Below are 72,089 nucleotides of genomic sequence, written 5' to 3' on the forward strand. Positions count from 1 at the left end.
GTGCCAGTGGTTTTATCCCACTGTAATATCTTGGGGTGGGAGATGGGAGCCCTTTCCAGCTAAGGGGGAGAGGTATGGTAACTCATGTTTGTTGTTTCAGATTCTTTTTTGCCATTTCCTTCACCCTCCTGGGAGTAGTGTAGGATGTCCTGGCCTTCTGATCCCCAATGAAAGAATCTTATACAGTTTTGGCCTTTTCTCCGCTGTTATTGTGAGAGAATTGATTTCTGTTTGCCTATTCTGATGCCATCATCCCAGAACTCTGGGTCCTACTTTTCTATCCAATCTGACAATTTCTGCCTTTAACTGGGGAGTGCGATGGTTTGAAGCTGCACATACCCCAGAAAAACCTGTGCTTAAATTTAATCCATTCCTATGGGTATGAACCCCTTGTAAGTAGGACTTTTTGATGCGGTTATTCCAGTTAAGGTGTGACCCACCTCAATCAGGATGGGTCTTAATCCTCTGACTGAAGTCTCTCTTATAAGAGAATGAAATCCTGACACAAGAGAAAGTCGCCAAAGCAAAAAACTGAAATCAACGAAACCTGGAAGAGAAGGGAGAGACAAGCTGATGCTGCCTGGTGTCTTTCCATGCAATAAAGGAACCAAACATCTGGCAGCTGGACTTTGGTACAGAGGCATCCCTTTCACGATGCCTTGATTTGGACATTTTCCTGGCATTCAGGAAAATGCTAGGAAATATCCATTGTTTACCCCAATCCATTTCATGGTATTTGCTTTGACCAGCCTGGGAAACTAAAACAAAGGGCTAAAAAAAAAAAGTAAAAAAAAAAAAAAAATGGTGAAATCAGTAACATTAAAAAAATAAAGACAAAAAAGTTAAAAAAAGGTGAAATTAGTAACATTAAAGAATAAAGACAAAAAATATTTTAAAAAAGCCTTAGCTCTTTCCCATTTAATTTTAAAGATTTTATTTATTTATTTATTTATTTATTTATTTATTTATTTATTTATTTAATTTATCTCCCCTTTCCTCCCCCACTCCCTGCCTCAGTTGTCTGTTCTCTGTGTCCATTTGCTGCATGTTCTTCTTTTTGTCCGCTTCTATTGTTGTCAGCGGCACGGGAATCTGTTTCTTTTTTTTGTTGTTGCATCATCTTGCTGCATCAGCTCTCTGTGTGTGCGGTGCCATTCTTGGGCAGGCTGCACTTTCTTTTGTGCTGGGCTCCCCTACACGGGGGACACCCCTGCATGGAAGGGCACTCCTTGCACGCATCAGCACCGCCCATGGGCCCGGTCCACACGGGTCAAGGAGGCCCGGTGTTTGAACCACAGACCTCCCATGTGGTAGATGGATGCCCTATCCACTGGGCCAAGTCTGCTTCCACTTTCCCATTTAATTTGATTATTGACATCGTTGGATTTACATCTACATTTACTATTTTTTTTTTCTTTCTCTCTTCTTGACTTGTCCTTTATTTTCTTTCTTCTTTTGGATTAATTCAGGTATTTTTCATTCTTATTCCATTTTATTTGCTTTGCTGGTTTATTAGCAGCAATTGTGTGTGTGTGTGTGTGTATTTGTGATTGCTTTAGAATTTCTAATATGCACTTTTATCACAGTGTATCATAGGTAATCACCTTATAGAAGTATACCTTAAAGTAACCTTATATCTTTTCATTTATAGTATAAGAACTTTAAAATGAATATTTCCATTTCTACCATCCTGGACTTTGTGCTTGTATTTCTACACATTTTATTTTTCCATATATTATAAACTCCACAATATATTGTTCTTAATTTTTGTAAACAGTTAATTCTCTTTTAAAGACATGTAAAAACAATTTACATTACCTATATGGTTATCACTTTCAGTGTTCTTCATTCCTTGGTTGAGATACAGTTTTCGATCTGTGCAAAGAATTTCTGTCAACACTGTTGTAGTACAGATCTTCATTTGCATGTCTCAGGTAGCCTTTTATTGTCTTTGTTTTTGAAAGACATTTTCACTGAGCATAGAATTCTAGGTTGAAAATATTCTTTGCCCATAATATATGTTGCTCTATTGTATTTGACTATCTAGTTTTCAATGAGATAGATGTTGTTATCCTTATATTTTTCCTTGTATGCATAATGTGTCTTTGCTTCTCTAGCTATTTTAAGTTGTTCTCTATATCCCTGATATTGAAAAATTTGATGCGCCTTCTTTAATTTTCTTTGTGTTTCCTGAGCTTGGAGTTTGTTAAACTTCTTAAATCTTTGGTTTTATAATTTTCATCTAATTTGGAAAATTTTCACCATTATTTCTCCATTTTTCTGGGGTCTGCCCCCTTCAACTCTTTTCGGCTGTGCCTTAAACACACCCCAGGCAGTAAGATGAGGCAATCATAGGTCTTATATACTTTATTTCCTGTCTTTGAGAGTTCACTGCCCTGCACTACTAGATAAACTATCTGAACACCATCAATTTATATATTGTGGTCAGTTTCTTAGTTGTTTTGGCAGGAGGCTAAATCTGACTCCTTTTACTCCAATGTGTCCAGAGGTAGAAGTGCCTTCCCTCCTACCTTTGTGAAGATTTATTCTGAAAGTTTTCTTTCAGGATTTATAACATGCTTGGTGTTCCATCCATTATTATCATTCTTACCAAACAGGATTCATTTTAGCTGACCTTATATTACAAAACGTTACAAAAGCTTAATCTCCTGATAATGTAATGATATGAAAATATATACATTCACTTTAATTTTTTTTTTTCTTTGTTCGCTTCGCAACATCTAAATGGCAAAGTTTTCCAAAAATCAGTTGTTGACCCTCTTCTGGAAAAATTTCAGAGAACCTAATTTTGCAGCTTTAAAATGGCATTTGATAATATCATAAAGTTTATAGCTCCAGAACTTTCTTCCTTGTGAGCCCCTCAGACTCATATATACATCTGTCTTCTTAACTCCTTCAACTGAATGTAAAACACAGATCTCAATGTTTATTTATGAAAGAAGAAATAATTGTTTATCCCATACTCCATACTCCATATACTCAAATATGTTCTCCTTTTAGGTACTTCATCTTGATAAATAGCAAACCTGTTCATGCAGCTTCTTACTTTGGAACATTTGGAGATTGGGGTTATAATTTTCTTATTCCACCCTTTTCCTCTAATCTCAAAACATACCTAAACTACCTCTGAAATATATTATGTATCTGACCACTTTTCTTTCCCTATGCCACTGTTACAAACAAACTTCTGAAGGGCATAAGTTGGTGAGGTCCCAAGACCAAAGAACATATGTGGCATTTAGTCAGGAAAAAGTTTTATTGGGACTTATGGACAGGAAAGAATCTCTGACAGTGGCCATTAGAAGAATGAATGAAGTTAGTGCTCTGGAAAGAGATGAGAAAACTATGAGTGATATATAAGGGGTTTTAGAATAAGGACATTCCATAGGATATGAGAACAGAGTTCCTGCTAGGGTTATGTGAGGCATATGCATGGGGTGTGTGATGTTTTCACCATGCTCATGGGAAGGACATTTACCAGGGATGTTTACTGCTTTGGGAAGATCATAGTTTACAATAACATTGATATTTTCTCTTCCTTCTAGAGAGGGTTGTTAACCTTTGACTTATGCCTAAGTCATATAGGTGGCCATGTGCCGAAGATACAGAGCAGGTCCTGGGTCCCCAAAGCCACTATGATCTTTTCCTGGAATATATCAAGAATCTTTATGTTAATTTATATTCTTTTGCTTACTTCCACTTTTCCTTCTTGAAGTTTTATTTTTCCCCTCAGCATTCAAACATGTCACTCTTTCTCAGCAAGCACCTCACATTTGCTGATTCCTTCCCATGAATATCAACACGGCTTCTGAAAACTTGTACCAACCCCTCTTCAGTAGGCTTACTCCATTTCGGTACAACTGAATTTACCTCATTTCTTCAAATACTTTGATTCTTTCTGAACCAGAGTCTTTCTGCATCAGAGCTTTTATGCCCCTGCTCTCTTGTCTACCTGGAGGGCACTTTTTCTCCATCTACACACGGGTGTTTCGTTTTGGTGCTAGCTTTTACTTATTAGTATGGACTGAATTGATAAATTCATACTAATCTCACTTTGAATTTATAACATATTCCATTTTTGAGGAGAGAGAACATCATATAAAAATTTGAGATAAGAAGGCAAAAAGAATAAATTATTCTTAATTTTCCATTTATCTTCTTTCTTTATCATGTTAATATCTATAAATCCTTTAATCAGAAGAATGAAAGTAGTTTAGTAGATAATAAAATGTAATCATTTGCAGCAACTTCAGTCTGTCTAACAAGTAAAAATTCTTAATCACACATTTTAAAGAGAGAAAAATTTCGTGTTTTATCTATGAAAAGAAGCCACATAAATTAATCTATTTTAAATAGTAAAAAGTCAATCAGACTACTTAATAATATAGAAATCATTAATAACCTTTTCCATAAGTTTGTCTATAAATAAGTGATGTAAATGACTTTTATCTTTTAATATGAAAAACTTCACACTTCTACAAAATAAGTCTGAGTAATATGACCCCTTATGTACCCTTCCCATAGTAATTATCAACTCATGTCTAAACTTACATTAGCTACACCCTACCTATTATCATATCTTTTTCCTTTGTAATTCTCTGTATATCTGTGATATATTAAGTACTTGTGTCATTTTGTGTAGCTGTACACTGAAGATTTCTGAAAACCAACGCAGATGAATAGCTGAGTTACAATGTAAACTAAATCCCCAACCTTACAGGGTGTCTGTTGTTAAACTTAGTGCATTGATGGGTAAGGAATGGTATCCTGAAAGTTGGAATGCAGACATACTGAAACCCTAGATTCTGCTGAGTTTCTGCCAAATAAACAAGTAATGATCTGCCCTGAGGAACCAGTCACCTGACCTCCTGTCTGCCCTAAGTAATCTGCTGTCCAACACTCACTTGAAGAGATTAACCCTGCTGTACCTGATAACCTGTTACCACATCCCCTTAGTAAAATAACTCTCATTCCTCTGAGGATATTAAGCCTGTTTCACAAGATGAAATTATAATGGAATACTCTGAGATAGTTGGCTTGCAAGAAACATCTAATTCATCTTATGCTCCATCATACCACCTCTCTTTTCATCCAGATCAATAACTAAACTGAAGTCCAACAGACCCCAAAAAGTGAAATACCAGGTGTGACCCATGAGGTGATGTGCTACACTGCAAAACATCTGCATGAGTTTTCCAATTTATATATTGAAAAATCAGTGGAATATGTGTGGGAATGGATATTAATGGTGTAGAATAATGGTGGAAGGAATAGAAAGTTGGATCAGGATGAATTTATTGATATGCACCCACTAAGCAAAAATTCTAGTTTCAATGTTGTATCTCGAGGAGTTAGAAAAGACTCTAACAGTTTGTTCTGGTAGTTGGCTGAAACATAGGAATAACACACCTGAGGTCAAAATGCCAGAACTTCCATGGTATACTATTTTATTAAAGGACCTAAAGGCTGAGATATATTAGAATGTTAGAGTGGATTGATCAGACAAGACCTGCTTACCCACCCCAGGAATATCCAGAAGGCACACCTTTACTAGGACTGCCAGGAATAAATTTGTGGGACTAACTCCACATCTTCCTGAAGAGTCCTATGGTCACTCTTCTCTATGAGTTAGATATAACTGTGGAAACTGCTTTCACTGAACTTGTATCCTTAAACACAATGGGGATGATTGGAACCCAGGTTGGCAGAAGCCAACTGGCAGCACCTAATCACAAAGACATGGTGGGCAGACTCAAAGCAGCTATCAAAACAGTCTGATGCACAAAGACCTGTGACATTGTTTGGCAGATTATGGGGTATCTAGAAGTGAAATAGATGATCAGTCTACTGAAATCTTACTTGATCTATATAAGCAGATGAGTTCTATGTCAAGTGAACAAATGTTTAAACTGACTTGCAAAAAAACATAGAGTCACAGTCCATTACTCAAGTTCAGACTTGAGATAGTTAACAGACCCAGAGCTCCAGGAATGAGGGAAAGTCAGGTTCCCCTGGGGAAGGATTCTGTTACATTGCTAAAATTTTATACGTTAGTTGCCACAGTTCTTGGAAAAGATGAAGAAAAACTATTGGAGAAGAAGGGCTTCATGCCTAACATGCAGTTTGAAGGAGTTTTCTATATAAATGATACTCTGGAAAAATTAATGTTTGAGGAGTTAAGGAATGCCTGTCAAGGCGGTGGTGTTGGTGGCTTTCTGCCAAACATGAAACTGATCAGTAGCGTGGTCATACTGCCTGGGATTATTCATTGATCTATTGGGCTTCCTGATGTCCATTCAGGTTAAGGGTTTACTAGTGGGAATATGGTGACCTTTGATGTGAACTACCCTGGTGCAGTGGTATCCCAGGGCATGTCAGAGTTGGCATCAACTGTGGTGTCTGCTACCTAAGAACCAATTTAGATGAAAGTGATACCCAGCCTGTAAAGGAGCAACTTGCCCCAGCCATAGTTGATCACATTCTTGTTGGGGTAGGTTCAAAAGATGTTATCCCAATGAATGCCAAAGCCTTGGAGGAGGCCTTGGAGATGGGTGTGGACATGTTCTTAAGAGAAGGCTGTGCCTGGGCTGGAGACAAGCAGCACTGTGAGGAGTATGGAAGGGTGCTGCAAGATGACTCAAATAAGGATGCAAGGGTAGTGATTCCTACCATATCCCCATTCAACTCTCCTGCTTGTCCTCTTATTTGGTAGTTAACAGATGGATCTCGGAGGATGAGAGTAGATTATCATAAACCTATCCCAGTGTTGACTCCAATTGGAGCTGCTGTTCCAGATGTGGCATCATTGCTTGAGCAAATCAACACATTCCCTGGTAACTTGTATGCAGCTATAGAACTAGCAAATTCTTTTTTCTCAGTTGTTGTTAGTAAATACCACCAGAAAGAGGTTGCTTTCAGCTGATAAGGCCAACAATACACCTTCACTATTCTATGTCAAGGGGAAATAAACTCTCCAGCTCTATGTCATAAAGTATTCCACAGGGTTTTGATCATCTTTTGCTCCCAAAAGACATCACATTGGTTGTCTTAGTTTGTCAAAAGCACGCCAATGCAAACTACCAGAAATTGGCTTTTATAATGGGAATTTTATCAGAGGGACATCTTACAGTTCTGAAGCCATGAAATGTCCAAATCATGGCACCATCAGAGATACTTTCTCATCAAAGTCAACTATTAATAATCCTGGCATCCTGGCCCATGGTGAGGCAAGATTGTGGCTTATATATGCCAAGGTCCCTGCCTTCTTCTTAGGGCCCCCTGCCTCCCAGAGCCCAGCTGTTGGCCATAAGGGATATGATGCATCTCCTCAAACTTTAGTTGCTCCATGCACTCAGCCCTCAGAGGCCTCTTTCCCTGCCCCTGTGCTCTGCTGATTCCAGACCCTAGGACCTCTCTCAGCCTCTTGGTGGTTATCTTCTTGCAGCCCTCTCTTTCATGGGGCAGGATCAAAATCACAGTTTCCTTTCTCTGTATCTCTCTATGTGCTCTCAGTTTATATAAAAGCCTGTGAAGAGATGGAGACCCAACATGGCTCCCACCTGATTGACATAGTCCACTGAAAACCTTAAAGTGATCTTATCAAATTATCTCATCATGAATTGCAAAAATAAAGTTAATGCAATTCAAAGGGCCCCACACCCACAGAGAAGGATTAGTTTAAGAATGTAATCATTTTCTGGGATTCACAAAATTCAGACTGTCACATGAGTCCATTATATTGTGCTATCATAATGATTGAACTTAGTACAGAAGAAGAAGCAACCTCTCTAGACTTAATGGTAAAGCATTTGTGTCAAAGGGTGAGAGATACCTTGAACAAAAATAGAGGAGCCTCACACTTTAGCGAAATTTCTAAGTGTCTGGTGATGTGCGGTATGTAAAGATATCCCAAAAGATAAGCTGTTGCATCTAGCCCCTCCTAAAACCAAAAAAGAGGTACAATGTCTAGTTGGCCTCTTTGGATTTTGGAGAGAACATATTGCTCATTTGGGTATGCTTTTCTATCCCTTTTAGCAAGTGACTCAAAAAGTTACTAGTACTGAGTGGGAAACGTACAGAAGGAGGCTTTTTGACATGTCCAGGCTGCTATGCAAGCAGCTCTGCCACCTGAGCCATATGTTCCAACTGATCTGATGATGCTGGAAGTTTCAGTGGCAAGTAGGGTTGCCATATGGAGCCTTTCCAGGCCTCAGTAGGAAAATGACAACACTGAATCTTAGGATATTGGAGGAAAGCATTGCTATGCTCTGCAGATAACTACTTTTGAGAAACAGCTTTTGGGCTGCTACTGGGCCATAATAGAGATCAAATGCTTAACAACGGGCTTCAAGTTACCATAAGACTTGAGTTGCCTATCATGAGATGGATGTTATCTGACCAGCCAGACCATCAAGTTTTGCCTGCACAGCAGCACTTTACCATAGAATGGAAGAGGTAGATATGAGATAGGGCTCAAGTAGGTCCTGAGGGCACAAGTAAGTTACACAAGGAAGTAAACCAATTGCCCATGGGTCCTACTCCTAACACATTACCTTCTCTTTCTCAGTCCATAGCTATGGCCTCTTGGGAGTTCCTTAAAATCAGGTGACTGAGGATTAGAAAACTTGGTACTGATTTACAGATGGTTCTGTATGATATGCAGGTAGCACCCAAAAGTGGACAGCTGCAGCACTAAAGTTCCTATCTGGGACATCCCTTGTATTAGTCAGCTAAAGGGATATTGATGCAAAATACCAGAAATCTATTGGCTTTTATAAAGGGCATTTATTTTGGGTAAAATCTTACAGTTACAAGGCCCTGAAGAAACGGACTTGGCCCAGTGGATAGGGCATCTGTCTACCACATGGGAGATCTGTGGTTCAAACCCCGGGCCTCCTTGACCCATGTGGAGCTGGCCCACATGCAGTGCTGATGCACACAAGGAGTGCCGTGCTATGCAGGGGTGTCCCCGCATAGGGGAGCCCCACACACAAGGAGCATGCCCCGTAAGGAGAGCTGCCCAGTGTGAAAGAAAGTTCAGCCTGCCCAGGAATGGCACCGCACACACAGAGAGCTGACACACAAGATGACGCAACAAAAAGAAACACAAATTCCCGTACCACTGACAACAACAGAAGTGGACAAAGAAGAACATGCAGCAAAAGGACACAGAGAACAGACAATAGTGGGGTTGGGGCAGGAGGGGAGAGAAATAAATAAAAATAAATCTTTAAAAAAAAAAGAGTCCCACAAAGGTTACTTTCTTACCAAACTCTGTTGTCACATGTTGACGCAAGATGGCAGGTGACATCTGCCAGGGTTCAGCCTTCCTCCTCCTTCTCAAGGTTCTGTGGATTCAGCTTCTTCCCATCTCAGCTGTAGGCTGGCTTAGGGCTTGTCGCTCTTCCCAGGGCTCATTTCTTTCTCAACTCAGCTGCTCTGTTCTCTTCACAAGGTCCGCTGGAAACTATCAGGCAAATGGCCCATCTCTCTTTCTGGGGCCTCTGCTATGTCTATGGAGCTGTCTCTTCCTCTGTGTATCTTCTCTGTATATCTACTTCCATATAAGAGTCTGTTTTATCAGCCCACCTAGGGGGTGGGGACTCAGCCCTCCATGCCTGCTTTGCTAAGGAAAGGGCAGAGACTCAAGACATGAATCAAAACTAGCAATTTATTTGATAATTGATATGTAGATGATCCAATACTAACAAACACTTAAATGGTCACAGTTATTGATTGCTCACAATATAATGCAATAAACCAATTAGATAATACAGAGAGAGGGAAAGAGAGAGTATGTTTACAATCACTCACCAAACCAGGGGAAAACTCAACATCTGATCTTTCATGAGTTCATTTGACAGCTGGCCAGAGTCCCTGATTGGAATCATAGTCCAAGGCAGAGCATCCTTTCCTGGGTGGGACTTTGGCAATCTAGGGGCTTTCCATTTTAAGGAGCTCTGAAACTTCAGCTCTCCTGCCAATTTTGCAACCTGTGAGTCATTAAAGCATTCTGAGATGACAGTGCCTGTCCATGGGGAAGTGGCTAGCTCTCCTAAGGAGAGACATGCAATTTGTGAAACATCCTGATCTAAAGGGCATTGCTATTCATGGAACGTTAAGCAGGGACATATAGTTAGTGTGTAGCTAAGATCAGAAACAGGCAAAGACAGAGTTACATGCTTGAGGTAAATGTCCCCAAGCATGTCCTCCTTACACAGACTAAGATAAGTTTACATTCCTGAAGCAGGAGAGGTCTCTAAGTACTCAGCATCTAAATCTTTTATGTGCCTACTCCTACATGCTCAAGGCAGTCACATCACACTTTTAATTTCTTGTTTGCAATCTTTCCCTCAAGGTAATTGTAATATACATGTATCAGTGCCCTAGAGACATGATTGAATCAAAACCCCAATCTTGATTTAATCAAGTAAATGCAAAGCCTTTGAATTTAAATCAATCAATGGGTATCATGCCCAGAGAAATAGAGCAGAGCAATTTGTAAACATAATCAATATCTCTTTTTGGAATACATAAATAATATCAAACTGCCACATCCCTGAAGGACATCGGTGAAGGGAAATGCTCCCAGTGGACCGAACTTTGAGCAATGCACTTGCTTGTTCATTTTGCTTGGAAGAAGAAATGGCTGGAAGTATGATGTATACTGATTCATGGGCTGTCACCAATGGTTTGGCTGGATAGTCAGGGACTTGAAAGGAATGTGATTGGAAAATTGGTGACAAGGAGATCTTGGGAAAAGGTATCTGGATAGACCTTCCTGAAAGGGCAAACCCTATCATCCTGAAGCATCTGGATTGATAGAATGGTGAAATGGCCTTTTGAAGTTTCAATTACTACACTAACCAAGTGACAACCTTGCAGTTCTGGGCAATGTTCATCAGGAGACTGTGTATACTTTAAATCAGCATCCACTCTATGGTGCTGTTTCTCCCATAGCCAGAATTTACAGGTCTAGAAATCAAGAGGTGGAAATGAGAGTGGTACTATTCACCATTACCCCTAATGATTCACTAGAAAAAATTTGTTTGCTTGAATCAAAATCCAAATAAATCAAATCTATTGTAGTTGGTTGATACACAGGTTATACACATGCACTCATGCACTAGTGCACACACATACATTTTGTTTTATCTGAAGGTTTTAACTCCATCTCTGTTTTTTATTTGTAATTAATTTCTTGACAAAATATATCATTGTTCTTTTTCTCTGACATCTGAATTTTTGCAGATGAGTAGTTGGATCTAGAGATTTCTTTAGACTCAGGTTTCACATTTTGGGAAGAAATACTTCATAAGTGTAGGATATTTTTTCATTGACTGTTTCTTCTATTGTGAAGTTAGCAGTTGTGATGATTAATATCTGTATCGTCTTTTCTTTGGTAAGTTTATTAAAATGAACTTAATATTGCTTGAAAATAGTGGATGATGTTTCAATGATAATAATATTCTTGGATGATTTTTTCAATAGTATCAGCAGTTCAAAAATTATTTCAATTCAGCTCTGGTAAAATCATTATCAATTTTCAATCTTAAAATTTAATGGGATTTATCTTACGTTCTCTTTAAACCAATAATATACCAGGTATATCCTATTTTGACAGGTGCTTTCAATAAATACCCACATAGAGATCTCTCAGAGTACCCATGGACCTGGGAAGGAAGGAAGGAAGCACATGGCTCAATCCAGGTAACTCCTAAAGGAATGAAATGGCTATCATCTAACTTGAGAGAGACCTGTCCCTTACTGACACAGTAAGGACACTCAGCACAATGGGCAGAGAGCTTCAAGTGGTATGGATACACATCACCCTGGCAAATGAGCCATGCTGTATTTTCATTGACTCATAGGCTGTGTAATGCCTGGCCCACTGGCAAGTCTAAGACTTCCAGATAAAACTAGCATATAGAGAAAGATCTCACCATGCTGTGGGGATACAATTAGATTAAAATAAGCTCTTTTCCTGTAAGCTTTTTGTTATACATGGAGATACTCACCAGGAAGGCTTCTATGCTGACAAAGAGGGACTTAGCCACTTAGCAGACTATACTCATCAGTTAAACAAAGAGACAGAATGAGTTTGCACCCCAGAACAGGGAGATATGTAACTGATTTACTGGGAGATTCAGGAGAAGATGACTCATGGAAATTTAGACACTCTCCTCAACTGGAATACACACACCATCTGCCACTGCTGTCAGAAGTCACTGAAACAGGATGGAAGATCTCTTCTCCCTATCAGACCTTCACCATGACTAAAAATGCTTTACACGGATAGATCTTACAAGCCAATGAGCCAGATAGAACACAGTTGGTTTTGCATCCCATCCAGAGTCTTCTGCTGGACCCTAACTGCAGTCAACACTTTTTCTGGCTACCATAGAATCCACTGATTCATGGCACCCTATCCAGGTCCTACAAGACCACATTCGTTTCGGGTTTGAGTTTCCTGAACACATTGCCTCTGATAATGGCCTTAGATTTTATTTATAGAGAAGTTTTAGACTGCATAAAAGTTATGTCAAATGTATATGGGATTCCCTCTCCTTTTCACATTTTCCCCTGTTATTAACATCTTATATCACTGTGGTACATTTGGTACGTTTGATGAATACATATTGAAACATTACTACTAACCATGGTCTATAGTTTACATTACAGTTTATACTTTGCACTGTACAATGGTATAGGATTTGGCAAAATATGTAATGGCCTATATCTATCTTTGCAATATCATGCAGAACAAGTAAAATGCCCTATGTTCCATCTATTCTTCCCTCCTCCTCTCCTCAGAACCTTTTGTAACCACTATCTTTATATCAGTGTTACAAATTTTTCTGTTACTACAATAATAATGAGTCTACTTTGGTCCATGGTTGCATTCCACCCTTATGTTTATTCATTCCTCAATCTTGAGTGTTTTGGATGGTGAGGCCCATTCCCCTTCAGATTGAGAGGGGGCTTACATATTGTAGGGAAAATGGAAGGACTATTTTGCTTGCAGTTGTAGATATTATAGTATTTGCTTTTTGGGATAGGGGTTGTCCATCATCATCATTTTGTTTGTTGTCCTGGGTCGAACCAATGAACCGAGAGTAGGTGTTGGAAGCAGGGCTCAACTGCCATACAAAAAACCCCCAAAGTTTAAAGTCTCTGGGACATATATTTAATGGATGTAGTGCTAATTATAGGTTCAAGAGAAAAGGAACAATATCCCTTGTAGGTGTTATTTTTAGTTACGTTGTAGCTGAAGCAGGGAAGGCTTCATCTGCATTCCTGCTTTATCAAGAGGAGAAACCAGAAGCCAGAATCAGAGAAGGTCACAGGAAGGACTTCTATCCTAAAAACTGTGAGCCAATATATTCCTGTTATTTAAGCAGCCTGTTGTGTTGTATTTGTCCTAGTGGCCTCACAGACTAAGACAGTGTTTAACATGAAATCATAGAGTAATTTAGGTATAGTTTTTGCCTTGCTTTTTCCCTTAACATTAAAACTTGGAAATATTTCCAGGACAGTTCATGTAAGTATGCTCAATTCCTTTAACTATGGGATAGAATTTGTAATAGTAATATACCATAAGTGATTTCAATATTCATCTACTAATAGATATTTGGGTGTTTTTAATATGTATCATAATTTTGCCATAAATATATTGGCCAGGTACTTTGTATACTTATACAAATTTAATTAATATAAATGCCAAGAAAGAGAATTTCTGGATTAAAATGCTAGCATAATAAATTCTGGTTTAAGATATTGGCATAGTAAATAGTACAATATTTTTATGCCGACTAATCTGGAAATTAAAGAATAAACATACTTTCTACATTCTGTATTACTGAGATAATATTTTCATATGTTCATTCACTACTGGTATTATCTTTAATTGTGAAATGTGCCTTCATACATTTCCCTGAATTTTGGTTTGTATTTTTCATCACTATAGATTTTTCAAAGTTTTTAATTTTGAAATAAACTTTTTGTCATATTTGTGGCAAATATTTATACCTGTTTTAGTTTGCTAAAGTTGCTGGGAGCAAACTATTAGAAATGGGGTGGCTTTTCCAACAGGGATTTATTAGGGTAAAAGCTTACATTTCTGAGACTGTGAAAATGTCCAAATGAAGGCATCAGCAGAGATGCTTTCTCACCAAAGTCAGCTGCTGGTGATCCTGGAATCCTGCCATGTGGCAAGACCTCTCTGTCATGGTCCCTGCCTTCCCTTCCAGACTCACCTTCTCCCTGAGTTCAGCTGTGGGTAATCAGGCACTTGGCTCCCCTCTCCCTTCTCCTTGCTCCAGGCTGCTCTACCCAGGTCCAGCCACTGGCCTCTCTCTTGGCCTCTCAGGGTATTTTAGTCTGTCTGCAGTTGCAGGTGATGTTAGATTCCTCTCTCTCACATGGCAGGGTGAAAATGGCAGCTGTCTTTCTCTGTGTATCTCTCCATTTCTATAAGACTCTATTAAAATGATTAAGACCCATAGGTAAGTTCTGCAATCTAATCAAAGATCCTTAACTGAACTGATCAAATCAAAAGTGATCTTAACAAAAGGTCCCTTAACTGAATCTAACCAAAAGGCCTCACATATAATAGATTTCCATGCACAGGTATGGGTTAGCATAAGAACACAATTTTTTGGGGTCCACAAAAGACTCAAACCAGGAAAACACCCATGTAAGTGTTTCAAACTGTCTTCTGAAGGTTTTATTTATTTAGTTGGGTAAATAGAACAGTTTCCTGTTTTGCTAAAAAATCCCAAGACTTTAAAAATATGCTCTATAGTTTTGGTAATTTTATTACTATTGTTGATATTATTGTCATTATTTTTATCAGTACTACAGTAAATATTGTTTTATCTTTATTTCATGTACTATAATGTTTTTCTTTTCAATTAAAAAAATTCTTGTAGTTATTTTTTCTCCCATATAATTTTAAAATGAATGCAGTAACTTCTATAATATATTTTTAACTGCTTAATATTTGAAAATTTCTTGGGGATGAGTTTACGTTTTTTTTTTCTATCAAATATTTTCATTCAGGAAAATATTTTATATTTCCATTTTTAAGATATTTTATTTCTGGGCTTTTAGTTCAATTTTTATCTATAGGCAATGAATTTATGAACATTGAGTGTTTTTCTTTAAGTATATTTCTAGGTAGTATAGAGTTGCCATGCATTTGGGAAGCATCATTTAAAAATATTTCTAAGTCTTTATATCTTATGGTAGGAAAAAATATTTTTAAAAGCTTATATTTTTACAATCCCCTTGCTGAATTATCTGTTTTTTATTGGATACATTATTAAATATTAGATATACTATTTTTTTATTAGATGCACTATTTTTGTTAGATATTTCTTTTGGACACACAAGAGAGATTACTATGTCACTTAAATAATGACAATATTTTGTTCCTCCTCAAAATTAATATCAAATATTTATTTCTCATTTTACTGTTTTTTTTTCTCAGGCATGCAATGTTAAACAACGATGTTAATAGCAGAAATACTTGTTTGGGGATTCAGTGCTTGTTCTTTATGATTCTAATTAGTAGGGAGTTTTTTCATTTTTATATAATGATACCAATTTTTAATAAGGATTGCTATTAAATTCTATCGATTGCCTCATGCTTTTTCTTCCTTCACTTATTAACATAGTAATTAAGAGATTTTCTAAGTGTTGACTTACACGTGCATTCATGAGTGAAGTCATATTTCTTGATTCAAGTTGCTCATTTTACTTTGACCTTTTGTAGTTACATTCATATAGCTTGAGTTTGTGAGTATCTGTGTGTGATTGTCTTGCTATTTTTTCTCTCTTTTTGGTTTGTCTCAGTTTGCCAGGGATGCCATAAAAAATACCAGAGATCGGTTTGCTTAACTGACAGGATTTATTTTCTCACAACTTGGAATCTAGGTGTCAGCAGGATCACATATTCTCTGAAGTCTACAGCGTTCTGGTGGTGTATTGCTGGCAATCTATAACTCATCTCTAACTCCATCACATGGTCATCGGTCTCTTTCTGTTTCCTCCTCCTGTTTTCCAATTTCCTCTGCTTACAAGGGCTCCAGTCAGACTGGATTAAGGCCAACCCTGATTCAGTCTAGCCTCACATTAAGCGATAACGTCTTATAAGATCTATTTAAAAATGAGTTCATATCTACAAGATAAGGCTTAGGACTTGAGTATGTTTTTGAGGAGGGAATGATTCAATCCATAACAGGATTTATGCTTGACATGGAAAAACAGAAATAATTTTGCACCCTGGAAATATTTAATATAATGTGGATAACAGGAGTAACCTGTGGTTTGATGTAATTGTGCCTTAAATCTTTTCCAACTTCTTGTTTAGTCACGTTTTATTTCTTCTTGAGTCATTTTTGATCATTTGTATCTGATTAGAAAGCCACTGAATTCACCTATGGTTTAAAATTCAGTGCTATAAAAATGTAAATAATACTTATTTTATATGGCAGTATATGCTATGTGGTTATATCCAATCTCTCATTCATCAAGTGTATTTCATTCATCTTATTTTTCTTTGTCTGCACCTTTTTATTTATATTTGAGTGGTTTCTTTTACTTTATTTTGGTTAACTTTGTATTTCAGTTTTGTTTTGATTTAAATGTGCTTTGTCAATTCCAATAAATTTATTTGAGAATAAGAATTTCCCTTTGGTCACTCCATATATAGCATCTCAGATATTTTGCTATATAGTGTTACCAATGAATGACATTTAAAAATGGATTATATTTCTATTTGCTTATTTAACACAAATATTGGAAATTTTTAAAATTACAGTTTCAACTGATATGTATATTGCTTTTATTTTCTTATTAATTTTAATTCCTTTATTGTATCAAAGAACATGATGTATATTATTTCCGAATTTATAAATTTGTTGACATTTTGGTAGACAGAACACTTGGATTTGAAAAGCATATGTATTCTCTGTTTGGGCATGTGGATTTCAAATACATATGTTCAGTCATGCTTATTTCAAATTCTTCATTCAGATCCAACCTATTATGTTTTTGGCAAGCCAAGGAATAAAGACCCCAGATCAAATATAAAGAGTTCTCTCTCTCTCTTTCTCGCTCGCTCTCTCTATATTTATCTGCTTTGTGCTGCTTTTCTCCAGGGTTTCATTCTCAATTACTATCTATTTATGGGCAGAGAAGGCTTTAAAAGCTCAAGGATAGCATAATCCTAACTAGTGATCCCAGAACGAGGAGGGTTCTTTATTCTGTAAATTATGTGTCAAATATCAGGGAAAACTAATTAGCCTGATTTGGTTCAATAAACCATCCTTAATTCACTTGTCATACTAAAGGGTGAGAGGCTCTTTAAGCAGTCTAGAAAATATGTATTCTAAGCATGTATTGGGGGGAGGAAGACAGAAAGTTCCAGCAGGATGCTATACAGTGAAAGAAACATGTAGCTTGAGCTTGCAGACAGAAATTTGACTTTCATATTATTTCAGCATATACATAAAAGTATAAAGACCTGTGTTCAAATAAACCACCTGAGTAGAGATTTTCAGACTATTGCCTCAAAGTCCCTACATGTGGTGCTACTGGGAGAACACTGCATTAACCAGCACATAAAGCTCATGACTGAAAAGTCACATGACTTCCCTCTTTTGTATTCCATTGAATTGTTTCTTGTTTCAACCTCTCTACTGAAATCCCCATCGACATATGCACATTTTCCAACTTTTCCACTAGAGCCTTTTACGTGTTTTGCATAGGTTTGAACATTTTCTGCTTGATAGTTCCAACATCTGGACTGTACCTTTGTGTGTGTGACATTTTTTATTTTGAAATTTTGTGTTCTTTTTTCTTTTTTTAAGATTTATTTTATTTTATTTCTCTCCCCTTATCCCCCATTGTCTGCTCTCTTGTGTTCATTTGCTGTGTGTTCTTCTGTGTCCATTTGCATTCTAAGCAGCACTGGGAATCTCTGTCTCTTTTTGTTGCGTCATCTTGCTGCATCAGCTCTCCATGTGTGTGGTGCCACTCCTGGGCTGGCTGTGCATTTTTCGAGTGGGGCGGCTCTCCTTGAGGGGCACACTCCTTGTGCGTGAGGTCCCCTACGCAGGGGACACCCCTGCATGGCATGGTACTCATTGCGTGCATCAGCACTGCCTGTTGGCCAGCTCACCACACGGGCCAGAAGGCCCTGAGTCTGAACCCCGGACTTCCTATATGGTAGGTGGATGCTCTGTTAGTTGAGCCAAATCTGTTGATTACTTTGTCTTATGAGAGTGTGTTGATGTTCATGTTTCTTTGCATGCTTTATAATTTGTAGTTAAAATCTTGCATAGGGCATCAGAGGTTGATATAAATGACATTTATGCTTGAAAATGGACATACCTCATGTTCTGCTGAACCTTCACTATAGAGGTTGAGTTAACCTACTCAGATATGGACCTTCCTTTGGTTTTATTGTTGCTTTGTTAATCTCACTGCACCACAGGTTTCAGATTCCTCTCACATTATCTTGTTCTTAGGGGAGGGTTGGTTTACAGACTTTTACTTAGTATCTGCCCCACCCTCAGTTTCAGGTCTTCTCACTGTAACTATGCCACAGAAAGTGTTTCTCTCATGCTCTTAAACCTTTCCCAGAGTAGATTGATGTTATTTGTTCCTCAGTGCTTACTAGCCTATGGATAGGGCTGAGGATGAGTGTGGGATAAACTTCCTGTTGTCACCTTCAGCCTCAGGCTTTGGCAGTCTCTGTATCCCTGGGTCATGGGGATGGGGCATTCTCAGTGACCCTGCCCCTACTCCTGTTGGAGGAGATCTCTGATGGAACCGGAGATTTTCCTACGGACTCTCAGGAGCAGAGAGAGATGTTTCTCATCCTTTTCCTCAGCTTCTAAGGATCTTTACCTGTGCTCTGAGGGCAACAGGGTTTACTACCTTTCTCCCAATGGTCTAAGGTTTTGCTCCATGGGGGAGAAAGGGTGAAGCACTTTCGGGGCCTTACGTCTTTCTCACAGCCTGTGCTACACCCCTGCTCCAGGTTTACATAAAAGGTGATTCTCTTTCTGACTTCTCATCCTGCCTTAAATCTTCCTTGAGCACCTACATGGTTCCACGGAGAAGAACTTGGGAGCAGGGGCAGTTCTCGGGTATAAGGATCCTAGTATTTGCCATCATATCATTCCACATTTGCTTTAATAGTTCACAGAAAATATTACCTGAGATCTTTTTACGAGTTTGTGTCACATGGTGTATGCAGTTATGCAAGTACTTGGAACCTATAACTCCTTGGAATCATTTGTCTTTACTTTGATTTGAGGCTTGTTGGATGTTTTGATACTTCAGTTTGCTTAGCAGGTCAAGAAAAAAAGCATGTCATTTAGGTTGTCTGGCTTTTCTTAATACACTTTCCATTTTTCTCCATCTAAAAAATCCAGAACTTCTCTGCTTATACTTATTTTAATTCATAACATTCCATTTTCTCCTTCTTTATTTGTCCAAGATTATTTATTGAACAGACAGATTTAAAAAGCTTAAGCTAATTACAAACAATAGACAAAAACCAATGCAATTATTGCTGAGCTGTTAACCAATTACACCTACTCCTAATGTTTCTTTTCCTATGAGGATCTTCCTTTAGAAGTATACTTCTGGTCTCTCTCCCTCCTTTCCCCCTTACTTAACTGGAGGATAAGTGATGTTTTATAGTGACTTAGAGAGTAGTCCTGGGAATGTGTAGCTCAGTCCACTATTTTTTTCTAATTTTTCAACATCAGAATATCACATGTACACATTTTTTTTCTTCTCCTTCGTGGCACACATTTGATAGAGGGAGATTGCACATGGAGATACAAAACATGATCCAGGACTACCTACAACAAGGTGGGTAAATTGTCCCTTTCTGGGATTTGATATTAGGCCACCTATTGCTGCCACATAACTATGCCATATTCTGTCATAAAATCGATAACAATAGTAAAGAATATTTTGAAATTTGAATACCTTATTATTCCTTGTCTATTTCAGATAGAGCTCAATCTCAGATGGATAGAAAAAGATGTTACCTTAAGTCATTTCAAACCCCAAGCAAGAGAAGTAGCATAATTATCACCATTATTTCCTGATTGAATATGACGTGTCAATTTGCTGAGCATTTAATGTAATACCTAAATTAGTTCTTACAACAATTCTATGAGGTTGATATTAATATTTTTCCTATATTAGCTATATGGCCATTAATATGAGTGTCATCAAACCCATGATGCTAATCTTTTAAATATCTTACCTCATAGGACATTGACGTGACCATTTCTTTCCCTCCCACTGCACTTCAGCTATTCACAACTGTTTCAGTTGTCTATTGCTTTGTAACCAGTTATCCCAAAATTGAGGGGATTAAAACAACTTTTACTAACTCACAGTTTCTGTGGGTCAGGGATCTGGGTGAAGCTTTACCAGATGCTCATGGTCTCTCTCAAGGATGCAGTCTAGTTGTCAGCTGAGTCTGTAGTCATCTCAAGGTTAGACAGGGGGAAGATCTATTTCTTAGTTCACTCACATGGTCTTTGGCGGGCATCAGGTCTTCACTGACTCTTGGCCTGAGAAAACAGTGATTTTGCAAGGGTAAATACATAAATAAGTTGATGGTACAAGGAAAATATAGAGACTTTCCCGGGAGCAAAGTGGGAAAGGGATCCCTCCCCACCCCTGCCCTTTGCTGAAAGCATTCTTTAGAAAACTTGTAATTTTAAATCATTTGAGATATATATATATATATAATACTTATAAAATAATAAATACATATAATTTTAAAAGATAAATAAGTCTTTTCTCTGCCTTACAACCCAGAAATGTCTTTCTAGAGGACATGAACACCATCTCTTTGAAATGCAAACATCAAAGAACATGCCACCCTTATTTTCCCATTTCCCTCAAAGTTTAACATAGAAAACTGGCTTCCATTATCAACTGGCTTCAAGTCCTACATTTCTTCATACCATACAGAAATGAGAAGTTATACTGTTACTTTGGATAGAGGGAATTAACAAAAACAAAACCACCCCAATTATTTGATGAATTTAAGATAATCGTGAGTGACAAATGGTGCTGTCAGGTCCTCTTACCTGAGGACTAGTTTTCATTTATCTTGAGAACATGTATGTAACGGGTTACATATGTAAAAGGGTGAAATTTCTTTCTTTTCTTTCAATCTCTTTAACAGATTGCCTGTGGTGCATCTCATTCCTGTTTAATGCTTATTCAATACGAAAATCTATTCTTACTCTTCTACCTTTGTTATTTCTTCTGGGTTGGGAAATCTTTTTTTTTTTCATTATCTTTCCCAACACTTGCCATGTGAGCCTCTCCATAGGACACCTCACAAGACAGCTCACCTCCCTCAGAGAAACAGAGAACAAGAAAGGCAGCCTAAGAGAGAAGAGATCCTCTTCTTAAGTTAATCTTAGAAGTGACTTCCGAACTCTGTTGCCATTTTCTATTCATTAGAAGCAAGTCAAAGCAAAGCCCACGCTGAGAGGTAGAGATCGCATGGCATATGGCAGCCACTGGGCTGGACACCTGGGAAAGGGGAGGGCAGGAACAATTTGAGATTGCCTGCCACAACAACCAAGACCTTATCATAGTTTTAATTGCATCACCTCTTATGTTTGATTCCTTAACACACCATTCTCTTATCCTTGCCACCTCTGTGCAGACTGAATGCTACCAGGTGATTCAGCAGCAATACAATTTCCTAAACAGATTCCTAGTGACTTCACTATTTTCACTTCAACTCTCTATGTCCCTCTCCTCTCTGCTTTTGTATGCAAAACTCCAAAAGGCTTATGTAAGTGCATTCATTATACCTAGTGACCTTATGACCAAGAGCCTGAAACACTGTCTTACTTAATATCACTTTTCCTAATAGAGTTCCTGAGGTAATTATAGGCAAGGCAAAGTATATAAATAGGAGATAAAATACCATCTCGGTCATCAGCCAATTCATTAGTTTAGAGCTGTGGGGAAACTGGGTTGAAACTTGGCTCATGAGCCATAATAAGGCCCAGAGGACAAAACTTATTAAGCTCCAATGAAGAATGACTTCATCATGGATTTTTGCCTTAACCAAACTGCCCCACCAGTAGTTTTGGAGTAAGCAATGTGATTAACACTCTGAGTATCAAATTTTAAGTTGCAAGAACCCTTAGAAAAAGGCAAAGGAAATTACTAATGATATCCATTACAATTATCACCCCCAATCCCTCCATAAGCTTTTCTGAATATATTTCTTCATGCTTTCAACCTCTTCCTAATCCTTCTCAAAGCCAGATGATAACTTTGCTTCCTGTCACACAGAGATATTAAAAATTCTGGCCCATTGATTTATCATCTCATATATCATTGAATCTGAATGCATATGCATACTGACTTCTTTATTTTGTCTTAGCAAGAGGTACACTTTTTCCTATGCAAAGCTAGTTCATGCCTCTGTGCTGTAGAGCACAACCCTTCCTGTCAATTTTAGCAAAGTAGGTGCATCAATCTTTTAGCCTCTTCTGTGAATCTCTCCTTTTAAATTGGTTTCTTTTCCAGAGCACATAAATGTGTTTAAGGTTTTAACACGTTAAAAAAAGAATTCTGCCATGATTCCACAACTTTTTTTTCCTTTTTATAGTCCAGCTTTAAAAAGAGAAATTTTATTCCCAGTCTACATTTTTACCTCACATTCATTACTTAACTCATTTCAATCTGGCTCTTGTAACCAACTCTCCACTGAAATTTTCCTCAGTAAGTTTATCAGTGATTTTACACCAAATCCATAGAACACTCTTTCGCCCTGAACTTATTTAAGCTCTTTTGTGGCATTTGACACTCTTGAACTCTCTTTTTTCCTTGAAATTCTCTATGGGCTTTACTAAGATTTTATGTTGGCTCAGGCAGACATCAGTTTATACCTGCATTAAAAAATGCTCAAGGTAAAACCAATTCAGCCATGATATATGAAATAGAACTTTGCGAGCTCAATTCTCAAGTCAACTGTGCAGTAAAGTAAATTCAAAACCCATTATCCGAGGTTAATTTTGACTGTCCTGCCTGCGGGAACTCCCAGAGCCTATCTCTGAACAGTGGTGGGATGTTCTTCAATTCAGATGCTTTCATGAAAGGATATTAGTCCCTCCTCAGTGCAGTATGTGTACAATGAGTGAATTTTTTTTTTGTCAAGAAGTATACTATTGCATTTAACAAGTCTGAAGTTTTATCAGAATCTCAAGTTGGAGAAATGATACTAAGATAATTTTGATTAAAAGATATACAAACCATCCCCTATTTTAGATATGCTATTGTCTCATACACTGATCATTCCCAAATATGAGATCTGTGCATGTATATCACATTACCTTGATCCTGTATATATTTGCTCTATATGAAGGAGACAATATAATATAGTGATTGGAAACATTTACTTTGGAGTGAGATAGCTCTCAGTTTGAACCCAGGTAAACAAATTCCTATTTACAAAAAAATTTGTTTCATCTTAATAAACCTGAAAAGGATAATAACACTCACTTGTATAAGTCAAACTTCAATTTCAAGAAACAACCAATCTAGTAATCATTAAACTATCACATCCTGCTATGGTTAATCTAATAGCATTCCTAATATTACCACTAACATTTTATTTCTAGAAGTCAGAAGGATTACATGGGAGGATTTATCATGACACCAGAAGGCCTATTCTCTGTTTATCAGTCAGCAAACTATGTGTAATATTTTCTTCACTGTCCCAGGAATATGCACTCTTTCTCCTATGCAGCTACTATAGCATATAGTTTTTTAAAAATAATATTCACTCCATACTTCATAAAATGTGTGTGTGTGTGTATGAATCTCTCTTTCTCACTAGCTCCAGATGTAATGTTTTGCAAGAGAATGTATTTTGTTTTCTTTTATGTTTTGTTGTTTTTTTTTAGATTCTTAGAGCCATTAATTAGTACAATACTGGCAATAGGGAAGCTTTGTAAAAACAATTCTTGTATGTTTATATAAATAAGTGATAAATTGTAGATCTAATGCTTTATTTGGAGCTCTGTCTTATTAAATTTTACCAAATTTTATCAATAATTTGAATATATGTGCTTATTAGATTTGCAGATGACAGAGTAAAACAATATCTGATACAAATTTATGCAAAAATCTTCAGCTCCTTAAAACTATTGATTGGTTTTAAAAAGAGCAATTTCCAAAAGGACATATGTAGATTTCTAAAATATGTTTCAAAACCTTCCTGTACAAGTACTGAATAGATGAATTATAACTTACTAGCAACACAGGAAAATGATTTCAGGTATTTTATGCTTAAAAGTATTTTAAAGAATTTCAATTACAGGAAATAGCAATATTGTCCCTATTGTCCCAGGAAGGGACCACTGGACCCAAAGAAATGGATGATGGTGATTTCCCTGGGTTTTCTTTATGCCTCATATAAAACAGATGTAGAGCTGAAGAAGCTGGCAACAGGAAGTGCCAAATACAGACTTTCAAAAGCCCTAAGCAAAGCATTCTCTCCTGAGACAACCACCAAGAAAGGTTTACCCTAGCAAGGCATAAAACTTTTAGACAATACACAATCTACTCCAGATGAACACTACAGAAATTCTAGGACCCCACCCCGCATGCTAGCAAATGTCCAGTGGGGAAATTAGTATTCTATGCTGGTCAAACTAAAATGAAGTGGCTTATGATGGTTAGGCTAATGTGTCAACTCAGTCAGGTAACGGTATCCAGTTGTCTGTTCATGCAATCACAAGGTTAACTGAAATACAAGGGCATTTCATGGACTTTACTCATCAGTGAGTTGATTGCATAGATGGCTGGTTACAACTACAGTCAACTGATAATGCCATCAGCAATGAGTGAGGTTTCATTCAATCTGTTGAAAAGAGGAAGTGGTTTCAGCATTCAGAGAGAATTCCCATCTCTACTTCAGATGGCCAGCATCTCCTGGGAACTCATAAGGTCCTTCATTGGAGTCCCTGATTTGCAGCCTGCCTTGACGAATTAAGACTTACACATCCTCACTGTTGTGTGAGACCATTTTATAAAATCTCATACTATTTACAGATTGTAAATAGTTCTGTTTCTGTTGGTTCTGTTTCCCTAGAGAACCCTGATTAATATCTCCCTCAACCCCTCAGCAGTATTGTGGTAAAGGACTATGAATAGGGCATCAGAACTTATATTTCCAACAGTGACAGGAAGACATACACCTCACCACCCCAAGGTAAATTTAGCGACCTGTGTGAGGAGCATACACTTTTACCCCAACGACAGCAATGCAGTACACCCCATTTTCCCCTTAGACGTGACTGCAAGGAAATCTTAGTGGAAAGCCAGGACTTTCACCACAACTCAGCAGTAAAGACATCTCCACTTCTACCCTGTGCTGTCAGTTGAATGTCAAGTGGAGGGTAGTGCATTAGTCAGCCAAACGGGTACTGATGCAAAATATCAGAAATTGGTTGGTTTTTATAAAGGGTATTTATTTGGGTTAGGAGCTTACAGATACCAGGCCATAAAGCATAAGTTATTTCCCTCATCAAAGTCTATTTTTATGTGTTGCAGCAAGAAGGCTGCCGATGTCTGCCAGGGTTCAGGCTTCCTGGGTTCCTCCTTTCCTGGGGCTTGCTTCTCTTTCCCCTGTGTGCTTACTTCCTGGGGCTCCAGCTTAAGGCTTCGGCATCAAACTCCAATATAAAAAACCCTTGACTCTCTCCTTTGCCATACCTTTTATCTGAGAGTCCCACTTACCAAGGGGCAGGTACTCAAAACCTTACTGAGACAAGATCCAATATAATCTCATATGCCCAGAAGAAAAGATCAGTTTACAAATATAATTCAATATTTCTTTTTGGAATTCATCAATAATATCAAACTGCTATAGGTAGCAACAAGAAACCCTTATCTTTCTCATCCAGAGAGATATCAGTGGAAGGCTCATGGAGAGCAAGAATACCCATCTTTACTCATTGTGGCAGTTTGAAGCTTTTGTGTGTCCCAGGAAATTCCTGTTCTTAAAATTAGTCCGTTCCTATGCATATAAATATCTGATTAAATTACTTCAGTTAAGGGCCTTTGATTAATTTGTGTAACCCAGAGTGGGTCTTAATATTTTTACTGGAGTCCTTCATAACTGGAAGAATAAAAAACTTAAGATACCAAAAAGAAACTCCAGAGACAGAAAAAAACCTCCAGAAGTTGAAACCAAAGAGAGGAAGACACAAATTAGGAAGCCCAAAGCTGAAAGCCTGTGGCCCAGAGGACTTGGGAAGGATGAGCAGATGCCACTATGTGCTTGATTGCCCACAGCTGCAGCTCAGGATGATGGCACCTCCTGATGATGCCTTGTTTAAAGAATTTCATGGCCTCACAACGGTAAGCCTTTAAATTAATAAATCCACCTTGTAAAAGCAGGAGAACTGCATCCATCATCCTTGTGGAATCTAAGTCCCCTCTTGATATAGACGTGGAGTGGACATAACCATTCCAGGGTCCACAGGATGGAGGAATAGAGTATGGATTAGAGTGGACTTGCTGATATTCTATTCATGAACTATTGTGACTAGTAATCGAAGAAAATGTAGCATTGATATGGAGAAAGTGGCCATGGTAGCTGCTGAGGGTAGGAAGTGGGAAGAAGAGATGTGATGTAGGGGCATTTTCAGGACTTGGAGTTGTTCTGGGTGGTACTGCAGGGACAGTTACCAGACATTGTATGTTCTCCCATGGCCCACTGGGTGGGCTGGGGGAGAGTGTAAACTATAATGTGGACCACTGACCATGTGGTGCAGCAGTGCTCAGAGATGTATTCACCAAGTGCAAGGAATGTCCCGTGATGATGGAGGAGGTTGTTGCTATGGGAGGAGTTGGGTGAGGGGGCTGGGGGATATATGGAGATCTCATATTTTTTTAATATAACATTAAAAAAAATAAAGACAAAAAAATAGTCAACCCATTTCTAGTGTATTGCTCCCAGCAGTTTTAGCAAACTAAAATACTCATCTTTAATGAGGAGACACCCTTCAGTTGATAATGGATGCTGAGTGGGCTGCCTTGACTTCTACCACAATCTGGCAACAATGAGATAGTGTTCTTGCTTCTACTATAAGAATAGTGCCAGAAGAAGTCAGTTAGAGTAGAAAGCCTAAATAAGATAGAGTCCCATGAATTAAAAATGGTAATTTTCAATAAAAATTACCATACCAAGAACAAGATCTCAAACTAATGAAGAAGAGAAATTATGATGAAAATAAGATGACTTAGATTTTAAATTATTTGGTAAAAATTTGAGGTATTTGTGGTGTATGGAATTATATAGCCCAACAAAGACTTTTTCTTCATATTAAACTGCCTTCATGTAGGTGTGAACTCATTTATAAATAGGACATTTTGAAGATGTATTATCAGTTAAGAAGTGGATTCATTTATTTATGGAATCTTCAAAGTTCTCATTTAGGTGTAACCCAGCTAGATAGGGATAGGCCTTAATCCATATTACTGGAGGTCTTATAAAGAGAAGACAGAAACCTCAAACCAGCAGAAACTGCATTAGCAGACACAAGAGAAAGAGATCTCCCTGCAACCAAAGACAGAGCTACAAGCAAAGCAACCCCAAGGACCACAGTAAGCCAGAACCAAAGTGATGAAGACTGAGTAGAAATCATGATCTTGCCAATGCTTTCACTATGGACATTTTGCCTCCAAAATCATGCAACAATAAGAGCTTGTTTTTAAAGCCAAACCATTATGTGGTATTTGTAATAACAGCTTAACAAAGTAAGATAGTATCAATTACAAAATGTTACAATGAGCAATTATAAATGTACTTAAGACATTGAAAAAATTAGAAAGATTCAGCAAAGAAATAGAAAGAAATACATACATACTATTGGTTTTGTTTCTCTGCAGATCCCTGACTTATATGGATTTTAAGGGTGAAACTGGATTCCTAGAATGAATTAGGGAGTGTTCCTTGTTTTGCTATTTTTTGAAGTAGATGATTGGTGTATTTTTTCTTTAAAATGTGATAGAATTCACCACTACAACCACCCAGACCTAATTTTCCATTTTGGAAGTTTACTAATTATTCATTCAATTTATTTAATAGAGGTCAGTCTATTCAGATGACTATTTCTCCTTGTGTGACCTTTAGTATATTGTTTCTTGAAATGACTTTGTCCATGCCATCTAAGTATCAAATCAGTGGCAAAGAGTTGTTCCTAATATTACTTTTTTTAACCTTTGAATGTGGGGTGAACAGCAATGGACCTTCTTTCATTTCTGATATTAGTTATTTATGTCTACTCCATATTTTTCTTGGGTAGCTTGCTAAAATTGCGTCTGTTTTATTAATCTTTTCCAAAACTAGCTTATGCTTTCATTAGCTTTATTGTTTTCCTATTTTTAATTTTATTACTTCCTGTTGTATTTTTTGTTAATTCTTCTGTTTCCTAAGTTGGAAACTCAGATTATTGTATTGCATCTTTCTTCTTTTCCAATATATGCACCCAAAACTTCTAAGCACTATTTTTGTTGCATCCCACACATTTTGATAAGTTGTATTTTCATTTTCAATTTGTTCATAATATTTTTTTATGTTCCCCTAGAGTGTCTTATTTTTCATTTAATTTTCAAAGAAGCTTTAGGTTACAAAAAGTCACTTAGAAAATATAAGGGATTCCCATTTACCACAAACTTCCTCTCACATTTTCCCCTATTAATAACATCTTACATGTGTATGGTACATTTGTTAAAATTGACTACGATTACTGAACCATTGGTCAATGGCTTACATTATGGTTTGCATTTTGTACCATGCACTTTCATTAGTTTTGGCCTGTATCCATCAATGCAAAATCATGCAGAACAATTCCAAAGCCCTAAAAATGTCCTATTTTCCATTCCACAAATTTTTAGTGGCTGCTCTAGAATTTAAAATATATATTTATAACTAATCTAAATCTACTTTCAAATAACACTGTAAGACACTTAAGTAGAGCAGGAACCTTATAATTAAGCTCTCCCAATTTTTCCCTCCTGTCCCTTATAATATTGCTACCATTAACCTTGCTTATTCACATCTATAACCATATAACATAATGCTTCTTTTATTTTGAAAACAATTTGTTTCCATCAGTAAATAAGAAAAATAAAACACTTTATTTTATCTCCATTTATTCCTTCCTGAACCCTTCATAGTTAAGAATTTCACAGCCATGTCATTTTCCTTTTCTTTGAAGAACTTCCTTTAATGTTTCATGGAAAGCTGTTCTACTGGTGACAAATTCCCTCAACTTTTCTTGGTTTGAGAAAGTATTTCTTTCTTATAATTGAAAGTTAATGTCACTGGATATAGAATTCTAGGTTGGTGTTTTTTTGTTTTCTTTTGTTTTTTCCTTCCAAAACTTTAAAAACCTCATTCCAGTCTCTTTTTACTTGCTTGGTGTAGCAATGCAGCTTTGCATTTTCCTACAACCCTTCCAGATCTCTCCCCTTCTAGTCACAGCAGTATTTAATTTCTTAATAGTTACACAGCAACCCTTGAGAAATAACTGTTTCTGAGCTTTTGCTTGATAAGTATGCTTTATAAGTTTCTTCCAGGAAGTTCCAACAATAATCTGTGTACTGTTTGGCCACCCTTTTATTAATAGTTCCCTCATGTAATTACTGTAAAGACGTAACTTCAGCCCTACTGAAAAACATTGTAAATGCTCATTTTAAGTAGTTACTCTGAAAGTGTAACTTCTGCCCTTCTGAGAAACATGACAATGTCCAGTGCTTGATTACATGTTCTGAGGACTACCTTTTTAAATCATGCTCCCTCCTCTCGTTTCCTCCCCATCTTCAGGTAGACATGTAGTATGAAAGACCTCTCTTGCTTTGTGACAAGTGCAGCTTGTGCCTTGGAATTGCCACGCTCTCCATCTGCCACCCATAGATGAGATTTAGGTCACAACAAAGCTTGGGTGGCCAACATGGACTTGTTGGAGTCTTTCTTTGTTCTGATGTATTCCTCTCAGGTTGGTAGGAAGCTATCATTTTACACTGCTCCCTGGAGGAGGTTGTTGTTATGGGGGGAGGAGTGGGGTGAGGAGATGGGGGGTATATGGGGACCTCATATTTTTTTAATGTAACTTTAAAAAATAAATAAAGACAAAAACAAAAAAACAAAAAAAAACACATGAAACACATGGTTTCTGAAAAGAAGTTATAATTCCCATTCTTTTTTTTCCTACTGGTAAAGTATTTTCTACCTCTGTCCACTTTCAAGAATTTTGCTTGGTCTTTGGTTTTCTGCAGTCGAATATGATATGCTGAGGTTTTGATTTGTGCTATTGCCAAGTTTGGTGCTTGTAATAGTTTCAGTTATTGAATTTTAAGGATCTTCATACTGATAGCCATGTGTGGCAAGGATGACTGACACCAGAGATGTATATAAAAAAGTTCATTAATACTCACAGTCCCTAGAACAAAGAGAAGCATCAAGTCTTACAGAGTCACATGTTGAAACATGTAAAAAGCAGATGTTCAATCAGGCAGGTAGGGAGCAAAAGATTATAACAGAACTGGGAATTATGCCTTATGCCTCTCAACCTTATGTGAGTGGACTTGTAGTGGTTGGATTTGAGAGTTTTCATTTGACCTGACTGGGTTCATGAAACCAGGCAGCATGTGTGGAGGAAAGGGGAAAACTAGTTACCTTGTAGGAGCAGGTATCAGGGTGGCCACCGAGGCACAAAATGACCAGGTCTAAGATCCTGAGGCATGAGGACCATGGAAAAGTCCCCATGCTATTAATTACAGGAGTCTGAGATGCTGAGACATCGTGGCAGTGGAAAAGCTCCTATTTTATTTCATTCTCTACTTTTATGTACCCCAGAATAAAGCATGTTTTAGTCTTAATCTGTGTTTCTTGAATATATGCAATGGAAATAAAACTTCTTGAAGATATTATTTTTTAATTAAGGTCTGACTCAGTTGAATGAGGTGGGTCTTGAACTGGATTAGTACAGTCCTTATAAATTTATGGGAGCAAGGAAAGAGAGGACACCTTCATGGTGCTGGAGACAGGAGCACAAACCAAGGCCCTCTTAGGATTGCTGGCAGTCAACTCCAGATTATACAGTCTTTAAGAAAAAGAAAGTCTTGCTGACATCTTAATTTTGGACTTCCATCCTCAAAACCGTATGCCAATTACTTACCTTTGTTAAGGCAACCCATTGTTGGTTATTTTTGATAGCAGAATGGCAAACCGAGACAGTGTTCTCTGTGCTTCCTGTAGCTGTTTTTTGGTGTTTGTCAACAATTTTAGAAAATTGCCAATTGTTCTTACTTCAAATACCTTTTCTGTTTTTATTTTTATTCTTTGTGCTCTCTTCCCCTTCTACTATTTCCATTAAGTGTGTGAGGTTTTGTTTGTTTCTGGCTAAGTGTCAGGCTGTGTTTACTCTGTGTTGGAGAAATTGTAGGTCTCAGTTGCCACATGGTTCCAAGAGATACCTTTTAAAATAATGTCTGAGCCATCTCATTTTCCTTTTAAAATATGATTTTACAGGAGTACTATTGATGTGATCATGGGGATAGAAGGCATTCTATAATCTTATGATTAGGTCTCACTCTTTTAGTAGACCTGTGCCAATGGGCTATGGCCTTCAAAGTTCTTTCTCAGATTTCCCCATCACCCTTACTGGAGACAATAAGGCTAGAGGGGAACTGAGTTTGGGTATTTCCCTTTATCCACATCAGTTGGGTTTGGTAATTCCCAAGGTGTTAGGCTCTGGCAAAATATATTCTTGTGAGGGTAATTCTTTATTAAGGAGAACAGACTGCTCTATGAATGATTCAAAATGGTTAATTTTCCCTTCCCCCTGGAAGCATGAGAGGCATTTTCCTCAGTCTTCACAGTGAGAAACTAGCAGGGCTTCTGGATGTAAAACTCACGAAAGAGATGGTGCCTCTCTAAGGCTGGGGGATCCCAGAGTTCTTTACTCTCAAGCTTGTTCATATTGATCCTATAGCAATTTGTCAACTATGGTTGAAATAGTTCTACTGGTACTAACTCAAATGGAAAGTTTCCTTTCCTGAGTTTCTGCTTCAGGTAAGAAGCAATTCTCTGTACCCATCTTTCTCCTGAGGCTGTGGCTTGCCTTTCACCTCAATTTTCTAGAGAATCTAAGCAAAGTTTTTTTTTTTCCCCCAGTTTTCAACTTTTGTTCTTCTTGTTGGGATGGGAATAATGACAATCAGGCTCTCTGCATCCCAGACTGGAAATCAGATGTAGATAATTTTGCGTTTTATCTGTGATCAATTTTGAGTTGATATTCAGATAATGGTATATGAATTAAAATCCTTTTATTTTCATGTGAATATCCATTTTTTCCCAGAACCATTGGTTGAAAAGATTATCATTTCTCCACTGGATTGATGTTGCTGATTGCAAGTTCAGGTGTGCGTTTATGTGTGGGTCTTGACTTTTTATTCTGTTCTCCTTATCTGTTTCTCCATTTGCCCATTATGATAACAATATCAACTTCTTTTTGTTAGTTCCGATTTACAATACACATTGAAATCAGAATTTGAAAGTCCTCCCATTTTATTTTTTCTTCAAAGCTCTTTTTGCTATTCTGTGAATTTGGCATTTTCATATGAATTTTAAAATCTGTTAGTCAAATTTTACAAAAATAAGTTTGCTGTTATTTTTATTGGGATTGCACTGAATATACAAATTAATTTGGGAAAAACTGACATCTTAACAATATTGAATTTTCCAACCCATGAACATCATTTATCTCTATTTACTTATGTGTTCTTTAATTTCTTTCATTATTGTTTGCAGTTTTCAGTTTGTGACTCTTAAACAATTTAGTTAGTTTTATTTTAATTAGCTCATATTTTCTGATGTTATTGTAAATGACATTGATTATTTTTTATTTACCTTTCTGATTGTTCATTAATAGTGTAAAGAAATACAATTTTTATATTGGTTTTATATCTTTTTGTACTTATCTATTAGTGCTATTAGATATTTTTCTGTAGATCATCTAGTTTTCTATGCAAATAAAGACAATCTTATTTCTTCTTTTCCAATCCAGATGTGGGTTTTTTTCTTTGCCTTGTATTACTGGCTAAAACTTGAAATACAATATTGAATTGTAGTGGTGTAATTGGATATTTTTCCTTGATTCTGATAACTGGGATTTTCAACATTGAGTATCACTATAGAATTCGTTAACTTGGTATAATTTTATTTTAACAAAATATCTACCTCTCTTACTATGGGGAAGACTTTGAAGGAGATGAAATGGTATAGAAACAAACAAAAACGGAGAGGCAGGAAGAAAATTTTTTCCCTGCATATTTGTGTATTTTGTCCATAAATCTGTAGCCCCACATAAACTATGTATGAAATGATATTTGTGTTTAAAAGGTAGAAAAATTATGCTGAGGAGAGATAAGTTCTCTCTATGGGAAGGTCAGGGAAAGTTTCACAAAGAAATTACCATGTGCATAAGATTTTCATGCATAAACAGAATTTCACCAGATGCCAGTGCCTGGGGAAAACATTTTGGAGTGTGTGACCAGCTTGTCATATTAAATATCTTGGTTTGTTTGGAAATGAAAAGTGGTTTGGGAATAATTGAAGTTTAAAGTAAAAAATAGAGAATGGTTGAAATATTAAATTTGAGAAACAGAAATAATTAAGGCATGTATCGGTTACTTAAGTATTTGTAGAAGGAAGAACAATGGTTGGATTTGTGTTTTGATTTGGTCACTCAGTAGTATGGAGAAATGAATGTGTAAAGGTAAAATACATTGAGATGAGAGATTACTTGTCAAATATCTGTATGATTGTTTGAATTTTAGAGATTTAAGATAAGAACCAGCCTAAATGAAATTATTAACTGGGAGGATGAAAAGGTGTGAAAATATTTGTGGGATATTAAAAAGCTAAATTAATTGGACTCAGTAACTGGTTGTCTAGGGATATTGAAGAGGGAAAGTGGAGAGCTGGGACATTGCTATCTGTGTTTTCATGATTGGGTGGGAGTGGGTGTCATCATGAAAGTAAGATAAATGAAAGTTAGTAAAAATGTGAGCCATGGAGGAAGTTTGCGATCAAGAAATTGGAAATGATGAGTTCAGTTTTTGTCATATTGAATTTGTGTTCTAATTAAATACACAAGAAGAAATGTCCCACAAATGTTCTCTAAGGTTCAAAACTAGAGATCTGTATGGACTGGTTACTTAATTAACATCACTGTGGGTTTCTAAGGTTACTGAGGAAAAGACATCTTTGAAACCCTGAGTGACTGAAATAACACATTACAGATAGGAAGACAGGAAGTGCTCATCAACTCTTCCTCAATGAATGAAATAAATTAAAAGGAACTTAAGTTCCCTGACCTTTTGGGTCATCCCAATATGTTCCATGTTTTAGAATTTGGGAACGATTCAAGTTTTAATTATACAAAGAATGCTTAAATATTATTATGATATTTGAGGGAGATAGTCAATATTCTCCAGTTACACCCCTAAAATAAATCCAGGTAAAAATAAAAACACTTTCATTTTGAGTCCTTGACAGCAGACTGACATATGCTCCCTCACTTGGATAAAAGAATTTATCTCAGCTTTTCATAAAGTAAAACTGATACAGCTGTACATATGATTTGGATAAAACTAAAATTTCAATATTCTGATTCAAATTCAATGGGGGTAAACTCTCAAAATATCTAAATTATTGTAGCATACATATTTTCTGGGTGGGTTATAGTCTTAGAAAGGTAGTTTCTCTTTTCATTTATTTTGGTTAGTTAACAATATTACCAGAAATGGACTGTAATGGATAATGCCTTACTATTCCATAATCTTCAGTATTATTCTTAATGCAAATAGTTTATATTATCTTACAAATCACCTTTTTTGACATGAACTGAGTTACCTAATAAAGTGGTGACAAAAACACTAAAATGAAAGCCATCGTTATATTCAGTTAGAAAGAGATTTATTTAACTGGTTAGGATTCTGATTGGAATAATTGCACTCAATTTGTTAATAGGTCTGAGTTTTTATAGGCAACAATTTTTAACTGTTCCACTGACAGTTCAACAGTCGTAAGACTAGCTCTAGTTCTGCCATCATCTCACTGCATGAATTTCAAATTTACATTTGGCAAGCAACAGGAAATTACTTTACCTACAGTGCCTATTTTGAAATATAATTTAGGACATGGTGTTTATTCTTCTGTTTTAATAGCATCTACTGAGAAACCACTTTTATTGAGAAGCTGAACAACTGGAATTTATTTCATGCTGTATAATTTTATGAGAAACAAATAATAATAAACAGGCTGATACAATGACTTTATTCATAAGAATAACTTGGAAACTGTGGTCGGTACAAATGCTGTATCAATAATGATGCGTTCTATAATGAGATACTGGATGTACATAGAAAAAAAGGCAATTAGTACTGACTGAAGTATTGAAAGAAGAAGATAGCTCTGGAGCCTAACTGCTTGAATTTGAATCATTATTATTTAGTGTAGTTGTGATGTTAGATTCAGGGCATGTTATTCTTTCTGTGAAAATATTGGAACGTATTTATTGTGCATGCATTAATTCTCAGTTCATTATAAATATGTACGTATTCAAGTAAAATAAACTTATTAAGAGCTGACTTAATATCACCATTTTACAGATGAAAAAATTGACACACAGAATGGTTGCAAAACATGTACACCAGCTAATGAAGAAGCCATATCATCAGACTACTTGGTTCTCCACAAATACCTAGGACCTTTATTCTATTGTGAACACAGCTCATGTACTGTCATAGAAGAGAAAAGCGGATGATCTCACATTAGTCACTGAAAAGAAAGTACAATATATTACCTTTAAGAAATATATTTCAAATTAAAGTTACAACTATCATTCTTTACTCGAAAGATAGCACCAAAATAAGATTTGGACTTTGAGTTGGTTATAACTTAATGCAGAGGTAAATTAGACACCATGCACTAGAAAATATTATATGGTCCTACATGGTCATTATTATTCTTTGGGTAAAATTAACTACAACGTTTCTTATTTTTTAGATCTTCCTTTTTTGAAGTTAATGAGGGTCAATTTTAGATTCATTGCATCCATATAGTGTTCCCCCCTCACTGTGCCAAAACTGTCATTTATATTTACTACTTCTACCTATTATTTTCCATGCACCTAATCAAAATTTTAAGACTTTTTAAATATGCAAATAATGGCTATAGTAGGATTATACTGAATGACATTCCTAGTTGTACAAAGAGCCATGTTCAGTGACCAGCAGACCCATTAATTGTATTAATCCAGTAGATAATATCTTTATGGTCTCCCAGTAAGTCTTAATATATATATTTTATCTGTTTCATTGTTTCTTTGCTTTAATTCTTTATAGGTGTTTTCAATAATGAAATTGCTCATCTTTTATCTTCAAATAGGTCAGCTGAAATTCTGTAGCAAAAATATATTACTTCTCTATAGAAAGTTGAAAGTTGCATTCCAAAACAATTCATTTTGTGTACTTTTCTCAGAACTGGATTTTATTTATCTTCATTTCCTTTGACTTTGATATCTATTCATTACATATCTTTATATCTATTTACCTATCATCTATATCTAACTATCTAACTCATTCTGCTCTATTTATCATCATAATAAGCAAATTCTATAATTTGCATGGAATCAAGAGTAATATTTACATGAATTCATATAACCAATAAGAGGAAACAAAGCAAAGAATGGGATAATTTTCAGGACATTTAAGAACATAAAGTTTCAGAGTCAGAGTCCACAAAAGCTAAAAATAGATAAATAAAAACTGGCCTGTCTTAGGTCCACCAAGGGTGATACATTCAGTAATGTTCACAAAATACTTCTATGAGTCCTAATGCAGATATTTATCATTAAAAATTAATGAGATCTGTGTATTTGGAACACATACAATTTAGGTCAGTATTTGTAATGCTATTAAAGAATTGTTTGCATGATATCTATTCTTTTCTCAGGTGTGGCAAGAATGAAGGCTGTCGATCAACTATGAAAAACATAAAAAACTGACTCTTATAAGCTACAACATTTGAGGATGATGGCAGGTTACAGTAACTCATAAAAGTGTATTTGTTGGGATGTGGAAGCACAGGGCAACTTTCCTCCAGAGAAATGAAAATACCCAGCATCTTAAATGATATGGATTGTTGATTATTGACTCAGAGTCAAAGTTTTGTAATTACATTTGATTGCTGAATATTGACTTGGAACTTAGGTTTTGTTGTTATTATTCTTTGGTCTGTTTGTTTATTTTGCATGATGGAATACTTCCATATCCTACTTGCTGGCTTTGTAAATAGCAACCATTGGTAGTGTGACACGTTTTTTGTTTTTTTTTGTAAGCATTGCATTAAGATGTAATATATCATTTTAAAAAAGCACACAAATCATAAGTGTACTAGTGAATGAATTTTCACCAAGTGAACATGTGCATGGAACAAGCACTTAGCTAAAGAAACAAAACAAACAGAACTATGAAACTCTTCTTTGCCCTTTTCATTCACTAAACCCTCCAAGGATAACCATTTTTCTGTCTTCTAGTACTACAGATAAAGTTTTCCAGCTTTTGAACTTTATATAAATGGAGCATACACTTTTTTTTTGTTTACTTAATTCAACATTTAGAATTTGAAACTTATCCATATTATTTTATATGTATTTTATATTTTATATTCATTCTCAATATTTGCAATAGAACTTCCTGCAACATTGTACAAGTTTTATATTTGCACCACCATATCTACTCTGTAAAATTGAACATTTAGACATGATCAAGTGTAACAGTGAAACTAAATATTTAATTTAATTTAATTTAATTTAAACTAATTTAAATTTAAAAACCAAACCATAACATATGGCTAGTGATTAGCATACTGACAATATGACATGAACAAACTTCTGTGTGACTACGTTATAATTTAATAAAGCATTGTTCTGTGGAAAAACATTTGAGTAGTGACACATTTACACTGTTATGAATGGTATTGTTATGTGATATCTTTTAAATGTCTTTGTGAACATATGCATACATTTCTATTGTGTATTTACGTAAAAGTAGTATTACAAGTTTAAACTTTAATATTCACTGCAAAATAATTTTCCAAATTGGTTACACCAAGTTATCTTCTTAACAGCAATGTATAAGTGATAATTACTCTATATTCTCATCAATGATGTCTGTTTCTTTCATTTTTGCCATTTTGGTAGGTATATGATAGAGATTTGTGATTTTAATTTCCATTTTTCATGAAGTACCCATTAAGTATTTTTGGCGATTTTCTATTTAGTTATCTGCTATTTTTTATTGATGTGTGGAAAAATTCATTCTACATTCTGTATACAATTCCTTTGTTAAATTTATATATTGAAATTTCATTTTCCATTCTGCTGTTTGCCTTTTAAATATTTTAAGGTAATCCTTATTTTAAAAAGTTGTTATTAACATAAAATGGTTTATCAATATTTTCTTTTATCATTAGAAATTTGGATTTCCTCTAATAAACTATGACTGCCTCAAGCTCATAAAGGTACTCTCACGTATTTTTCCAAAACCTTTATTGTTTCACTATTTGCATTTAGAGTTAACATGCAGCTGGAATTTATTTTTGTTTGTGTTTTGAGTTATAATAATCAAGATTCATTATTTTTCCACATAGATAACTAATTGTCCCAGTGCTATTTTTTAGTACTTTAATATCTTAAAATCAGCATTGTTTTTTAAAAACTTCTTCTTATTGTCATTTGTTTGTTTTTGTTTACCTCACTCTCTTTACTCCCTCCTCTGAAGGAGTGGAGAAAAAAGAAAACCTCAATCACTTAAATGAGGAAAACCCCAAATTGATCACGGTGGAAATCCTCATTATTTAATGGTAGATTTATGAATTTCAAAATAAGAGGTCATGCCAAATCTTGTGGTAGGCTTAACTACTGGAGCATGAATAAATATTTAGGGCATTAAATTTTTATTTTTTTAAGGATTGATGGAAGACCCAATACATTTCTGTATTATTAGAGAGCATCTTAATTGTAATTGATTACAGTTTAGAAGGACAATTTAAAGTTCTTATAACTATGATTATCAACTTAAATCACCAAATGGGATCAACTGATACATCTAAGAACTCATGAGGTATTTCAACAATGTAATGGATATAAAATAAATACATAAAAATCAAGAACTTAGCTACATATCAATAAAAATCAATTATGGTATTTAATAATTAAAATATTTACTGGTGGGTTAAAGCAAATATAGCACTAATAACTATTTAAAATAAGAAAAGAAAAAAAATCCAAGGTTTATTAGAATATATCCATACATTTTATTGAGCATTCTAAAAGAAACATTTATCTGTTATGGAAATATTCAGTTTTATATTGTTCTCAGTTCTGTCCTAAATAATCAATATAGTCAATAAAATATAAATCTAAATCTAGGCAAGATATTTATAAGAGAAGAAATTAAATTGATATATTTGGCATGCATAAATAGGGACTAACTTGAAAATATAGATCTATTTCCCATTGTAGTGTCTCTGAAAACTTGAAATTATAAATAAATATAATACTAGTCTTTCTAAAGCTATTGTGAGCTGACTTTAAAGTGAAAACAGACATTACAAGATAGAAAAAAGTATAGACAGATCTCGCTGAAGAACCAAAATGCAAAAATCCCAGACAATGCATTAGTGGCATCAATATAGTACAGTCTGTCCTTTCCTCTCCTCTCTTTCCCTTCCACCTCCTCTCCCCTTTCCTTGCTGCTTCTGTCTTCTTTTGCCGCCTTCTCTCTCTGTCCTCTATCTACCTCTCTCACACATCTATACCCTATATCACAAGAAACAAGTCTGTTTAATTTTAGTACTTCAAAGCTTTTCAACATTCAAGAGTCAATTAATGAAAACTCCCAAGGAAATATTAACAATTAGAACAGAAGAATTTATAAAAAGAATTATATACCACAACCAAGTGGATATTATTTCAGCTACGCAAAACAGACTAAGCATTTAAAACTGTAAATGCAATCCACCATATCAGTAGACTAAAGGAATATGATCATATCAATGGAAAAATAATTTGGAAAACTCCATTTATGATAATGTTTTCAGTAAGCTAAGAGAAGATGGAAATTGACTACTTACTCAACTGATAAAGAATAAATATATGCAAAAATATAAGTCTAATGTCAGTAATGATGAAATAGAGAATGTTTTTCCCTAATATCAGGTAAAAGGCAAATATGTAAGCATGTCGATCATTACCACTTTTACAGAAGACATACTTGTCTATGTAGTTAATTCTAAAGAATCTACCAAACGCTCACAAAGCAAATACATGAGTTTAGTAATTTTGCAGGAACCAAGATCAACAAAAACCAAATCACAAAAATTGATTGTATTTCTGAATGTGGAGCATGTGGACACCAAAACTAAAATCACAATACTGCCTACAATTAATTGCTCTTATGATAATGAAATATTTAGGCATATTTCTAACAAAGTATGTACAGGATTTGTTTGCTAAAAATGTAAAATGCTGATGAAAGTAATTAAAGAAGACCTAAATAAATGGAAAGGCACACAGTTTCCATAGATTGGTAGACTCAGCCTAGTAACAATGTCAATTATCTCCAAGTTGACGTAAAAAGTTTGAAGCAATTCTCATCCAAATCCTAGAAGATATAAACAAGCATATTCTGTAATTTATAAGGAAAGGAAAAGGAACTAGAATAGCTAACAGTCTGGAAAAAGAATAATAATCTGGAAGGAATAGTACTATTTAATGTTAAGGTGCGCTATAACGCTACAGTAAACAGATTATTGTGTCGGTGAGGAGTAGACACATAAAGCAATTAAACAATATAAAAACCCCAAAAAGAGAACCATAAAAGTAGGGTCAATTAATTTTTAAATAAAGATTTATTTTTATTTATTTATTCCTCCCAACCTCATTGTTTGCATCTATTCACCATGTGCTTGTCTTCTCTTCAAAAGGAACCGGGAACCAAACCTGGGACCTCCCAGGTGGGAGAGAGGCCCTCAACTGCTTGAGCCACCTCAGCTCCCTACTTTGTTGGGTCTCTCATTTTCCTTCCTCTTTGTATCTCCTTGTTGCATCATCTTGTTGCACCAGCTCTCTGACTTGCTCTTCTTTTCCAGGAGGCACTGGGAACTGAACCTGGGACCTCCCATGTGGTAGGCAGGAGCTCAATCACTTGCGCTGTATCCACTTCCCTGATTTTTTAAATTATGAGATATCATTCACTTACAACAAAATTCACCTTTTCAAAGTGCACAGTTCAGGGGTCCCTAATATGCTCACAAAGGTGTAAAACCATCAGCATTACTGAAATGCCCAGCACCACCATCACCTTAAAGAAAAGCTTCATACCTCCTGTCACTAACTCTCACCCTCTTTAGTTCCCAGCAAATGTCAAGCTGCTTTGTGTCTCAATGAATCTGCCTAATATTGTCATTTCATTTAAATGTAATAATGTAATATGAGGCCTTTTGTTTCTGGGTACTTTCCCTTAGTATAGTGCTTTCAATTGTACCTTGAAAATATTATACTATGGATACCTGGATTCTTTCAACTCAGTGAGTATTAAAAACTGCTGCCATGAAAACTTGTGCACAATATGTCATGTAGACACATGCCTCCACCTCACTAGGCATATACCCAAGAGTGGAACTAATGTTAACATCATGTACAACTTTTTGAAGAACTGCCCAAATTCTCTTCAAAGCCTCTGCATCATTATAAATCACCAGCACAAAAGAATGAGAGCTGAAATCTTTACATATCCTTGACAACATCAACCAAAGTCTATCCTTTTTACTATGACTCCTAAGTTGTGTGAAGTGGCATCCCACTTCACAATGTGTAATTACATATAATGATGTTGAGCATCTTTCTACATGTGGGCTCCTACACCACTTGTACATCTTCTTAGAAGAAATGTCTGTTCTGTTTCTTGCCCTTCTTACAACTGATTTTTTTTCTTTATTTGTTTTCAGAGAAATTGTGGGTTTTCCTAACAATAATGCATAAATGCCAGGATTGCCATATACCACCTTATTATTTTAACAGCTTGCATTGGCGGAGTACATTTGTTTCAATTAGTGAAAGCATATTTTTATACTTGTACTATTAACTATAGTCCTTAGGGTTCACACTTTGTGTTCTGTAGTTCCATGATTTTAAAAAAAATTATTCTAGTAACAAATATGCAACCTGTATTTTCCCTTTTAACCAAATTCAAATATATAATTCAATGCTGTTGATTACTTTCACAATGTTGTGCTACCATCACTACCACCCATCCGTCCCCGTAACTCTCCCACTGTCCCAAATAGAAACTCTACATTTTAAGCTTTAACTGCCTATTCCCTACCCTTGTCCTATCCCCTGGTAACTATATTATAAAGTCTGAGTCTATGAGTTTGCTTATTCTAATTATTTCATATTAGTGAGTTCATACAATATTTGTTCTTCAGTATCTGGCAAGTTTCACTCTTCATCATGTCTTAGAGTTTCATCCATATTGTTGCAGATATCAGGACTTCATTCCTTTTATATAGCTGAATAATATTCTATTGTGTGCATATACCACATTTTGTTTATCTACTTAGCAGTTGGTGGACACTTGAGTTGCTTCCATTTTTGGGCAACTGTGAAAGCCAATATGAACATGGGTGTACAAATATCTGTTTCAGTCCCCTCTTTCAATTCTTTTGGGTATACATATAGAAGTGGAATTGCCAGGTCATATGGTAATTCTAAACTTTCAGGGGATCTAACAACCTCTCTTCCACAGCAGGTGCACTTTTTTACATTCCCAGCATCAATGAAGGACTGTTCCTCTTTTCCACATTCTCTCCAACACTTGTAATTTTCCTTTTTTTAAAAAAGTAAGCATTCTAATGGGTATGTAATAGTATCTCACTGTGATTTTTATTTGCATTTCTCCAATGGTTAATGATGTTAGCATCTTTTCATGTGCTCTTTGGCTATTTGTAAATCTTTTTTGGAGAAATCTCTCTTCAAGTGATTTGCCCATTTTTTAAAAAATGTGTTTTTTTGTTGTTGAGTTGTAGGATTTCTTTCATATATTATGACTATTAAACCATTATTGGACATGTGGTTTCCAAATATTTTCTACAATTGTGCAAGTTGTTTTATTTCTATGATAAATTCATTTGATGCATGAAAGTTTGCAATTTACATTATGTCCCACTTATCTTTTATTTTTTGCTTGTGCTTTGTATATGAAGCCCAAGAATTCATTGCTTAATACAAGGTCCTGATGAAACTTCCCTCTATTTTCTTCTAAGACTTTTAGAGTTTGGGCTTTTATATTTAGGTCTTTGATCCATTTTGAGTTTACTTTTGTGTATGGTATGAGGTCTGGAGTGTACCTTCATCTTTTTGCCTATAGATATCCAATTTTCCCAGTATCACTTATTGAGGATAACATTCTTTCCTATTTACGAGAACTTCACACTCTTGCCCCCAAAAATCTCTTACCTATTAAAAATACAATTAATATTGATGTAGTACCTTGGTTACAATTTATGAAAAATATAACAATATTTTTAACTATAGTCAATTATTTGCATTAGCTGTATTTTTCTCATATACCATCCCTTGATTAATACCTTGTAATACTGACATACATTTGTTATAATTCATGAAAGAACATTCTTTTACTTGAACTCAACCACAGTCATCATCCACAACAGTGTTCACTGTGCTATACAGTCCCAGGTTTATCCTCTAGTTTTCCTTTTATTGACATATACCCTAAGAGTCCCCTTTAAGTCACAATCATATCCATAAGACAGTGCAGTTAATTCATTCACAATAATGTGCTACAATCATCTCTATCATTTTCCAAACATTTACAATTAACATTATTAACAGTCCTACATACCTTCAGCATCACTTCCATGTTCTCTTTCCTCATTCTATCTCCTATATTCTAGCCTATATCCTAGATTTTAACTCCATAAGTTTACTCACTATAATTAGTTTTTATTTGTGAGACAATACAATATTTGTCCTTTTGTGTCTGAATTATACCATTCGACATAATGTCTTCAAGATTCATCCACTTTGTTGCATGCATCAAGACTTCTTTCTTTCTTACAGCTGAATAATATTTCTCCATATGTATATATCCCATTTGGTTTAACCATTCCTCTTTTGATGGATCCTTGAATTGTTTCCATCTTTTGGCAATTGTGAAAATTTGCAAGTATCTGTTTGTGTCCCTGCTTTCAGTTCTTCTGATTATATATGTGGTAGGGGCAGTGCCAGATCATATGGCCACTCTATACTTAGCTTCCTGAGTAACTGCCAAACAGTCTTCCACAGTGGATGTACTACTATTCTACATTTCCCTCAGCAGTGAATAAGTGATACTACTTCTCCACATCTTCTCCAACACTTGTATTTTCAGATTTTTAAATCGTGGTCATCTTGTAGTTATGAAATCATATTTCATTGTGGGTTTAATCTGTATTTCTCTATTAGCTAGCAATTTTGAGCATATTTTCAGGTGTTTATAGACATTTGTATTTCTTCTTTAGAAAAGATGCATTTAAGGATTTTGCTCGTTTCTTATTTAATTTTCTATTGCTGTGGGATTTCTGCATAGATTCTTGAAGTTAAGCCGTTGTTGGGTATGTGATTCCAAATGTTTCCCACCATCAAGTAGGCTGCCTTTGCACTTTCTTGGCAAAGGCCTTTGAAGCACAAACATATTTAATTTTGAGGAGGTCCCATTTATCCATTTTTTTTTCTTTCATTGCACATTCTCTGGGTGTGAAGTATAAGAAACCACTGCCTAACACAAATCTTGCAGATGCTTCCCTGCATTTTCTTAGGAACTTTATGCTCCTGTCTCTTTTATTTATGTCTTTGATCTACTTTGAGTTAATTTTGAATATGTTGTCAGACAGGGGTCTTCTTTCATTTTTTTGCATATGTATATCCAATTCCCCCAACACCATTTGTTGAAGAGATTGTGTTCTGTCCCAGATCAGTGCATTTGGTAGCCTTATCAAAAATCAACTGACCTTAGATACAAAGGTCTATTTCTAAACTCTCAATTCGATTCCATTGGTCAATAAATCTGTCTTTATGCCAGCATCTTGCTGAATTGACTAAAGCTTTGTAACATGCCTTAATGTCAAAAAGTGTGAGCTCTCCACCTTTTTGTTCTTTTTCATGATCCTTTTGACTATTTGGGGCCCCTTTCCCCTCCAAATAAATTTGGTAATTGGCTTTTTTACTTTTACAAAGTAGGTTTTTGGAATTTTGATCCAGGTTGCATTGAATCAATAAATACATTTGAGTAAGATTGACATATTTTAAATTTTAAAAATTTTAAATTTATAATCATAAATTTTATTTTTAGAGAAATTTTAGATTTACAGAAAAATTATTCCAAAAGTATAGGGAGTTCCCATGTAACACTGCCCCATGCCCACACATAGTTTCCACTATTATTAACGTCTTATATTAGCATGGTACATTTGTAAAAATTGATGAACCCATATTGAAGTACTGCTACTAACCAAAGTCTATAGTTTACATTATAGTGTACACTTTGTGCCCTACAGTTTTGTCAGCTTTGACATATGCAATATCATGTATCTGTCATTGCAGTATCATACAAAACAGTTTCACTGCCCTAAAATGCTCTGTACTCTAACTATTCATCCTTTCCCCTCACCTCTGAACCGCTGGTGACCACTATCTTTGCATCAATATCCAGCATAAATAGTAAATGCTATGACTCAGTAATAAAAATATGAACAACCCAATTAAAAACTGGGCAAGAGACTTGAGCAGACACTTTCCCAAAGAAGAAATACAAATGACTAAATAGCACATGAAAAGATGCTCAATATCACTAGCTATTAGGGAAATGCAAATCAAAGCTACAAGATATAATTGCACACCTACTCTACTGGCTGTCATTTAAAAAAATAGAAAACTACAAGTGTTGGAGAAGATGAGGAAGAATAGGAACATTCATTCACTGCTGAGGTGGAGTGTAGAATGGTGCAGTCATGAGGAGGACAGCTATTTTGGTTAAAAAAACTAAGTAAAGAATTGCCATATGATCACTAATTCCAGTACTAGTATGTACCCAGAAGACTGAAAGCTGGGATGTCAACAGATATCAGCACTCCAAAGCTCATAGCAGCATTTTCACAATTGTCAAAAGATGGAAGAAACCCAAGTGTCCATCAACAGATGAATGGGCAAACAAGATGTGGCATATACATGCAATGGAATATTATTCAGCTATAAGAAGGAATGAAGTACTGACACATGCAACAACATAGATGAGCCTTGAATATTTTATGTTGAGTGAAATAAGCCAAACACAAAAAAATAAATATTGCAAGGTCTCATTTGTATGAACTAAGGATAGTGAGCTAACTCACAGTAACAACTGGAAGACAGGTTGCCAGAAGATGGACGGGGAGAGATTGGTGAGCCAATGCTTAATCTGCAGAATTTATAATTAGAATGATTGCAATTATTTGGAAATGGATGGAATGTGAAGGTAATTAACAATATTGAAGTATGAGTATGAATTTGGTTGAAAGGGGAAATTTTGGGCCATCTGTGTTGCTAGACCGACCTATAATTTTCAATTTATCTGTTCAATGTATCTCTCAGAGACTTAAATTTTCATGGTTCACTTGCCAGCTAACCCTGACACTCAAGAGAGGTGTGGCCAACTCCTACTCTCCAGTTCTTTGGGCTTGCTTGGACAACTTTCAAAACAATGATAATGGACAAGTCCTATCCTCAAAATAAGGTGTATCTTCAACTACAAGCAAAATGATTCCTTTCATCTGCCCCATAATATCTAAGTGTCCTCCCAGCCTGCAGCAGTCAGAACAGACAGCCTCCCAAATCCCTCAAGATCGAGGAATGAACAAACACAAGGGGGGAGAATAACAACGGACCAAAGAATTGATGTTACTGTAGTTATTACCTGTGTTAACAGAATTGACATATTAATGATCTTTAGTCTTCCAATCCATGAAGAAGGAATGTCTTTCCATTTATTTGAGTATACTTTGATTTTTCAGCAATGATTTGTAGTTTACTGTGTTGTTCAGGTCTTTTACAGTCTTGGATAAATTTATTCCCAGATATTTATTTAATTCTTTTAGTTATTATTTTAAATGGAATGTTTTTCTTTATTTCCTCCTCAGATTGCTCATTATTAGTGTACAGGAATACTATTGGCTAGAAACACAGGGTTTCTATCAGAAATTTACCCACCAATACTGCCAACATCCAGTTGCTCCATAACATGGCCCAAACTTGAACGAAACATATAATTATAAAACAAAATGGGAAAATAATTCCACGCTGGTCATTTCTTAAAGTTTTGAATTCTCTCCCTAATGAGACTCGTTGATTTTTAAAAGTCCGCTGATACGGGAAGAGGCTGTGGCTCAAAGATTGGGCTCTTGTGTACCCTGTGGGAGGCCCTGGGTTCGCGTCCCAGGTCCTCCTTGTGAAGGTAGGCTGGTCCGCACCCGCAGAAAGCTGACGGCCCACGCCCACAGAGAGCTGATGCAGCAAGATGACGCAACAACTGGGAGACAAGAAGACACGGAAGAACGTGCAGCAAATGGACACAGAGAGCAGACAGCAAGCAAGCCATAAATGGGGGGGGGGTAAATAAAAATTTTAAAAATTAAAATTAAAAATAAAATGATCAAGCCCTTCTTTAAAAAAAAAGTCCGCTGATACTTTTTGCTTCCTCCCTCCCTCCATTCTTTCCTCCCTCCCCACCTTCCTCCTTTCCCTTTTCTTCCTTTTTCCTCCCTTTGTCCCTCCCTCCCTCCCTCCCTTCCTTCCTTCCTCCCTTCCTTCCTTCCTTCTTTATTTCCTTTCTATTTTTAACGTATCTAGAGTTTTTGTGGGAGAGATGCTGTACAGTGGCATACACAGACATGCTGAAACTGCATATTGCTTCACTATAAAGTGTTTGAACAATTTTGTTTTATTGAGTTTTATTTGAAAATATACCTAGAGTATCCCAATTCAATCTATATATTCAAGAACATCTCAGTCAAAAATTATATATAAATGATTGCTAATTTGTATATATTGGCAAATTGATTCTAAAACTGATATAGAAAGGCAGAAGATCTATACTGGTCAACAGGATATTGAAAAAGAAAATCAAGGTTAAGAACTTGCACAATCTGACTTCAAGACTTTCTATAATGCTACATTTAATATACTTTATATTTCCTTAATATGACGTTTTTAAATATTATTTGTAATTAGACAATTACAAATTGAACAACAGTGATAAACCATTAAATATCAATTTGAATGGCTAAAATTAAAAAACAAAACAAAACTGAAAATAGCAATTCCTGGTGAGGAATAAGAGCAACAGAAACCCTCATTCATTGCTCTCCAGAATGCACAATAGTACAGTCATTTTGGAAGTTTTTTTTAGAAAACTAGACTTAGTCTTACCATATAATTCAGCAATCACACTCCTATGTATTTTCCCAACATATGTGAAATCTAATGTCTTACACATAAAGCCTGTATGTGAATATTTATAGCAGCTCAATATGTAATCACCCCAAATGGGAAGCAACCACGATGTCCTTCAGTAGGTAAATTGATAAATATATTATAGTTTATACATACAATGGGACATTATTCAGGGATAAAAAGAACTGAACTATCGAGCCACAAAAACAGATAGATGAATTTTTAATGCATCCTGATAGCTGAAGTAAACCAATCTTGAAAGGGTATGTGCTGCATGTTTTCATTTACATAACATCCTGGATAAGGCAAACTATAGAGATCTTAAAAATCAGTGACTGGCAGGGGTTTAGAGAAATGTGGGAGTGGGTTGAGTAAGTGACGCACTGGGGATACTTCAGTGCAGTGAATTATTCTGTGTGATAATGTAATGGTGGATACATGAGAGTATGCATTTGTCAAAACTCGTAGAACTTTACAAGTTAAAAGCTTTAACCTTAAGGTATATAAATTTTAAAAATTCTTTTAGGGGCTAAGGAGATTCCAGGATGGAATAAAAATATAATGGTATTACAAATATATGAATCAATCTCACTGAAGGAAGTGGGAGAAAATGGTGCAAACCAGAGTAACTTTGGAACTGAGTGGAATTTGTACATTAAATACAAAAGCAAATGGACAGAAAGCCCAGTACTCTATCTGATAAAGTTTTCCCTTTTTCCCACAGGTTAACAATTCTGAAACCACTATGTGTGTTTACTAGAACTGAACAATTAGACAATTGGATAAAGGTGTGATGGATGTTGGGAACCACGTTTGTCACTACTGGATGGAGTAGTCCAGATAAGCAGGGAAGGAGCCTGGAATGATCCATAAGGTAAGGGATTAGAGATGGAGACAGTATGAACTCGTGTGTTTTTTTATATAGATACAGATAAATTCATATAGAAATATTGATTGATATGAACAAATACATATGTTAACATGCTCATGCATGTTTCCTTGCTCTGTCAGCTGAGAAGGCCTAGAAGCAGAAACAACTCAATAGTTAAAAGCATAAGTCCCAGATTTCGATTTACAATAACTTTCTCCAACAAAAGATACATGGCTCCTAGATAAATGACTTACTCTAGCTTGGAGAAATGGCGTATTCTAGGACGGTGGCAGGAGCTGTCCAAGATGGCCCTGGGACCTCTTACAGAGTCAGAAGAAAGGAGGTTCTCTAAAAACTTGTTGGGAGTATGTCAAAGGAACACGGGGGTCAAATGAAAGAGTTCCCAATGTCAAAGATGTAAAAATTTGAACAAGAAAATAAATAAGGTAGTACAGGATTATAACTCAAAATATCAATTAAATACATGTACGAGACCATACTGATATAAACCAATTAATTGATTAATTAATAGAGGGAAAAGAATCTGTATACCAAACAGAAGAATTTGCAATAATTTGTACAGATACATTACCATCAAGGACCACAGTGATTTCCTTTCCAAGAATAATGTATGGAAAGAAGAATAGGTAATAACTTTTACAGTGGAGAAACTTGACAGTCTGTACCTCAGATAGCTGATCAAGGTTAACATCAACAGAGATACGTCATGTTGATTTATGTACCCTTTATATGTGGTGATAATGCCACTTTACCTCTGAGGTCTTCCTCACCCAAATATATAACCCTGACATAATTGAGAAAAACATGAGATGAATCAGATGAAAGTAAAGGATAGTCTACAAAATACCTGACCAGTATTCCAAACCTGTCAAGGTCATGCAAAACAGGGAAAGTCTGAGAAACCTTTATAGCCAAAAGGAGCCTAATGAGATAAAACAACTAAATGTAATGTAATATTCTGGATGGGATCCTAAAACAGAAAAAGACTATTAGGCAAGAACTAAGCCATTCTGAATAAAGTATATACCTTAATAATAACATATTAATATTTTTTCATTAATTGCAATGACTATACCATACTAATGTGAGATGTTAATAATAGGAGAACATGGGTGTGGTATATATACAAAGAGTCTCTACTATTGTGATTTTTCTCTAAACTTAACACTGCTCTAAATTAAAAATTTTAATTTTAAAATGTTGCATAGTGTGCATTTTTTTATTTTCTTTTTTTGTTCTCTTGATTCTCCTCTGAAATCTTAATAAACAACAGTAAAAATCTGCTATATATACCTCTCAATCAAAGGTAATGTAGAAATTGAAGTTTGCCTGTCTACACATGCTTTTTCTCTCAAAATGCAATGTAAAAGACCATTAAATACTCAAGGCCTTTTGTAGATTGTGAAAAAGAAATTAAAAGGGACATAGACTGCTAAACTGCCTCACTGCACTGGTACTCCACAATTGACTTACTGTGACAAATAGCAAATGAGATTTTTAAAAAGACCTCAATGGCATAGTGACTAGTTTTTCTGCCCCAAGCATCCAGCAGGTAACACAAGGCAAAATATGTCTTTTCTGAGAAAAATATCACTTTTTTTTTAATCAACACAAGAGATTAATTTCAGCAGAGCTGACTTCCATGAATATGTTTCCCTGCAGACATCACCAAGGTCAACATAATCTTGACTCGTCTGGGGCATTTGTACTGATTGCAGTCTTCCTAGAGCAAATGTACCTCACCATCTATCAAGTTTGCTTTATAAAGTTCAGGTTGAATATTTCTATTTCCAGCTCAGCTTTTATATGTTCTGCTGGTTTTTTCCTCCTTCCCATAGCCTTTGGCTTCTTTTTATGTACCTAAAACCTCAGATTATCTTGATTAGGATTTCTTGGTGAGATAAGATAGAGAGAGAGGGAAGGAAGGAAGGAAAGGAGGAAGGGAGGGAGGGAGGAAGGGAAAGGAGGGAGGGAGGGAGGCAGGAAGGAAGGCAGGAAGGAAGAGCCTGAAGGAGGAAGGGAGGAAAGAAAGAAGGAAGAACAAATGTTAGGTTTTGGATTAAGTATGGTAACTATACATGTGCACTGAACTTTCAAGTATAAACTAGTAAATATGTTTATCTTAATTAGGATTCTCCTTAATTGGAAAGTTAATGCTAGGCTTCTAATTTTGGAAAAATGGGTAACTTGATGATTTTCATAGAACAATGATTTCAGGAGAATTATGTAATTTTTTTCTATAGGAACAAAATAGATGGCTTCATTCAGTGCAAAAGTAAAATAAAGACAATAAAAATATTGAACTGTTATAGTTAAAAACTGTTAGCTTTAAACAAAATTGTGAAGCTCGAGGTATTCATCTTTAAATATTTAATCTATTTGAAAACCCTTTTAAATAGTGATTTATAATTTCTTTTAATGAAGGGCTCCATTGAAACTTTTCCTCCAAAATTTCCAATTCTCATACATCTAGTTAAACTAAACAATCTTTTTTTAAAAGATTTATTTATTTTTATTTATTTCTCTCCCCTTCCCCACCTCCTCTCCCCCAGCTGCCTGCTCTCTGTGTCCATTCGCTGTGTGTTCTTCTGCGTCTGCTTGTATTCTTGTCAGCGGCACCCGGAATCTGTGTTTCTTTTGTTGCGTCATCTTGTTGTGTCAGCTCTCCACGTGTGCTGTGCCATTCCTGGGCAGGTTGCACTTTCTTTTGTGCTGGGCGACTCTCCTTATGGGGCGCGCTCCTTGTGTGTGGGGCTCTCCTATGCAGGGGACACCCCTGTGTGGCAGGGCACTCCTTGCATGCATCAGCACTGCACGTGGGCCAGCTCCACATGGGTCAGGGAGGCCCTGGGAGGCCCTGGGACACCTTATCTGTTCAGCCAAATCTGCTTCCCAAACTAAACAATCCTGTACTCTGATGCACAGGAGTGTTCCTGTACATATTTTAAGTGTAAAATGAAACAGAGTCCATCTGTGCTGGTGCATTAATGAAGGATTATTGTTGAGATAAAAGCCTTCCCTCTTATTCAATAAGTTATCCTTGTCAATATTTAAACCTGTTTACAAAGTTCCTTTGGAGATGATGATCTGTATTAACATAAATATGGTATTTTAAAATGGGAATTTTAGGTATATTAAAGGAGAATAGGATATAGAGGAAAGATAACTTGGTTGCCTGATGGTTTCTTTCAACACATTAATCGGCCCTCTCCTTTACTCTGCTAATAGTGTTGTGGAATTTAAGAGAAGTTCAATTATTTGAGTATAGAGAGGCCAGGACTCAGGAATGATTTTGAGAAGGAAAAATGGTTTATTGACGGCTGGCCAGACTCGGGAGCTTTCAGTTTGAATCCCGAGCCCCGAACAAGATTTTCAAACGACTTTTATACAGAGAGGAAAGGCCAAATGGTCCCTTTGTTTCAGTTCTCAATAGGCTTCAATTAGCATATATCTCTTCCACATCTTAGGTAAGCTTTTAGCAAGGACTCCAGACATTCTAGATAAGCCTTGGTTTTTGCATTTCCCCTAAATACTTAAAGTTTATAGCCCTTGCATTGTTAAACATTTCCTGGGACTGGAGCCTGCTGTCACTGTCCCTAAGGGCAGGACTGCAGCCTCTTACCGTTCCACACCCACAAGTCAAACAACTTAGTTATCTCTGAAGAGACACAGAGCCTTCCACCCATAGCCCACATCAATAGAACCCTTCATTTATTTAGAGAATTACTCCTCCTTTACCTGATGGCCCAAGATTGTGGCCTCCCATAGCAGAAGAACTGTGTCGCAATCCTGAGCCAGGTCAGCCAGTGTTCTATCCTCTTGGAACTGAATTTTGATTCAGGAAAGGGCATAAAATGGTCAGATGTATTTTAATACACTGAGAAAAAAAGATGGAGTTTTCCTTTAGTGATTATCAATAATTAAATACATTTAGCCTAGATAATCTGATTTTTTTTTTTCTGCCATCCTGTAGACACATCCCACAAGAAATGGAGTCTACATACAGGAAATCCATGACAAACACACTCACTCATATTCCTAAATACATTTTCAAATGCCTCTATCAGGCTTTGCCTCATCCTATTCATAGCTTGACCTTCCCTGCTAGATTTTGACTATGCTTACTTTGGTCTCCTGTCCTGTCACTTTCATTGGAAAACAGCTGATCCTTACATAAAAGTACGCATGCAACTACTTTCTTGACCTGTGATCCTTTCGTTTTGTTTTGTTTTCTGACTAACATTGTATTTAAGAGTCTGTGTAAATCAGCTTACATACATTTGGACAAAGGAGAGTACAATGCTTTTGATTAAAATAGCAATATGAAGCATCTCCCTAAATACAAAACCACCTTAATGTTTTCAGGAATTCACAAGTACCAGAGAGGTTACTTTCAAGATATGTTTTAGTGCGGGTATGCTGTATTGTAGAAATGAAAACTTTGGAAAACCTCAAGTGTTGTAGAATTTGAGAGAAGTTCAATTATTTGAGTATAGAGAGGCCAGGACTCAGGAATGATTTTGAGAAGGAAAAATGGTTTATTGACGGCTGGCCGGACTCGGGAGCTTTCTGTTTGAATCCCGAGTCCCGAACAAGATTTTCAAACATCTTTTATACAGAGAGGAAAGGCCAAATGGTCCCTTTGTTTCAGTTCTCAATAGGCTTCAATTAGCATATATATCTTCCACATCTTAGGTAAGCTTTTAGCATGGATTCCAGATATTCTAGATAAGCTTTTAGCATATTTACTTTTTGCATTTCCCCTAAATACTTAAAAAGTTTATAGCCCTTGCATTGTTAAACTGTTTCCTGGGACTGGAGCCTGTTGCCATAGTCCCTAAGGGCAGGACTGCAGCCTCTTACCATTCCACACCGACAAGTCAAACAGCTTAAGTTATCTCTGAAGAGACAAAAAGCCTTCCACCCATAGCCCACATCACAAGTGTTAACAAAGCTCTCCTCCAAAATTGTATAGCACCCTTTGGGTGCTTTTGTATTGGAAAAACACTAATTGGTCTTTGTGGGAATACAATTAAGGAATTAAAATGTGTACTTGCCAAATCAGTAAAATCTAAATAGGCAGAGTTGAAGAATTTTGCCCTTAATCTGCATTTAACCCCATTTGTCATCCAATAGAGTTACGACCCCATTATTTTAATAATAATTTTTAATGTTTTACTTTTGTGGCAGGAATTTTTATTTTTTTTTCACCTGGAACACTTCTAAATTTCATAATTGGAAAACAGCATTTACTAAGCTATAAGTAAGTTTAATTAATATGCATGACTATTTTTCTTCCTATTAAAGGAAAAAAATCATTGGAATTAGCTTTAGTAGATGATGTGCCAAACTAATACAAAAAAATACGACTTTCAGTTTTGAAATTGTGGCACATTTTCCTTTGTGGAATATTTCAGTGAATCAATTAATTTGGTATATAAGTTTAATGGCGTTGGAAACCACAGTGACCTGGCTTGTTTCAAATCAGAATTAGAGATGTGCCAACCTGTCACAACTTCTCTGCACAAAGTACACTATGGTTCTTCACACCCCTTTGAGTTCATATCAATCATTTGAAAATAACATTTTTTCCTCAGAATGAACTGTCACTATCAATTTGAATAGTGGCGGTTAAACTGGAATTCTTCCAGATTTTCAGCAAGCCATTTGGTTCATTATATCATAAATCAATGACTTGCAAAACCGTATCTTTTCTAAAGAATTTTAAAGCAAGTACAATACCATCTTTTTAAAGACTACAGTAAATCATTTATTTTGTATTCAAAACTTTATTTAAATCTTTGTTGATGTTTTAGTCATTTTTTATTCGATTTCTAATAATCATCCATAAGCTTTTTCCCCTAGTAGCACCAGTATTTTGATTTAGATTTATTGTAGCTCTGATTTTCTGTGGTCACTAAACTGCAAAAGATCTTTTTGACACCTAGTTTCTGTTCATATTATTAACTGTAACGTATTAGATACTGGTTTTGTTTCCTTGGTTGCTCAAGCAAATGCCGTGCAATGGGTCAGCTTAAACGAAGGGAATTTTATCAGCTCACAGTTTCGAGGCTAGGAAGAGTCCAAATCAAGTCATCACCAATGCAATGCTTTCTCCTGGATGACTGGGCATTCTGAGCCTGACTGCTGGGGAAATGTGGTCCTCAGCTTTTCTGCACATAGCACTGCACGAAGCAGCCTCTCCTCATTTCTCCCTTGTCTTTCAGGTTCTGATGATTTCAGCTTCTTACTGCTCCCATTGTGACTTTCTATTTGTCTGAATTTCATTTTGTTTATAAAGGATTCCAGTAATAGAATTAAGGTCCATCTTAACTTGTGCCACACTTAACTGAAGTAACCTCATCAAAACATTCTGTATGTAATGGGTTCACACCCACAGGAATGGATTAAGCTTAAGAACATGTTTGTTTATTTGCTTGTTTGTTTTTCTTGGGTATCTAGCTCCAAACCACCATAATGCTCTTCAATGAAGATAATATTCAGTTAAATACTATTTTTTAAATGTGTTTTCCTTATTTAGCACATTTGCTATGCCTGGTATTTCACTAAAGCTCCATTATTTAGGATTGTTATTTGTATTTTCAGATTTTGTGACACAATCTGATGCATGAGATTGGAAATACAAAATCAGCTGCATTTTTTTACCCTGAAGGAAAACGTCTATTGTTCCCTTCTTCACGGTCTTTGATTCCATTTTATCCCAAATTTAATATAGTATTTGGAGAGAAAAATAAAGTCTATTAATTTTATTAATTACAGGCATTTCAATATGTATAATATAACCTATTAATTTCAATTAATATTCATAGTCAATTCAAATGTGCTCTATAAACTCCTATGTAAGACATGTTCATAGAAGATTATTACATTGCAACCAAAGAAAATGCACAGAAAGCATATTTCACAAGTTTTGGCAAAATTGATACCTAATACCAGGAATTCAGTATTGATGTAGTTACAGACTGGAGTGATCAATTTTGAGGCCTAGTTCTGCCTAACTTACTGTGAAAGCTTGGACTCACTGTTACTAGAATCTGTAGATATCAGCTATTTCACCCAGAAAATGGGGATAAAACACTTAACTGCCAACATCTCAGGAAAGTGGTAAAGGTAAAATAGCGTAGCAAACATAAAACACATCAACATGTTTTCCCACACAGCATTGCTTTTGAACAAGGGAACCACTTCATTGCAAATGAAGTATAGAAATGTGCACATGTTCAAAGAATTCACTGTTCTTACCATTTTCCCCATCATCCTGAAGCAGCTGGATTGATAAAAAGGTGGAATGGCTTTTTGGAGACTCAGTTAAGGTGCTGACTGGGTGGAGATATCTTGCAGGACTAGGGTAATGTTCTCCAGGAAGTTGTGTGTGCTCTAACTCAACATTCACTCTATGGAGCTGTTTCTCTCAAAGTCAGGATTCAAGGCTCCAGGAATAAAAGTGTGAAATGGGAGTGTCATCACTCAGTATTTTCCTAGTGATCCCCTAGACAAAATTTGCTACCTGTCCTTGCAACCATAAGCTCTTCTGATCTACAGGTTTAGTTTCAAAAGGTGGAGTTCTTCCATCAGAAAACACAACGGTTCCACTTAATTGGAAGTTACTGCCACACAACCACTTTGGGATCCTCATGCCTCGGAATCAACAAGTAAAGAAGGGAATTACTGTACTGCCTAGGTAATGGATCCTGCTTATCAAGGGGAAATAGGACTGCTACTACACAATAGAAGTGAAAAAATATGTTTGCCTGGAATATAGTAGATCTCTCAGGGCATCTCGCAGTATTACTATACTCTGTGATTAAAGACAGTTGCACAGCAGTGCAATCCATGCAGATATACTAACGGCCCAGACCTTCTGGAATGAAGGTTTGGGTAACCCCACTAGGCAAAGAACCACAGCTAGTTATGGTGCTTGCTGAGAATAAAGGGAACATATAATGGGTAGTAAAAGAAGGTAGTCACAAATATGAGTTACAACCAAGTGACTGGTTATAGAAATGTGGACTATAATAGTTGTGCACATTTCTTCCTTTTTCTGTTATGAATATATTTTCTTTATTGCCTACCTTATCCCTTATCATATAATACAAATTGTATTAATTTTATTTCATAGTATTTAAGTTATAGGATATCAAGTTTATGAGTGAATATTACCCAAGAACTTGCACCCTCCTCTAAAAGAATGTGTTTTCAGATGAACACAGGAGAGTCAAATTATGTTAGGCAAAAATATGATGTTTTGCTTGTTCAATTTTATTTAGATATTAAGTACAGTTTGTATGGTGATATGTATGGTATGAGATAAGTACGGTTTCCAGTTTGACAAAGGGTGGACTGTAATGGTTAAGTTCATGTGTCAACTTGGCTAAGTTATGGTGTCCAATTGTTTGGTCAAGCAAACAATGCCCTGATTGTTACAGTAAGGATATTTCATGGCTTTAAATTATTAGTAAGTTGATTGCATCAGCAAATTGAACACCTGAAGCCTGGGAAAATCCCCTGAGATCGGTGCTGCTTCTGTCTGTCCCTGCCTCCCCCTCCCAGACCAAGGCAAATCTCCCCACTAATAAAATGTCCAGTGTCAGCAAATACATATATATAGAATAAAATTTGTATTATCTTTATTTAATAGTATTTAAGTTATAGGATATCAAGTTTATGAGTGAATATTACCCAAGGACTTATACCCTCTTCTGAAAGAGCGTGTTTCCAAATGTTTGCAGGAAAGTTGAGTTAGGTTAGGCAAAAATATAATTTTTTATTTGTTTTTATTTAGAGATAAACAATGATGATTACAACTGCAATCAACGTAAGTGAAGTCTCATTCATTTAGCTGAAATTCTTAAAGGAGAAGGGATGATGTCAGCAGTCAGAAGGGAGATATTCAGTCTCTACTTCAGCCAGCCAACTTCTGGGGATTTCATCAAAAAGCTTTGAAAAACATCAGAGTTCCCAGCTTGCAGCTTGCCTTGTGGAATTTGGACTTGCCCATCTCCACAGTCACATAACCCAGTTGCTGTAATACATAGTAGCTCTCCTGTCAGTTCTGTTTCCCTGGAGAACCCTGATTAACTCTGTCCCAGCCAGCAAACTGAGCTTGATGCAGCTTCCAGAAGACAAGCCTTCACAATGTACCAGCGTTCACCTATCCAGCCACCCTCAGCATTCAAACTGTCCTTGTTGAAAGCATTCAAAAGTAAGCAAAAGCAAGGTTTCTCTGCCAAGTCCTACTCCAATTTAAACTTCTTTATCAATTTAATGACTTGAGGTCTTATATTACTCAGTACAGTTGGTTTTATGCTTCTAAAGATAGCAAGAACATAATGATACACGTGCAGGCAGCTAGAGATCTAGTTGGCCACATGCAACAGACACTTGAAGATATGGGGAACAGATTTCTACAAGAAAAATAATGAAACCAGTAGATTATTTGATTATTATTTGATGCATTGGGCTCTTTGGAAAAATATTTTGTTGAACATTTGACATCCATGCATAAAATATGGAGAATAAAAATTTACAGTATATTTATAGATGCATATGCAGATGTAAAACATGAATCAGCTATTAATCTCATATAATATAAAATTTTAAAAAGGAATGTCAAAATATACATTTTAGCATATCATTGATTATTGTAATAATGATAATAAACACAAACTATTGATGTAACAAAGGTCATATATTAACAAAAAGTTATAAAAAAGTTATATTTCACTTATTGTAAGAGTTATATAGTGGAGAAGAAGAACTGATGGAATTGGAAAAATCTTTTTGTACTCTAAAGGAATTACTAAGATGATGTCTATAATTGATCAAAAATAATATATACATTGCTATTTAAAATTATGAATGAAAACACCTAACTTGCCATTTTTTACATTCTTCAGCCTTGTTTTTAATGTATGCCTTCATTACTTAAATAAAAATTAAAATACTTGAAAAAGTATAAACCAAATTGTAATTCAAGAAGTATGCCATTTAATTCAGTTAAGAATTCTTTTCAGTATCCAAAGATGTTTCAAAACCCTCATTGTGTTATGCCTCTTTACTTAAATAATGTGATTTCTTCCAGGTATGAATTGGAATTTCTACTTCTAGTGACCAGAATAGGTCCAGAAATACCTATATCCTAAAACAAAACTTTTTCCTAGTTTTGATGAATAAAACACATCTTTCATTTAAAAAGCCATTGTACTTCAGTTTTCTTCTTCTTTTTTCTTTTCTTTTGTTTCTTTTCTTTTTTATTTAATGATCTCATAGTATAAGTTCATTAATGTACAAACCATTCTTTGTGGGTGGCCTTTTCTGAGTTCTTTCACATGTTATCTTGCTGGCCAAAATGTTTGGCTTTCTTAACATTATTTTCAAACAAAGAACAAAGAAATAATGAAACACTACTAACAAAGAATAGAGGCCATAGAACTCCACTGAAAAAGAATTAATGATGTAGAGGAAGGGAGGGTTTGATGGCATATCCATGGTACCTCAAGGCATGGGAAAACATCCAGATGATCTGCAGAGAGGGTGGAATGAGTTCTAAAGTCCCTGTGCACTTTTTGAGAGTGTGCTATCTTTTTTTTATACACCATTGAATTTCTATCCACTCAGTAATTCATTACAAAGATTTACAATTTGGGCCATTGAAGACAATCACAAAACATCGCAGGGTATTTTCATGTAAAGCTTTATTAAAGGCAAAGGATAGAGTGCTGAAGGAGGAAAAAAACACAGGCAAGCATTGAGGCTCAAGAGACGTACAGGGACACTCTTCTGGGTGTTTTCTTAGTCAAACAGGATGCAATTCATCTCTGGATATGAATCACTATGACACATGTAAGAAATCTTGTTTTTAGGAAAGTTCCCACAATATTTTTCAGTGGGGTCTTTTACATCCCTCAGGACATGTAGTTAAGCCAGGCTGTCCAATGGATAATATCAGATAAAAGCCACTAAAAAATATGCTTGCCTTGGGTGCCACCAGGGAAGGATTAAGCTTTCAACCACACATTAAAATTATTAGTCAGCATACTCATCTATATGTTGTAAAGAGTCAGTACTAGACTTCTAGTCATCCCTGGAAGCAAGAAGATTTGTCAACTCAGCTACAAACAACTCTTTCTTACACAGCGGCACATGGTAGGGACTCAGTAAATATTTGTTAAATGACTGCAGCAGTATAGAACCCAAGCCAGTAGAAAACATAAACCCTAAAACATGAAGTACATGCTTTGATGCAAATCATTCTTAATTTAAATGCACATGAATTAAAACTAGAAAGATAAATCCCATTCAAATAATCCAGGAGTCTGTGGAAATAATTACCATAAATATGAGAGAGGTCAATTTACTGATTTACTAATCCATGGAAGAAATCAACAAATATTTGTTGAGAGGTTACTTTGTGCCGCACATGGACTTTCCTTGCTCTTTCATTAATTTTGTAAAATATTTATCTAGAGGGTTTAGCAGGATCTAAGTCTCTTTTGTAGAGTGGGCTTTCTGAAGGTCAAGTTTATTGAAACGGTTTTGTATTAATATATAAAAACAATTCATTACCTCAAGAATATTTTATTTGGATGCTGGTAAGACATATCCTAGGGGAAAAAAAATTTCGATAACTGGAAGGTAAACTGTAGGGAATCAAATAGTTCATGCAAATATAGCCAATGGCATGACCCTGTTATTTTAAGGCTGTAATTACCACTTGGGTGGTTCAACCTAAATTAGGCTGGCCAAGATTGCCTGGATTCACAGATCTCTAGTCAACTTTTAGAGAATGCAGAAGTTAAATTTACAATACTAGTAAACATTTTCTGGAGAAGTGCTTATAGGTCAATCAACAGAAGACATCTACCAGTCAGCTCTTGATGCACTGAATTATGAATGGGCTAGTAAAGAATATTGTCTATAAAAGTTTCATTTCTTTTTGCAGTTATGGAGTATGTTTTATTATGAAAATATGTAACATATTAAAATGGGTTTATTACCTTGGTTTAAAATATTTCTAAATTTAATATCTATTATGCATGCAAAATGTTTTGTGGAAAGTAATACTTTAGTACTATTTCTGTTTCAACTCCAGTATTCTGGAGTTAGCATTTCATTTTGTCAAGATATTCTAATTGTGGATGATTTTTGCGATGTTTCAGTTTCCTGCTTCTTTTATATGTAATATCAGAATATCCCACCCAAATATAACAAATGAAGCCCAAAGTAATAGCTCATTGAAAAACAAATAAAAGGAAATGTGGAGTTAGTTTATAAAGCAAGGAAACTAAAAAGCAATATTTTTCAGCCAGGCTATATTATCACAAAGAGCACAAAATTAAAGCTAGAGAAATGTAAAATATGAACAACTAAGCAAGTTCTACATGATCAAAACACTGTCATTTAATAACCCCTTCAATTTCTCCAACCTACCTCCCAACAGAAAATAAGAACTTTACTTGAAAAATGGGATAAAGTTATAAATTCACATTATATCCAAATATCTAATGGGATAATGTTATCATGGGGTTTACTGCATTTTAAGTTGTTTTCTACTGGCTTAATATCATAACAGAGAAACATTCTGCTTTAATATTTCTGTGTTTATTTCTTTACCTTCAAATTCATATAGTCTTGAATACTTTCTTATAGTAATGACTTAATTTATGGTAACAGATTTCAGTATTGCCTATTTCATTTTAATTGAAGATTTAAAATTTATCAGAACACATGGGGCCAAAATTAATTAATTATTAAATATTAAATATTAAACAAAATGAATATCGCTCTTTTCTATTTCAACTTGACAATTGATTAGTTGTTAGAACTCAGAAGTTAGCATAAAGCCATATATTCAATTGTTCTCACAGGTTTTGTTTTCTGAAGGAAAGAAAAATCAAAGCCTCAGAAGGTTCTGGAACAGTGCAATTCTACGAATTCTGTAGCAGTGTCATTGATGGAACTTGAAATAAATTTTTCAAAGTAATATAGATTTACACTATAGAGTGCAATTATGTACTCAATAAAAAAGAAATATCCCTGTGTATTTTGATCCTCTGTAAAGTATCATATTGTTTTCAGAATGAATATAGCGTTTTCTTGCTTAGAGTTTACTCCCAAATATTTATTACTTAATAGAGGAAGAAAATAAAACTAAGAATTTAAACTATCCTACATTTTTCAGAACACTATATTTTTATGACCATTTAGAGCTCTTTAACGACTAGTTTTTTGCTCTCTTTGCCAATTTTTTTTCCCCAAGCCACAGATGTCAATTCCTACTCATCTGCTGCTCTGTTTCTTACTGACACCCTGCAGATTGCATGGTTAGTATTCCAGCTCAAATTAGACCACTTGAGTAAGAAAGGAATTTTAAAATCTGTTGTCTTTTCCTTTGAGTTCTTTTTACCTCCATCCCACACATTTTTATGCTTTCGTAAATAGTTTTATTTCAATTTTTATTTTTTAATATTAAGCAATTCAGATATATGTAGGCATTGATTGGTTTTGGGTCCGAAAATTCTCAAATACAAAGAATTCTCTTTTGAATATTAATTTATAGTGGGGGATTGTGTATGGCAAAAATTTTTAAATGCTAGTCATTTATGTAGATATTTAAAAGAATGGACTCAATGACTCTGTAAAAACACCAAAAGGGGTCATTTATTAAAATATATCAGTGGCATTTGGCTTGTATAAATCAAATTCAAATTGAAATTTATTTTGAAATATTATTTTAGGATAGTATATGTGAAATACTACCTTTTGATAAATCACAATCTAAGAAAGAGATTTTCTAAATATTTGAATATTTTAAACAATTAATCACTTTGCAATATTTAAATCTTACAAATGCTAATGGCTTGAAATTGTCCTATTCACTTAAGGACTTCTCTAGGAGGCCTTGCCAAGTGCAGAAGACTTCATTAACATATTTCCACTTCTTCTGTATACATGTTTTCCATCATCAGTAATACATTGCTCAACTACTTAAGGAACCCCAAATTATCATCTTTACATCAAGTCTTATTTTCAGGAAGAACTTAAAATTCATTCACATTAGACTTAAAATTCTAAATTTGAAAATTGAACATTGATTCAGAAGTTCTAAGATATGTCCAGAAATGTTTAAATAGTTAGATGACATGGTCATTCTGAATTCAGTTCTTTCACCAAATTTTAGAAACTTTATTTTATTTTTTTAATGAATTCTCTTACTTTACTTTACCTTTTCATTATTTTTGCTATTTTTTAATCCCTCACAAGTCCATATAAATTTTTCTACCTAATTTTTAAAAATTTTTAATGTATTAAAGTATATCACTCATACATAAACATACATAAAAATTAAGGGAACAGTAATAGTTGTGAACTTACAAAACAAACATATGTAACATCATTCAGGACACTCATACCTCATCCCACCACCAATACCTTGAATCGTTGCTAAATACATTAAAATAATGATTAAAGAACATTGTCAACACATCACTACCACATAAAGTGTTTTCTCCAACTCACCCTATTATTATTATTATCTTTATATCATTTATATGTGAACATAAATATACAATAAATGTATAGTAAAAGTTGTGAACTTACAAAGCAAATATGGGACCCATATACATTTTAGAATCAGTTTTTCAATTTGTATAGATGAATCAGTTGAATATCTTAGAGGAATTTTGTTGAATCTGAAAACCAGTGTGGTGGGCATAATATCATTGCAACAGTGTTAATTATTTTTTTTAAATTTTTATTTATTTTATTGCATTTTTTTGAAAATACATAGATCACAAAAAACATTACATTTAAAAATATGAGGTTCCCATATGCTCTCTCCCTGCCCTAAACAACTATCATGCCACTTTATCCACATCAATGCTACAATTTCTTCCATTACTAGTCACAATAGTTCTATAATAGAATACCAGTAAGCCCACTCTAATCCATATTTTATTCCTCCATCCTGTGGACCCTGGGATGATGATGTCCACTCCACCACTATACCAAGAGGGGGCTTAGATTCCACATGGTTGATGAATGCAATTCTCCTACTTACAATTGTAGGCATTCTCAGTGTGGTGGTTGACCATCTTCACCTCCCTGTTAGCTGACCTGGGTAAGTCCAATGAACTGGAGAGTAGGAGTTGCTGGCACATGGCCAGTCCAGAGATTCAAGTCTCCTGAGTATACACCAACCCCAGCACCAACCACAGCTTCAGCAAAAGTGACAGCAGAGGCATGTGTAGAAAGTTCACATCTGTGTCCAACTCCATCACACTCAAGAATACAAATTCCAAAGTAGGGCCCACTGGCAAGGTACTGAACTCCAGAGCCATTTGCTGTGACCATAGAACCTGTGTGTCTCTATAGCCCTCAGGAGTACCAGTACCTGGGTTTGTATCTACTTTGGCTGTCTCTGGAATCCTGCTGAGGTATGTGTTAGCACGACCCCTCTGATGAATTCCCAACTCTTTTTTGAAGACTCTTAGCTATATAAACTCATTTGTCTTTACCATTTCCCCCTTTTAGTCAAGGTCTTTTTCTAGTTGCATCACCAGTTAGTGATTGGTTGCAATCCCTTGGCACCAGGGAGGGTCATCCCTGGGAGTCATGTCCCATGCTGGGGGCAGGAGCAACATGGAAGCTCTCAGAAGGTAACTCTTAGGCACTTTGCAGCTGTAGACCTAGTTAAAATTCCAGGCACACAGTCTCATAAGCATAGTCATTAGTATCAAAGGCTCATCATTGGGCCATCCTTCTCCACTGGTCTTTGTCCTTGAACTAGGGGCATTGTTGCTGTTCTATTGGGGAATGTGACAAAGCTCCCCTGGTTGGGAACTCAGAACTCCCTCAGTTGTTGTTTAACTGTAACTACTATGAAAATACCTAATGAATATCTGAACATTTTTATATACCCTATATACATGCCTGGAGAACTCCCTCCTAACCATGTGTCCCCCATCAATAACACCCCATAAAGGAATAGGTAAGTGCAGCATGAGTTATTTGCCCACACTTAAGCATTTTAACTTAATGTTTTTATTTGAAGCTAAGGGAATTAGTCATTTAGTAATGGATGGAGGGAGAAAGAAAAAGCATTGAATAAGGAAGAAAACTTTTGCTGGTAAATCCTTAAACTTTATATACTGTGTCATTGATGTTCACAAATTATTTTAGACAAAAAATGGTAATTTAATTTACTGGACTATGAATTAAAACAATTCCCAAGAAAGTTTGCAAAATACCATGCTCTTTATAGGCACAAGTTTTGGAGCCTATCTATCTGGAGTCAAGTCCAGTTCTTCAATGTCCTCAGTGAATTAAGCTACCTGCATTTTAGTTTCCCAATCTATAAAATTCTTTTAAAAAGGCCAGTGCTTCATGAGGTTATTGTGAAGATGAAATGTGCTAAAACATCTAAAACATTTCAAATATACTTCATATGTTATATGTGGTTTACTAACGGTTCACTATAATTACTTGATATTTTTGACAGGCACAGTTATTTCTGAAGGAATTTTCTTTATTTTAAGTAAAATAACACTGGATTAAATTGTTATCATTTTGTTCTTTTATGTGATGAAGCGTTTTGTGAAAAACTTTCCTTCCCTTTTTTACATGTTTTGTTGGTTTTTATTTTTGTAATAAATTTGATTGAAGTATATCATTCATACATGAACAAACAAACAATAAATATATAGTAAAATTTGTGAACTTACAAAACAAACATGCATATCATCAAACACTGATCTCATGCAACACCCCACCACCAAAACCTTGCATTGTTGTGAAATATTTGTTACAAATTATGAAAGAGCATCATCAAAATATTGCTATAAACTATAGCCATTCTTAAACATTTTTTTTGTATTTTTCCCCCAACCCATTCAATTACTAATACCCTATATTAGTGTTATATATTATATATTATATATTTGTTACCTTAGAGGAGAAAATGTTCTCATACTTGCCCTGTTAAACACAGTCCATCACTCACCACTGGATTCCCTGTATTATACAGCCCCATGTTTTGTACAATTCATTCAAAGTGCACACTCATTGGCTCTCATTTTTGTCACAGAGTTGTGCTGTCATGACCTCAGTTAATTTTAGAACATTTTTATTACTTCAAAAGGAGAATTCCCACACTCTCTTACACCCCACTATTGTTGTCACTTAACATTGAAATAATATTTCTTGTTATTGCTACATATTATGGCAGTATCACGTGAACCATCATCCATACAATTAATTACATTAATTGTAATTTTTCCATGTTTCACCACACTCTTAGCACTTTGTAAAAGAAGGGCATTCTTATATTAATATTTATACCCTTAACCACAATCTTCATGCACCACTGAATCACTGTTATACATTCCCCAGATGATACTCTAGTTTACTTTCAACTGACATTTACTTTCACACAATACCCCTTTCAGTCACAGTCACATTTATAAATAGCAGTGGTAGTTGTACTCATTACGTGTTACTCTCAATGCTATTCATTTCCACACCTTTGCAATTAACCTTATTAAAGTGCTACATACATTAAGCATCATCGCCCATTCTCAACCCATCTTCTATTTTCTATAGCAACCTGTACTCCATAGTTTACCTCCATGAGTTTACTCATTGTATGTACTTCATATTTGTGAGACCATACAATTTTTGTCCTTTCGTGTCTGTCTTATTTCACTCAACATAATGTCCTCTAGTTTCTGCCATGTTTTCATATGCATCCGGATTTCATTTCTTCTTACAGCTGAGTAGTATTCCATTCGCATGCATATACCACATTTTGTTTAGCTATTCATCACTTGAAAGACACTTGGGTTGGTTCCATATTTTAGCCACTGTGAATAATGCTGCTATGAACATAGGTGTGAAACTGTCAGTTTGTGTCCTTGCTTTCTTTCTTTAGAATATATTCCTAGTAACGAGATTGCTGGGCCATCCGGCAGTTCTGTGTTCAGCTTCTTGAGGTACTGGCAAATGTTTAAAACATATTAATAGAGATATTTCTTTGCTTGTAACAAATATCATCTTTGCTATTTTTCCAAATTCCATGGAATAGATAGAAATAGAACAATGGCAAGCTTCTGGGGCATAAGCAATCTGAAAGATCCCCTATCTACACTTTGACTCACAAAAACATCTAAGAAATGAATCATGCAATAGATGTATGCAAAATTAGATATCCCATTAAATTCCTGCTATGCTTTAATGGCTTCAAAAGTTTAAAGATGTTGTATGTAATTAGGGAATTATAATGTATTATGGCTTGATTCCATGCAATTATTTTACCTTTAAGCTTTGTCAAATCATTTTTTTCATTGTATATTTACATAAAAATGTGTCTTCCTAACTTGATTCATACAAAGATTCAATATATACCTACACATATATATATAATTTAAAATCATTTCAGCATCTGTCTTCAGCAATATCATTTAAATCTTGCTATTCTATAGCCTTTGGTACAGATGGCTGAAAGAATGAATGGTCCATGTGGAGCATTTCAGTTTTCTGGTCACTGCTTTATCATGTACAATCCCTGGGGCTCGTGTGCCTCCTTTATTTTGTTTCTGGCAGCCTTGTGTATACTGGAGTGTTCCTATTTTCATCTGCACATTCCTTTACTGTCATAACAATCCCATTTTGTATTGGAAATTGGTCTTCTCTGAGGCTTAAATATTGCTTTATGTTCTTTATGGTTTATATATTCTAAATGAAAACTAAGATTTATGATGCCCTAGAGAGACCACTTGATTTCAGTCACTCAAAGAAAAATATTACATTAAAGACAGTATTGGTAACCCTGCAGTGTGTCAGAACATTTCGTGAAATATTAACTATGCTAGAAAGAGAGATAACAGCATGCTTAGTTATGGTGCTGACAATAATTGTATGTGTTATTTTGATACTATGGATATTCACAGCATTTCTTAAATTACATAATTTTCTTCTGAAACAGTGTTCAATATTAGACCTTCCCTAGAACTAAAAACCCCTTCTTCATAGCATTTCCTAAAGTATTCTCTGTGTATCACTACACAGAAAGTAATTGATTAACCTAACATGAATTCATCTATTGTCTTGTAGAAGAATCTGTCTTTTAGTTTAAATTGGAAATGTTAAAAATTTCCACTGGATGCCTATATAAATTATATGTCTGTCCAAAACAAAAACAACCACTATTTATAAGGCTTATCTTCAAAGGGATATTTTTATATTATTTTCCCAAATTCCAACTAACGTAGCTCATGAAACAGCTTGCACTGTGACCATATTTTAAGATAACACATAAAATACTGTCATTTTAATCATTATATGAATTCCAGACTCCATTTCCTTTTCCTTTCTTTCCTTCTAAATCCTAAATCATATGTTAGGATCAAACAGGATCAACCTTGGACCATAACATTTTATGAGAAGATTTGTTTTGAGATAATATAGTGACTTCCTCCAAATCTGTACACTTCCATTGTCTGCAAAAATTCTTTGACAAAAGTCAGATTTGTGATCCTCATATTGCTAACACAAGAAATTTTTCCATATCTTATTTTATATTAGTTTTAACTGATTGAATTCCTCCTTAAAAAAGTGTTGCTTTCTTAATTTCTTCTACTCCATATTCCTGCTCTTGATTACTTACAAAAAGCAATATCTTTTCTTTTTTTGCTAGCAGAGTTTCAGTTTTATGTTCTCCACTTACATTTACTTAGGAAAAGTGTCTACCACCTTAAGCCAACCTGAAGAGTCTACTTACAGAGAAAAATGGATATTTGGGACAACTACCTGTTTTAATGGAGTATGAGCTGGATATCAATCCAATCTCCTCCAGTTATGAGGTTTATGGAATATGGGAATTAAACAATCTTTATACAGACTGCTGCAAACCCAAAGACCAGGGGCACCATATTGTTTTATAATTGCAAAATGAACTTGTCATATGGGTAAAATGACTAACAGTTATCTTTAAATATGTAAAAAGGTAATGTTTTGCCCTTAGTATATTGGAGTCAGGGGTCCACAGGAATGAGGAAATTCTGTGTCCACAGTCATCTCACAATTATGGTTGGGGATGTCAACACTTTTCTCTTAGAAAGTGATAAATTACTAGACAGAAAATCAAGGAAGACATAGAAGATTTGAATGATACAATAAATGACAGAATCTTTTAAAACTTTGTAGAACACTCCTCCCAATGATGACAGAATACACATGTTTTCAAGGGTCCAAGGAACACTCTCCAATATAGACTACATCCTGGACAAAAAACAAGCAAATATCCACAAATTTCAAAGAACTGAAATAATAAAAAGATGGTTCTCTTAACATAATGGAATCATACTTAAAATCTATAACAGAAAGACAAGACAATATCTAAACACATGGGAATTAAAACAGCACATTTTTTAATATTCCATTGGTCAAAGAGAAAGTCTCAATGTAAACCTAAATACACACATACACAACTGAATGAAAATGAAAATACAGTGTATTAAAATATGTGGAATGTATCTAAAGCCATTGAGAGAGAAATTCATAGCATTCACTTATTCTCTTTCTCCTCTTGAAGCTACAAATGCTGTGGATTACATCTCAAAAAGCATTCCTTTACCTTGTATTTATAGAAGCTAAAGGCTCTATCGTCAGTTTCTCAGACTCATTTCCATCTAGGATCTGTCATGTGACCTGGCTCTGTCAATGAGAAGTAAGTTCAAGTTCCCGGTGAAGCTCTCAGGCAATCTGACGAGAGGAACAGCCTTGATCAGCTCTTGGAATTTGTTGTTTGTACGTCTGTACCTTTATCTTTCTCCATTCTTTCTGTCTGTGTTAGATTTGATGGGGAGAGGAGTCACAGTCATGATACAATCATGAGAATATGAGAACAGAAGCCACACACTAATTATAGTGGAATAAGAATACAAAGGAGCCAGAGTAGCAACAAATCCCTTGTACTGCTGAAATTTAATTTTAAGTTATAAAAAACATCACAACTTGTTAGACCATTATGGTTGGGTTATCCATTTGCTATTTGCTACACACACACAAATCACTGAAAACATCTTTAAATTAGAATCTGTAGGAGGAGTTTTTCACTATGTTAGTTATATTGTTTCAGTGACACCTCCTTAAAAATCTTGAGCCAGCTCTTGGAGACTTTCCTAAATACGGTGATGATGGTGATATTTATTATGATACAAAAAAGAAGCAGATGAAAACTACAGTATGTAACAAATTATTAATTACTTACTTTGTATCAGGCATTGTTCTATACCTTAATAGGTATTATGGTATTTAATCTTCCAAACAATCATATGATTTTAAGTTATTTCCCTATTTTACAGATGATGTAGCAGAGCTTCTAGTTAAATTATTTTCTCAACATATGTCAGCAGGAAAGTAGCAGAGAAAGAATTCCAGCCTGGGTCTGTTTGACTTTTGAGCTGTGTCCCACTCTAATAATCTTATCTGCATTATAGCTATTCATATGTACTGAAAGATATGACACTTGTTGGCAGTATTTTACCACTTGGAATTTCTCTGAGTTGGCAGGAGTTAGAGGATAGGTTTCAACTATATTCAACCTTATAGAAAATATAGAAAACATCATGTAATTAATATATGCTGAGTAGGTAGCTTACTTATACTGATGTGTAAAGATGAATATAGGTAGAAGATCATAGGCATATTGAACTTCTAAATATTATTTCTTTTGCAAAGATTATAATTAGACAATTTTTGAAAATTTAATGATTGTTTTTTTTTTTGTCTCTGAATTCATTGTATTGGTCAAAAGATAAACTAAAGAGACTTTTAAAGAAACCCAGGTGGATAAAACTAAGGAGAAGATCTCATAGCTTTGGAATGTTTTCCATTTTAAAAGGCTTTATACTTCAAGCTGAGTGAAAGAACATATTAGCTTTACACTATACTGTACTTTATTATCAAATTCTCATTTTTCTTTGCTTAGCTTTAATTAGTCAATTCACTTTGGGCATGGATTGTATCTGAATTACTTATCATTAAGGGCTAAACAACTAAGATTATTTTGTTTGATTTTTGTACTTTATATTAGATTTATATTGTTCATACCTGCAAACAAGGATAGTAATTAACTTATACAATTCATTTATTTATTTTAGATATTTTAACCTATATTACTTTAATGAACAAATTTAAGAGAGTCAGATACAGGTAAACCTTTATCTGTTTTTAGTAGATCACATTGTAATGGCTTAATTCTCCTTACAATTCAATTTATATTGTAATGCAGTCACGGGCATCTTCATTTGGCAGGCAGCAGAGAGCAATTCTTTTATCTGACTGAGTCATTTCCGATTACTTGTTGTATTCTCTTGATAGTAATAAATTCTTTAATGTTTCCTAGATTGCAAATCAACTATGGCTACATCTAGATGCAATAGAAAATCAATAAT

At 35.4% G+C, this 72,089-nt stretch overlaps 1 long non-coding RNA gene across 1 annotated transcript; it reads left to right on the forward strand.

The window, feature by feature from the left end:
* The first annotated feature begins 13,347 nt into the window (after positions 1 to 13,347).
* On the forward strand, positions 13,348 to 59,814 carry LOC105744605 (uncharacterized). Its single transcript, XR_001117608.3, has 3 exons — positions 13,348 to 13,561; positions 49,450 to 49,599; positions 58,421 to 59,814. It is a non-coding gene; the product is annotated as an uncharacterized lncRNA (long non-coding RNA).
* Positions 59,815 to 72,089: the final 12,275 nt, after the last annotated feature.

The sequence above is a fragment of the Dasypus novemcinctus genome, chromosome 1 (genome assembly GCF_030445035.2).
Source record: "Dasypus novemcinctus isolate mDasNov1 chromosome 1, mDasNov1.1.hap2, whole genome shotgun sequence".
Lineage (NCBI taxonomy): Eukaryota > Metazoa > Chordata > Mammalia > Cingulata > Dasypodidae > Dasypus > Dasypus novemcinctus.